At 41.3% G+C, this 60,948-nt stretch overlaps 1 protein-coding gene across 1 annotated transcript; it reads left to right on the forward strand.

Moving 5' to 3' along the window:
* Positions 1-12,748: 12,748 nt before the first annotated feature.
* glra4a (glycine receptor, alpha 4a) lies at positions 12,749-59,251 on the forward strand. The gene is made up of 9 exons (XM_076738333.1): positions 12,749-13,170; positions 41,633-41,763; positions 43,090-43,157; positions 44,588-44,811; positions 45,538-45,620; positions 49,254-49,391; positions 49,624-49,838; positions 52,896-53,045; positions 58,278-59,251. The coding sequence occupies exons 1-9, from the start codon at positions 13,103-13,105 to the stop codon at positions 58,566-58,568; spliced, it is 1,368 nt and encodes a 455-aa protein (XP_076594448.1). The 5' UTR covers positions 12,749-13,102; the 3' UTR covers positions 58,569-59,251.
* Positions 59,252-60,948: the final 1,697 nt, after the last annotated feature.

Below are 60,948 nucleotides of genomic sequence, written 5' to 3' on the forward strand. Positions count from 1 at the left end.
TTACAGTGCCGTTGAAACGCTGCTGTTTTCCAGCTGTGGGCTTATTTGGATGCCGGTGTGAGAACATTGTTACACAGATGAGACAGATGAAGGTCAGGCCCCTCAATACTTTAAGAATATTTGCAATTTTCAGCAGAAGTGGCTGCTCTTCGGCTTATCATTTCTGTCTTCCAGGCATTGAATGAAAAAGTTATGATCTTTTCCTTAACTTGCTTCAGTTTGTGTACAGCTCCATATTGCCCTTTAAAAGGCACTTTTAAAAGGCTAACTGTATCTCACCTCGCATGAACTTCTTGTCTCCTACATTCATGCAGCATCTTGTGCCTTGAACCTCATGCATATTTAAGACAAGATTTTTTTCCACTGAAAATGTTATAGCACAAAAATTAATGGTAAAACTTTACATTAATCTACGCAAATTTCTGAGTAGAAAGGAAGGATGAAGTAAAAAAAAAAAGAGAACAACTATGGTGGTAGCTGCTGGCTGCCCTTCAAAGCAATCAGGAAGTATATTACAATGAAATATTTGCTGTTCCTCTTGAGAGATCCTTATCTTATCTGAATATACTGTACAGAATATGCAAAGCTGCTTCTTTATAAGCTTTTCATCTTTTAAGCCATCGGTCGGCACCAGACTTCCTCCTGGAAAGATAATGATGGAGGATAAATATGTGATTCTGCAACAGTCTACTGAAACTGAAATGACCCCACACATGACCAAATGAAACACAATGAATCACCTGAACGCTATAAAACACCTTTTCAATAGGGGGCCTGGTACATCCCGTGCCACCTCACGTAAGCACTTTCCTGATACTGCACCATGAATCATCCTCTCCCCGTTTACTGCTCTTGGTTTCTTGTTCTCCTGTAGCCCAAATGTTGGTCATCCTGACTTTTCTGAAATGAGTAGCATTAGTTAACGGCCTGTTTCCCCCCTGAAACTCTGCATTACCCATGACCAGCTGGGATACACTGTGCAAAGCAAAGGATTTCTGGGAAAGGGTCTGTGGTCTGTTACCTGCTTAAGCAGAAACCTACCATGTCAACCTTTCCTTTATAAAAGATAAGATAGAGTTGCTCCCGGTTTCATCATACCTCATGTCAGAGAAATTTCTGGTTGAACTCTGCAGGTTATCACCTCTTCGACGAGACACTGCTGGCAGCTGAGAATAGCGTCTGCCTTGTTTACTTTATGTAACGTAACTGAAATCCCTGTTAGACTCATTAACTCGGAGAAACATTTCCACATCCGATCGCATCAATAACAGTCGAGAGCAGACAAATTAACCTGTTAAGATACAAGGATCCTGACCACAAAGGAGTCAACCAACTGTATGTTAATTGGCACTATTTTCACCCTGACTAATTTTACACCTAATTGGTATTGCAGCTTGGAGTCACTGATCAATTATGAAAACATTTTCAGAATGCATGCACTTAAATGCACTTTCAGCTCTGGCGGAATATGAATAAAAGGAGCCTATCTAATGTGAATTCCAATTAATAATTTACATTTAAACAGACGTGTTCATTTCAAATGCCCCTGTTAGTCTGTTATTGCGCTCCGGTCACAGTGAAAAAAAGATATCTCCTCTGAGCAGCGCTCATACATCTCTGGACTTCGCTCTGAGACTCTGAGTATATGGAACTAAACCAATTTCAGGTGCATTTACTCAAACGTCAGATGGTGCTTACTGTATCCGTGCAGGTTTACATCGCCAAGTAGGACCATTATTCATGTTCAAACATCACAGCCCACATCCATGCCAGGACAGCTGCTCAATCAGACTGTGTCAGATTATTCTGTTGATATATAACCACATAAAAACCCTGTGCACCAAAGGAAATTTTGAACCTGACTCAGTCATTAAAGCAGACGCTCAATAACAACAGATATTTACATTCAGGTGACAAACCCTTGTAGCAGCTGAAGCAGTTATGACTGTTTTCCATCGAGGGGGAAGCGTGGTTAGTTACAGTGCAACATAATTCGCAGAGGGAGGAGGTCAGAGAGGTTAAATGGGTCAACTAAACGTTGGGCCCCTGTTTATTTCCTATTTCCGACCAGGGGTCAGTGTGGGTTTCTTGGAACCATGACCACTAATCTCAAGTCATTTTTGTGCTTAAACCCAACCAGACCTCAACCACAGAGGTGTCAGACCAGAAACCACCTTTAAGGGTCGATCAGGAGGGCAGTTCCAAATGACAAAACATGTTTTGTCTTCTAATTTGTAATAGGGCTTGTTTGTAATAATGCTGTACCACTACCACTACTACTACTAATAAAAATTAATGAAAAAGCAAAATGCTGGATTATAAAAATAAGAGTCTGAATGACATCTGTACTGCATTTTGTGTGTTTGTAAAGTACAGTCACTTCTAACCAAAGGTACCACTGTGCTATTCACGAAATGTTTTTAAAGACAATGCAGAGAGATGAGAAACGAACGTATCTGGCTGGCGGTCAAACTGTGGATGTTGTGGTTATGCGGTCTGCACTTTAACCATTTGCCTACCACGGCACCTCAGGGATTATTTCCAAAGTGTACAATTTCAAAAGTATAATTTGCAGCATGGGTGATTTTCCAAGAAAAGTAGATGCTGTAAATCTATATGTACTATACAGCCTCTGTTTCATGCAGATACAAATCATACTTCAGAGACTACGTGAACTTCACAGCATTCATGATGGATCATAAATCCATGACTAATTTAAACAGAAGCAAGGACAGGTTCAACACAACTGTAAAGAATATCCACAGACAACGATGGTATTGTTGTTCCCACTAGACCAAAAGATCCTTCACTGTGAAGGAAAACTACAACCAAGAGGCAGATTTCTTAACTCTTCAATGCCTCTGTAAGCTAATTAAAATTTAATGCATAACCACATTGCTTTGCATCCTATTCATTTCCATCACACACTCACAACAGCAACATAAAAGAAGCCACAGGGCACGGTATTGTTGTCTCGCGCTGTTTCGAGCCCTGCGAGTGTCACAGGCATAACGTGGAAAATAGGACAGCCATTGATTGCTCCTTCAAAATCCACTCCAACAGAAATGAGTCACACAGACGCTGTTCAAAACTGCAATCTTCAAGACTTATTTTATGAGCTGTCTCAGATTAAATAAAAAAAGGAGATCTAAATGTTTGCCCAAGAAATGGTTCCACAGCCAATTAAGTGCATTTTGCCTGAGTAAGTTAAAAGGAGAACACAGACAGTACAGAGCACCTTATTTATGGCTGCTGCACGTTCCTGCCTCATAGAGCCGCACATAGCTAGAGTCAACGCAGCTCAAGGTGTTTTTCATGGTTACAACTCTTTGATACAGTGGCTCCGCGTGTCGCAAAAGGTGCAGCAATTAAAAGCGACTCCATCATAGTTGTGACATGACTCAAAGCATACCAGCCCCAATCAGCTCAGAGCACAAATCATTACGATTGATCTGTGGAGAATGGTGCGTCTGTGGAATAAGCATTAGAGTGCAATTAAGAGTGTAACACGCAAAGACACAAGCGCGCTGTTTGTTCTCGGTGTCTGCAAACACTCCTGAGTCTTATTTACATGCTCATGCTTCAGTGGTAGAATCAGTAGTTCTTTTTTGGGAGGATAGCTGCCTTTTAATGCACCAGAAAACACTTATGTTTAGATATAACTATTTTAATGACTGCACATTCAAACTGCACATGCTTGTGTGCTCATATGTGGCCCATCTTGTTTAATACAGTGGTTGGGAGCTGTGGCTGAAGGGAGGAAGGATGTACAAAACGAACAGGTCCAGGCTATCTCTCCAGGCCACGCTGCCTGTCGCTGTACAAGAAAAAAAAGGGATGTGGTTTTGTGCTGCGACTTGGATGGAATGCAAATGCAGGTGCGAGGGGTTACGTGGTGTCCAGTTTTGTCATTTAGTCCAGCCCCCGCATGTGGCTTGGGAAGAAAAGAAAAAAAAAAAAGCGTTATCAGTTATCTCCTCTTGCAGCTGGAAATAAGGATGTGAGAGTGTAAAAAGGTGCAGGGGTGGCCTTTTCTTGTTTGAGAGACGGAACAGAGTTGCTCTTAAGGTTTGAAGTGCTTATCTGGAATTGAGCGAAGTGTTCACTTCACAATTGTATGCAAGACCAAAGGCACCAGCGTCTGTTCACTTGGAGCACTTGCTGTGTAGCTGGGAGGAAACTGTAGGCCATGCTGGACACAAATACAGCAAAGATAAAACAAATCAGCACTTGTTGAATGCATGCTATAACATGCAAGATGGACAGCGTGGGAATGCAAAACACTGAAAGGTGATACAAACTATTTTTGATCAGGCCTCCGAGACATTCGCGAGCGCCCTTTCCACCATATGCCGCCAAATTCACGTCTGTCATTCAAGTTTGACCTTTTCTTTCCATTTTAGTCTGTAGAGCTATTTAAGCTACTGTTAAACATAACGGGCTCTCGGTCAAGCTTGGAGCAGCCTCAGCATAGCTCTGTGCAGTTGTTTGCAACATCAAGAGATGCCGTGCTTTCTTGACAGGGGTCATATAGCAGGACAGATAGAAGGAGCAAGGAAGCTACAGGACATATTTGTTTCTATTGCCTCCCTGTTTTGGGCTTGTTTTTTTGTCTGTTAGTCAGCAGGATTATGGAAAAACTACACGCCTGATTTTCATGAAACTTGGTGGAAGGGTGTAGAATGGGCCGTCGAAGACCCCGTTAAGTTTTGGAGGAGATCCAAATCACGTGGCAGATACACAAGTTATTTTTCACTTTCATTAACATTGCGGGACAGAGCATTTGTTCAGCGAGCTAACCCAGTAGCACAGCACACACCCGCTGACCTGAAGAACGAGTGCGAGCGCCGGCAGCACCGGCTTATTTTTGTTTAATAAGGAAGACAGGTGTAAGAATATTTCCTTTCTTGGCATTTTGTGAGTTTATTTTGTTTATTTAATTATTATTTTGTTCAATTTGCCTGAAACTATGGGCGAGGGGCGTCACACACTCGTCCATCCCTAACTGGTAGCAGTACACCTCTGGGACAGCTGACACATTTAGTTGATCACCCCAGACAGATCAGACAGAAGGAGTTTTTCATGACTGTTTGATAACAAGCTGCCATGCTCATGATGTTATTTCAGTCTAAGCATTTGATATTTGTACATAAGAACATGACAATAAAGTGTTTTCTGGTATGTGAACTACTTCATGTTTAGAAGTATATAATCAATGCACAGCTGAGATGATGAGGCATCAGTAGAGGTTGTGCATGGAGATTTGCATATTATTGAAGAGTGGACTACTAGCCTTGGTGAAGCTCTGCCCTTCTTGTTCTCTCTGGGCTAATGCATCTTTGGTGGAGTCTAGGGAAGGTGAGCTCTCTTTATATCATGTGTCAGTCAAGTGATAAAGGTTGTCTGCCTGAATGGAAGTTTGTGTCAGAGCCAGTGAGGTGAATTACACTGCAATAATTAGTTATTTTTCTAGCAAGTAAAGGCTCGGGTCATGTGGTGTTATTTTCACATATTTGGCTAGTATTCACTCCCCAGCCTCATGGTGGTAATACATGGACATGGGGATACTGCTAAACATAGCTGTACAACGGAGTGCACTCGACATTCCCATGTGAAGGATTAGTCAGTAAATCTTGGGAAAGTTTGGGTAAGTGGGCCAAAGTTGAAGCAGGAGGCAACCCAGCAAAGCAATGAATTACTGTAGACAATATGGGATATAATGACATTGACCATTGTTTTCAACTCAGAATAAGTGGAACACTAAACAAATTTCTAAAACTGGACAAAGGACTCCTGCATACCTATGAATGAGTTGTTAGTGACTGAAATCTATGAGCCACCCCAGAGTTCAAAACACTTTTTTATAACTGTACAGATTAAACAAAGATATAGTGTCCCAATCAGCGAGCTTTCCTTGTGTACTGGCTAGCTGCTTCCCCTTGCTATCAGTCTTTATGCTAAGCCAGGCCAACTATTGGCTGTCTCCTATTTCATCTTTATTGATTGTGTCATCTAACTCTCCACAAGAAGGCAAATCATGTTGTTCAATCAAGAGCTTTTCCCAGAATGTCAAATTTTTCCTCTGCAGGTGTGTATGTTTGACATTACCTGATGACAGCAATGTGTAACAGAACATGTTAGAGATCAGATTTTAGGTGAATGAAGATGTAGCTGCATTCTCACAAACACTGCATACACAAAAGTGGTAAATTGGTCTCTGATGCTGTTTTTCAGGCTGACTCGGGAGTCTAATCGTAAAAGTTGAATCACCCAAAACCAAACCAAGCCTTAAACCTCAGAATAGCACAGGTGGAAGCTCCTTTTATGCAGTTTTTCTCCTCTCATAAGTTCTTTGAGGGAGATTGCTTCTGAATGGAGGGCCGCGGTGCTGCAGCGAACTACGTGCTTGGCAATCATAAAAGAGCCTTTCACCACCACTGATACGAATAACATGTAGAGCCCATATTGTGTTAAACTTACTTTGACATTGAAATCTTCCAATAATTTGGCTGACTGACTCCGACTCTGTATTGCTTTGTCATTTTCTTCGTGGCGACCATGTCCGTCTGTCAAAGCCTATCAGCTCCCTTTTGGATTGGCTGTCTACTTTGGCTGGCTGTACAAATTGAATGGATGCTTAATGCATGTAGACTTGTGGTCATGTCTGTCTGGATTATTCCTTTACTTTACCCATCTGTGAAAACCTGGGGGGGGGGGGGGTTATCTCTACACTTATCTCACACAGGGGTGAATTCTCCCTGTGTGCTTCATACACGTTGTATACATTGTAATCGAGTGATTCAAAAAGAAATTTAAAATGAACTTTTCTTTTAAATAAAGTCTGTGAGAAGTTTTTGGAGCTGAAAAAGTGACTGAGCAAACAGCAAAGGCCATGAGGATTAGGCTGAAATGGGCTGAGTCCCATATTTATGTATGAGGAGGTTAGATATGACCAAGCACGATCTTCATTGAAAGGTGGGTAATTCTTGAATAGATTTAGCCTCGTACCTTTTAGAATACCTTATCAAAAGCTTTTTCATTTACACTTTGTTTGCAGATTATTTACAACCGTTATCTAAGGCTGCCTCCTTTGACTCATATGCATAAAGGACAATTCCAGGCAGAACTATTGTACTCATTTCAGAGTGCGAGCATTGACACAAGATCAAACATGGTGTTAAAAAAAAGTAAAGCTTAAAAGGGTTAAAAAGAACTGCAAAGAAAAAAGGAAAGCAAATCAAACATGAACAAACTGAATGGTCTCATTACCAGTTACTGATGCTTTGTCATGTCCCTCACATCTCATACAGATGTAGAAGGTACCCTTTAGCATGTGTATGAGACACTCAGAGCAAAGTGACACAGTAGAAAGAGCAAGAAAGTCCACAAATGGAGGAAGGTGGGGTGGATGGATGGGTCACACAAACACAACTTTCATCCAGGAGGCTGAGTTCATGTCCCATGGGAAACCAAAAGTGAAACCAAAAGCGAACAATGTTTTGCTAAACATTACCAAGTAGTCTTAATGACTAAATTTAACCAAACTGTGACCATTTATAGAATTAACCACATGGAGGGCAAGACAAGCAGCATCGGTTGTCACCAACTATCACAAACTATAAATTACTAATCTTATTCATTTTAAATGATGTTGTTATTTATCTGTTTGTATTGAGGAAATGAATCATCTTTAAATCTTCTTGTGAATATGAGCAAAAAGTGATTCTCGCATTCTCCATTGGAAATTCTGTGCAGTGTCTACAACATTGTTTAACGGCAGGGAGAGACCTGTGAAAAGTGAAGCTACATTGATGGCGGAGGACAGATGTTACCAAAGTCCTATCAAATCCAGACAGCTGAGATACAACCAGAGAGGACGGCGCCTTAACCTTGTCTCGATGTAAGTTTCTCTAAACATTATGGGTATAATCAGATCTTTAGGCCATAAGCAGCATGGACCGCTGCACAAAGCTTTTTATATTCACCGAGACCAACAGCCATGCAGAACGTTATTTACTCTGCAGCTGAGGATAAGGAAGAGGTTAGGCCACAAACAGGCGACTCCAGCCACAGGTCAATCCCTCAGGGCAGGGTTTGAGATTGGGATTTTGTGCCAGGCTCAGCAGCCATTTCTCTGGGACTAAGGGGATGAAAACCCTCTGAGGTACAAATCAGACAGCTACTAAACATTTCCACAGCAAATGTACGAATGCTGGACAAGATGACAACATAATGGAGAGCTGATAGATGTAGAATTACACAGAAAAGATGCACACTTCCATTCAATGGCTGTGTTTCTAGTCTAAATCATGGTCTTAATAGTTTCACTCTGCACAGACCACAAGTAAAGAAACTAGATGTGCTGTCATCTCAAATGCTGTGTCCTTAGGTTACTGTGTTAAAGGTCAAGTTTGGTATGTGTCCATGCATAAAGCAGAAGCATGGCTCATGGTTATATTAAGGTAGCGTTGGTCAGAGAGCATTTTCTGTTCGGCTGAACGGGTGAAAGGGACAACGGCCGGAGTGATCACCACAGCTGGAATTTGACCTTTCATTGGCAAGTCACCCATTAATCTGCGATGCTGAGATCAGGGCAAGGTGAGAGGTTACAGAGTGACAGGCAACTTAAAAGGGTTGGCGTTTTCAGCAAGCTGACACTTCAGGTGTCACTTAAGTTGCCTTATCAGGAGCTCGTTTTCTTTCTGTAGAGTTTTATTTTCATGTTGCCACATTAAAAAACTTTGAAGTCGAAGTAACAGTACGTAGTTGGATTTTTGTACTAGAGCAGATTTTTTAAACAGCTATTGCTCCTTCCCCCTACCTTCTTCTCTGCCATGGTTTAATGAAGAATTAAGGAGCTTAAAGACACAATGCAGGAAAGCAAAGTGGAAATGGAAAAAAGGATAAACACGGTGCCTCCTTCTCTAAAACATCTCATGTCCACTTATCAGTATACAATTAAAGAAGCAAAGAAGAGCTATTTTTCTGAGCTGATCACCAAACAGGGTCACAATCACAGAATCCTTTCTAAAACCATGCATAGATACACCTCTGAGAGACGTGAAGACTTTCTTAATTACCCTGAAAATAAAATAGCAGGGATTCAGCAGCACTGAACTCAGTGAGCTTGATGTCGACTCCCTCTCACCTTCAACATGAACCCGCTTTTGTGAATTTTCTCTTTCAGCCCTACAGACTGTATTACCACTTGGTTTTTGAAAGCTGTATTTCAGATGGTTGATCTGGTTATTACAGCCCTTATTTACTGCTCTCTGTCTGCTGGTATTTCTCTCCCCCAGTTTTAAACATGTCACCATCTAAAGAAGGCCTCTCTGCATCCCTTTGTTTTAAGTAATTTTAGACCCATCTCCAGGCTGGTGGTTTTCTCAACAATTTTAGAAGAAATGGCATCTGCTCAATTAATTTATTTTATGAATCAATCTTGTTTCCGCTCTCCTCACAGCACTGAGACAGCTCAAGGTCATCAATGACCTACAGCTTGCAGCCAACACTGACCTGTAGTTGTGCTCCCGTATTTGGCGGGGTCCCCCAGGGATCTATTTTGGGTCCCCTCTTGTTTACATCTACGTACATTTTACCCCTGGGGCAAAGACATGACACTGATTTCTATAGCTATTCAGATGACACCAAATTGTATGTCCTGATTAAGCTTGGCACCACGGATACATCCTGTATTATGTCATGCCTCGCTGAAATAAAAAAATTAGATGGCCAAAAATGTTGATTTTTGTCCTTTGATACTAACTACTGCTTTGCTCAACTGATGCAGCTAACCAAGATCAGGTCATTCCTTTCCTCTGCAGACTTAGAAAAGGTCATCCATGCTTTTATCTCCTCCAGATTTGACCACTGTAAAGCACTTTATTCTGGTATTAGGCGTAACATCTAAAGACTGCAGTTACAAACCCTGCTGCCAGGCTTTTAACATGTACTATGAGAAGCAACAACATTACACAAATCCTCGCTGCCCCTCACTTGATAACTGTGAGTTTTAGAATTGATTTTAAGATTTTACTGCTTGTTTTTAAAGCCTTGAAGGGTCTGGTCTTTCTACATGTGCCAAAGGTGAGCAGGAGTTTGCTGTCAGGGACCCTCAGCTGTGGGGAGCTCAGGCAGGCAAACTCAGTATCCTCCTTTAAATCAATCAAAGACTCAATTTTATCATGTGGCTTTTTCATAACTGATGATATTTGCTGTAATCATTTTGATTATTTTACTTTGTTCTAAATCTTCTGTGCTGTTATTCTATGTTTTTATTGTAAAGCACATTGTAACTTCATTTATGCGCTGGACCGATTTACTGATGATTTACTGGATGTCACCTTAAAAAATAAGGCTTGTATCTTATATTTTTCTTTTTACTAGCAAATGCCTTGAAAAGACCACAACCTAGCAATGAATTACTTGAACAAACAAGTAGTGCCTCAGAAGCCTGAAATAATTTTCATATAGCATATGTTGTCAAAGAATTAAAAATAAAAACACATTAATGAGCAACATAGTTCTTGGCTTTATACCTTTAGGCAGAGCCAGTATTGTGGTCTCCGACTGTTTCCACTCTCTATGCTAAGCTAAGCTAACTGGCGAGCTTCTGGTCGTGGCCTCAAATTTACCAGATAGATATGAGAGACTTCTTGTCTAACGCTTGGCAAGAATGAAAATAAGCATTATTTCATGAAAATATCAAACTATTCTTTTAAAGAGTTGCGTCAATGCAGAGGCAGCAGGCGCTCTTCCACATGTAGGAACAACTGTTTCAATCAAGTCTGTGAATATTGAGAAACAGTTTACTGACAGACAAAAATAGGGACCCAACTACATCTTTTAAAAATCACATTTGAATGTGTACAGTAAGCACAGAGCTTTATAAACAAACTCACACAGCTAATGGGGCTTGTGACATTAATATTCACTTTAATTTGATGAGCGCTGCTTTCCATCGTTAAAATCTGTTGGGTGGCTGGTCTTTCAGTTGGTGACACCAGATGTCAGCACTCATGTTAGAGCTCCGCTCCTAGCCAACTGTCGAGGAGAGCAACAACAGAGGCCCTCATCTTTTAATTTCCTCTGTCTCTCCACCATCACTTCAACATCTGCCCACCCCACCCCTACCTTCCTCATCCTCACATGCCTGCTGCACTCCTCGAGCTGGCCTCTCAGGTTTCTGCAGCTGACGGAAAATAAAAGGAAATGTGTGAAGGTAGAGAAGAAAGGTACACCAGTGCCAGAGCACACTTTTAACATCTCAGCTATCACAAACTGCGAGAGGCATTTCTAATAAACTGTTTCAATAAATGTAATAGTTTGACGGTCTTGACTCCCACTACAGCGATGAAAGTCTGCCTGCCAGTTCGTATAGCAGAGCCGAGCACAAAAGCAGCATTTGAATCACATTAATAAAGACTGGTGCAAATGAATTATCAGACTGAAAAACCAAAGAGGCTTATGATTTTTTTTGTTCTTCATGAGAACAGAAAAATCCAATGCATCTTTAAATACTCATGCTCCAGTGGAGGAGGAACAAGGAGCTTGAGTAATTGTGTAAGGTAAAGGTTAATCTGCTGCCTTTTTCCACATGAAGAGAACAGAAAAGACTGACACCTCTGCCTGCGTAAGAATGGCTGGATCTGCACGATGAAATCCACTCGGGAAGAAGAATGACTGCAGTGAGTGATGTATCACATTGTGCCACTGCCCTGTGATCTCTAACATACAGAGCCTTTAACGGATCCTGGAGGTGGATACACTCATCTATAACCTGCAACACTGCACGTCTGAAAGACACCTTGTAGGTATCTGATCGACACAGAGATTTATTCTCTGATGAGGAACACAGAACTGACTCCCACAGGTGATGATGGGCATACTCTACATCCCATTGCCTTTTCTGCCCATAGATCCCCTCAAATCTACATACTGATCAATCTCATTTGATCGCCACCAAAGCCTGAGCTGCTTGATGGGCTGCGATGTTCACCATCTGCTGTTTGCAAATGGACAGGTAGTGTACCGTGTGTTTATCGGCACTCTTTCACCAAAACACAGCTGCCTGCCGCAGCTGAAAAAAGAGTTTACAAGAGCAGAGTTCGCAGCCGAAAAAATGAAACAAGCTAAATGACCATAAAACACTGTGGAGTTGGGTGATAATTCTGTGTGTTTATACATAAGTGATTGCTTTCACGGAACACCTCGTTACTGGATCCATCTTTTATTTGAAATTTTCACAAACAATTTTTAACTATTTTAACAAACTCTGACCTCTAGTGGCCGAAGAAGCTCACATTTATTAAAGAAAAAGACTTCACAACTTCAGAAAAAGTAAAATCCATTAAGAGATATTGAGTGTTTGCACAACAACGACAGCAACGACTTTAAGAATAATAACAAGAGTTAACAAGTAAAACTTTCCAGCACCTTCAGACCCTTACAAAACCGCTAGTCAAGGCTGTTCTCCCGCACAGAGACGCACCTCCTCCTCCTCCAACACTAGGCCCCCTCCTACTGTAAATGAAATTTTTATTAGCATTTCTCTCCAGACTGGTCATCACCAGAATGCATTCAACACTGCAATTTAGCTCATCACAGCCATCAACCCCTGAGTTTTAATTAAGCCTAATTACACATGAGGCAGCCATCAAAACAAAAGCTACTGTTCCTTTAAATCTGCACCCCTTTTTTAATTTTTTGGAACGGCGGGGGATACATGAGGAAAAAAAAAAAACTGACGAAACCAGATAGTCACAGCAAACACACACACACACACACACACACACACACACATACACACAAATACACACACTGACAGCCGGCACCCCCTCTCCAAACCGGCACCAACGCACTGAGCGACTGACCGGAGCTATCCAGCCGCTTGAAGCAGGCAGCCTGCTGTGTGGATGTGTGCAGCCCTCTGGACTTGGTGGGAGGGGGAGAAGTTTCCCCAAAGACAAGCTTGGATCACTGAGAGAGACGATGCCTTCCTCCTCTAGCCCAGTCTCGCCAGCTGCTCAGTGGATTTGCTGATTTCCGAAATTATTTTCTGCAAGTTCTTCAACGGCGCTGAGGAGAGATTTTGAGCCAGAGGATGCTCCCACAGGTCATTCGGATTCTGTATGTCTTGTCTTTCTGCTTTTTCCAAGGAGGCTTTATCAGGTGAGGCGCACTAATATTAATTATTCTCTGTGTGTTTGTGCTACTTATTTTCCATCATCAACTGCTTCAAATTAACTTTTCGGCCAGGAGAGTCGAGGCGATGCTTGCTGTTCACGTCACATCTGTCATTTCATGGACTTTTTTTGGCATGATCTGCGGCAGCTCTCTTGGCAATTATGTCCGTTTTTTTAATTGCTGAGGCGAAGGAACAGGTTTGAGCTGCTTCCACTAACCATCCATTTGTCAGTGGTCTCCCCCGTTAAATAAAATGTAATTTAACGAGGGGAAAAGGGCATTTACAACGCGGACGTGAAAAAATAATCCAGCGTTTTACGCGCAGAGCAAAGTGAGATCTCTCGTCCACAACTCTGAAAAATCACAGTTTGGAAACCATCAGTAGATGCAAATTTGCTAAACCTGCATGCAAACAAATTACAGTGAAAGAAAAAGGCATCAGATATCAGACCGTGTTGTTTTAGTGCGCAGAGAAAAGCTGTGCTGGTCGCAAACTACCTGTGGAATTCCCGCTTGTATTGCGGGATTGATCGGTGGCTTTTGGGCGAGGTTAACGTGTGAATTAAGACTCCTGTGTGTGATTTGATATTCATGAGGTGATTAACAATTAACCGACAACATGTGAACAAAGAGCTCACTGGGAAACATCCCACTGATTGCTGAACGGTGTCACTCATGCGTAAGAATTTGCATCCGAGATGTTTTCAGGCAGAGTGAGGAAAGTGGATTAATCATTGTAGGAAAAGGGGACAAGCTGCAGTCAGTGTGTTAAGTTTGTCTGAGGACAGAAACCACAAACCTCTGTCCTCCCCTTCTTTATTCCCTCAGTTTGTCCTACCACAACACCTCATGTCTCTCTTCCCCTCCTCAGTCACTCACTCAGAACATCTGCCAGCAACCAAGCTCCCTTCTCTCTCTTCCTTCCTCCTTCCTCTCCTCCTCTCTCTCCTTCTTGGTGGCAAAAAGTTTTATTTGCAGTGAACACTTTCCTTATTTCATGCCCTGCCAACCTCAGGTGTGAGCGGAAGGGAATTAAGATCTGCATAATCCTGGAGCGGAACAGAGCCGTGACTCCGTGAACCCAGGGGCGAGGAGAGCAGCTCTTAGCCTGGAGAGCAGTCAACTGACAGCACCTCCTCTGAGAAATTATACGCTCTCCTACCAGCCTCTCTGCTCGCCACGAAGGGAGGGTGCAAGGGGGAAACAGCGAGGAGGGCAGGTGTAAAAGACAGGCAACATCTGATGGAGGTGTGGAGGGGCAGGGGAGAGGTGGAAATGGGAATGGAGCAAACTGGGATGAAGAGAAACGCGAACAAGAAATTGAGAGGGTTATTCACTTAGCTGGAGGCAGCGGGGAGATTAGCAAAGTGGAGGACGGGGCTGGGAGATGGAGAAAAATGATTCAGATAGGAAAGAGGAGATGAGATGGAGAGAGAGAGCGCGGGATTGCTGGGAGTCAGAGACAGGAAGTCTTGTAAGAGATCTGACATGTAAAATAGTACAAGCTGGATCGTATGATTTGGGCTGGATGGTTGTCAACAAGAGGAAATGAGAAACTGGAAGGAAAAGTGTAATAGATAAAGTTCAAATCACAGTGTGTGGATGTGTGTGTGTGTGTGTGTGAGAGAGAGAGAGAGAAGTGTGTCTTGTACTGTTGCAACACTTCAGATCTGTCTGAGCTTCAAAGGAACCTTTTGTGCCTTCAGCTTAGTTACATGTGGGTTTTCTCAGCAGGTTTCTTCAAGGGAGAAATACAAAATACATTTAAATTAGAGCATTTTCACTGGCAAAGTGGCCGTTTTGTCTCCAAAGTGATGTTGCTCTGGTTTTCTCTGTTGCTGTGTGCACTGGCTTGTTGGCCAAACCAGCTAAAACTGTCTTTTTTGTTCACCTCAATCCAAATCACCTGCAGTTGCTTGACATTTCGCTCCTGATTGGTTGCATTTTTCATATTTCTGATCTTCCTCTTTGTTTCCCCAAGATGAATTAGATTGGGTATGTTGATGTTGGGGCTGATTTTATGTTTAGGTAATAATATATACTATAAAAATACTTTTTAACACCTTACACGAAGAGGTCATGTTTTTGTACCAAACTATTTATTTTATTCAACAAAAGCAGTCACAGCTCTGAAGTGTTTACTGGTTATCACACAGCTGGTGCCAATATGAGTATTTTCATTTTCTGGTTAACGTTCACTCCAGGTCAATAGGGAGCAACAGCATGGTTATGGTGGTGGCGCTCACTATTACACAACAATGTGATAAGCACCTGTGTACTTAGTTGGGGTGTTTGAATAACAGGAAGGCACAATCCATGCACTGCAACCCTCCATGAGAAGTCATCTGTTCCAGGCAGAGACTGTATAAATAGTGATGGAGCTTCTGGGTGTGAAGAGAGAAGCCAGTGCAGAAGTGCCTTAAACCTGCATTCTTTCCAGTGGCGAGCAGGTGGTGGCTGCAAAAAGAAGTCCATTTGTATGTAAGCTTATGAGAAAATAACTCAACTTCTCATTTGATTTATTACCTCAGTAAACACTTTCCTAAAGAGTGTAAGATCTTGACTGCTCGTTCCAAGTCTTCTTCAATACAGCACGATGTTCATTTTGTAAATTATGGACCCATTAAGAGTCACATAGACAGTGTGTCATCAGGTTCTCCGTCAGATTCAATCAGGATAGAGGTGTAGCAATGCATATTCTCCCCAGCTCCAGCCTCTTGGCTAAATATGGTCACTTCTGGTTCCAAAAAAAACAGATGGCAACAGCCATAATGCAAAACATGGTAGTCCATAAACCAATGGGTGATGTCATGGTGGGTTTCCATTTGGCTTCAGGTTAGTGTTTGTCAGATAAAGAGCAAACTCTAGTCATCCAGTTACCACCGTGCCAGTTGGCTTGTGTAGCCTCTAAACTGGATGTTTGTTGGCGATAGATGTTCAGACATCAGCAGCACTTGTGCTTTTCTACTCTGACAAGTCAAAATATTCTCTGTGAAGAAGGCGCAATGCTTAGACATTAGCAGCAGAGGGCTTTGGGGAGTCAGCCACACAAGAATCTAAAAATCTAAAACCTTTTGATTTACAAATCTGGACATATCTGATCAAATAATAAGATAACAAGATAACGAATGGGACCAAACATTCGGTGCCAGCTCTCGCTCAAGTACGTGGCAGCTTTTGAGTTAACGCCACTGACACATTTTCATCTGAATCAAAAATGTATTCAGACCACTCATTTGGGGACTATCAAGGCACTCGACGTATTGAGATGACTGTGATTTACAAGCTCTCCCATCTGCTGTGAAGTGCCATTAACAAGCAGAACTCAAGTCATGCGACTCGTTTTTGTTCACAGTCGGGGTCTCAGGCAGCAGTTGTTCAATTTTGTTTCCGGTTCACTGCTGCCTTGAGAACTATACATTGACAGACTTTTGTTTATTATGAGTTGTTGCATCCAACTCAAAATGACCACACGTGCTGATTTCACCAGCATGTGAAGATCACAACAGCGGACGCACAAATGCGTCCACGTCCTCGGGTGATCTGATGCCGTTCATTGGCAAATTGAGAGTGAAGCGTAGTGAATTGCATTGAAGTGAAGGGCAGAGAATGGCATCAAGGATTCCTGCTGTCCTTGCCTCCAGCCACTGAGAGATCATGAGTCAGATCTGGAAATAAAAAAATAAGTCCCATCATCCGATGGAGATGGGTCCTCATAAGGCTGGTTATCGGGTGTCCACTTGATAGTTCGTGTGCATGCGTTTGAATGCGAGAGAGGTAGAATTGACTGTCTTTGCTCTTAAATGTAATGAATTAATTCAAGTAGATAATTGCTTTAACCAAAGTCATCACATCTTCAGAAAGTGTGTCAGCTGTAGAATTACTGATGTAAACCACGAGCGTCTCGGGACTAATTGTCCGCTTTGAGCAGTTTGTCACTAAAGAAGATGGCAGTGCAGTAATTTTGTATCTTCAGTGAACACAACAGAGGCAAGACCAATCGGAAAGGCTTTACTGGAAAATACGTGGAAAAACTAGTGTCTTATTGGTTGAAAGGTCTCTGTCTTTTCTTCAGTTGATGGGGCTACTATGTCAAACGCTTGCTCACAAAGTCACTCAGTGTGAGGAAAAAATGGACATTATGAAGCAGCAGCACATACATCCTCTGATGCTGAGCCAGAGAAACAAGGTGTTTAAGTGTCTTTATGTGTTTCAAGTGACGTGAACATGATATGAAGTTCTATGCAGCTAACATACTTTGCTGTTAGCAATGTTATGCCTTAGTTGTGCCTCTGCTTGGTTAGCGACATCGAACCAGCCTCGTCTCACCTCTATAGGTCTGGCAGTCCTACAAACAGTGGTAACTACTAACTTCGCTTCAATGAACAGTTGCCATCGTACTCACACTAATTTGACAGGCAGCAAAATATCTTCCCAATCGTCAGCCCCTGGGTGTAAAAGCAATTATTGATAAAAAAAAAAAAAAAAAAAAATCAAATTTAACCAGATAACATCATTTTAAAAAGACGATTCAGTCATTGTCTTAATTTTTCCACAGGTAACAATATTTCCTCATGTTTTACTACCAGAACCGTTGAGGTGGGAATTGTGGTTCATATCAAGTTGGTCCATCAGGAATGATTTTACAGCCAAATTATGATCATTTAGTCAGTCACTTTGAGTGGTTCACCGTTTTCATCTTTCATTCAGTTCAAATTGCCTTTTGTATTATAGGTTTTGAGGATTTTCCATCATGCAGGCCTAGTAATAATGGTAGTAAGTATCTGATATAAAACACTCATTTCAGTTTGAGATGTGCAGATTATATGGTAAATCAAGTCTAAATCCTTCCTTCCTTCTCCAATTTGCACATTTTTAAGAAATGTGAAGCCCTCACAAAGGAGAAACAGTCTATTTAGAAGCATGTTTTAAGAAGTTTGCAGCCAATACCCCTGATAAAAACATGACTCATATCTTTAGAGATGAACGTTGGCAAAAAATGCTGTAATCCAGTTAGGGACATGACAGGGAAAGTTATTTCTACTTTACTGAGAGAATCCGTACTGCATTACTGAGACATATGTGGAATTGCTTTAATGTGTTGTCACTGGGCTTACAGGAAAACGCAACCTAGAAGTATGAACACTGTTGAAAACGACTTGAGATTTGCATTTCTCGGTCTGTTTTGTTGTTTGGTGGCAGGTTTCTTGTATCCCCCATGGATATCCAATTAAGATGATGTATATGCCACTGAGATACTTCTAGTGCTGCCGCAGTTTTGTTTAATAACAGAAAAATGTTCAGCTATCCAAATGATCAACTTTAAAATGTCAAATTTCAGAATCAACAAACAAAGCCTTCTAAACTCCCCAGTTTGCACCAATCTTCAAACATCTGTGTGTAAGACTGAGAGCTCATTATTTTCTGTTTTAGATTACTGTTTTTTCAGCAGTGGCCTCTTACAGCAGGAAGCTGAACAACTTTTAAATCAGCTGCCTATAGCTGCTATCAGGCATTATATCAGTGGCACCTTATAACATAAAAGTAATTCTGCTCACAGTTTGAGGCTTTTTCCAGCTACTTCACAGTTTAAGAATTGCAAGTCAGAGGGTGTGAAGTGAGGAGGTTTGGGATTGGGTCTGGTCAGTGTGAAGAGGAATGGGTGATAACATTTTGTACCAAATGACGTCTCGCAGGACAACTGTCCTTGAGCACAGTCAACTTCTTTCCTGAACACCTACTTCTCATTTTAAGCACTGACGGGCAGATGGTTGCACGTTTTTGGGATACATGCAGCTGCAGAACATTTTTCCTTAAATGCTGACAATAGGAAGTGCGTACGGTGGCTGTACTAATGGCAAACTAAAAAGACCTGGAACGCCTGTGATAACCAGCTGTATAAGTGTAGAATTGCTTTTTTAGTTTCATTGAAATAAATAATTTCCAGTAATCAGTGGATTCTTCTTCAGGGACAAAATAAGCTCATACAAATGTTTTATGGTGAGTGCCTTCAGTGCACAAAGTTAAACCGTGCAGCTAAAAGTGCATCAAGATGGTGCATCAAGCTTGAATAAAGGCTTAAAGGTCAAGAGAAAACATTTTTTCAGGTCCCTTCTACGAAACACCTGTTAAACTGCAGAAAAATGGTGTTCCTCACAGGAAACACTCTAAAAAGAAGTAAACACCATTTAGCGAGTTCAGATTTCAAAAGCTCAGTTGTTGGACGAGGACACAATCTTCTTGTGATAGCTTTTAATTAATTTCTGATGGTAGCCCCAGCTGGTCTGGAAGTATCAGCAACAGCAAAGTAATATCTGGAGGCTAGTAAACAGTGAAGGGGAGGGGGAAGCAAACATTGTGTGCTTTCTTTTCAAATGCTTCACCACACAGAGAGTTGAAAATGTAGCTGGTCCTTTTGAAAAAAACGTGCAAGTGAAAGCATGGGTGAGAGAATCAGATTTTGTGAATTGTTTCACACAGGGTGAAAAAAAGAAGAAAACTTTGCCACAGTTTGAATTGAAGCTGATCATTTGATGTTGATGATGATGTTTTTGGGTCGTCTGTCCCATTCTCGTGAAGCCAATATCTCAGGAACGTTCTGAAACATTCACTTGGATTCAAGGATCAACAGAGTTGATTTTGATGATCAAAGGTCACTGTGATCTCACAAAACTCGTTTTTTGACCGTAACCGTAATTCATGTGCTAATTATGACAGAATTTCACAGTAACTCAGAACAGAAAGGGGATATTGTGGCCATGTTTCACATTAGGTCTGATACTGTATTGGTGACAGTAATCTTGGGTGTCCACTTAAAACTGTGCTGATTGTATAGATCTTCTGTGCAGTTGGGTTGAACGTGTGTGAAGCTTCCACGTTTTACAGTGTGTAGCTTGTTGCAGTAACATCCATCTTTGAAGCATTGCAGTTCACCACAAGCTATCAGTAATACCTTTTATTAAATTCCTTAGAAGTCTTCACTACATACATTATGAATCTGGTCAGACATGGATTTAAACTGTAACTTTGCCGGTTGGTGGAAGCACACAACCAAGAGGAGGTAATGGCAGCTTTCTACACAGCAGTGTGAAAAAAGAATCAACTGAATGACACTGAGATTTCACCTTGAGTTAGAGTGTCAGACACTTTTGGAGCCCTCTTACCCTTTCCGAAAACACAGGAAATCCCCACACACTTGGCTGATACAGAGTAGAGCAGCAAGGAGTGCTGATGAAAAGGAAGCGTGAAAGGAGGACAGATGGGATGTTTATGTGAGTTAATGACTAAAAAATGAGAGCCAAGCTGGAGACAAGAGTCGAACAGACGGTTTGCTCTCCACAGCCACCGCCAAAAGTGGTGGTATACTTATCAATGAAATATGAAGACCAGGGATAGGAAGGAAATTCATCAAAAGATAAACAAAGAGTTTATGTTCTTTACACTGCGAGCTTTGAATTCCATTGAGGATATGTTGAAGATTTAATTGTTACTTGTCCAAAAAAAAACAAACTTCAAAACAAGTCTTTATTTATTCTGCCAGTTCTCAGAGGAATGTCTAGATTTAGTTTTTCTACAGCTGCTTTAAATTTGCATTGTAAGCGTCTGCAAGCAGAAGAAGTCACTGAAACACTCACTTTAAGCAAAACGTTCCTTCTGATTATAAATACTTGTCATGAGCAACTTTTGATTTAGAAATAAAGGAAGTTGGCGAGCACGCGTACTTGGCCACACAGTCTCAAATCCCTGACAAGAAAGCAGCGTCTGACACATACCTGCCCATTGCTTCAGTGGGCATTAAATTTGTGTTTGGATATATGGTGGAGGTGACAGCTTACTGATGGTCTCTAGCAGTAACCAGTGCCTTCAGTGTTAGTCTGACACCTCAGGCTGAGAGATGTGACTGATTGTTTTCTGCCCATTTCAATCAAACCACATATGACCTTTCTCTGTTTCTGTTATATGAAATGTGCATAACAACCCCCTTTACCACACAAGACAGAGCCATTTTCACTCAGATGCTGATGCTGGAGGGTAAAAACAGCAGTTGTGTCCTCGAGGTGTGTATGCTCTGAAATACAGTGTGTCAATCATCTCTTTTCTTATTAAGAGTCACACCATGAGTATAAAGGCGATGTTCACTCGCATTTTACAACAGTGTTCTTTAACCTGGAAGAGATATGGGGGTCTCTCCCTGCCCATTCCTCGCCCACACTAAACCATGTGTTTGTGACATGCCTCTTTTGCCAGCTGAAGTCAAAACCCCAAGCCACTGAATATTAAATGCATCATGAAGTGCAACTGATGTGCATCAGCTCAGCGTAAACTTTTAATCTCTGCAGAAATGTAGCCAGCTAATGCTAAGCTGGAAGAGCATTATGCAACATTGTCCATTGGTCATGCAGGGAACCACCAAAACCTTTGGGGCATGCATTCACAAAGGTTCTACTCATGTGTTTTTATGCTCCCTGCACACCACTGGCTTCACACACATGCAAGATAAAAAGTTATGCCGGAGGTAAGAGAAAACATTGACTTAAAGTTATAACCTCAGGGACACAACCCTCAAATGAAGTCGGCTTACTCCAAGAACAAACATCAGGAAACTGAGTAATGTAGGTCTTTATTATCGCAGAAATTCACCAAATTAAAGCTATTCAAACCAATATTTATATATTATTATTTCATTAAATTACTATGTATAATGTGAGAGGGGTCACTCATAATGCCAGACCCACAGAGCATTATCATTTGACCCTGCTTTTACACCCCATAACTTTTACTGTTCTGGTTCACTCTCACCAGCTTTTTTTCAGGCACCTGTTTTCAGTGAAAACCCTCATATAAAGCCACTCCACACTACTTGCCCTGCACTAAAATAGTGTCCAGGTGGTGACCACAAAGGAGCATTTAGCAGCTTAAGAGACAAATGTTTCCCTCAGGATGCAGCAGTAACCAAAACAGCTAAAAGGAGAGTGAACAAGTAGCCAAAAAACAAAAAAGCTAACCACAGACCACCATTAGATCCAGTCAGGAATCCAGTTCTCTCCTTGTTGTTGACCACAATATAGACTGACATAAATGCTGAAAATACTGTAATACATTCTAATGTTTCAGTTTACTTTTCTGCTCCTCACTTGGCTTTGTTATAATCAAATACAACAGATAGTGTTTGATGCACAGACACACATAATTTTTACACACCTGCAGTTTGAGTCCAAGTCCAATACCACAGTCTTTATGCCTGTGCTTCAGGCTTGTCTGTTATCAGTGCTAACAGTGGCCACACGCTACAGACAGACCACCAGTTTGGGAAAAAGTCCTTTCAGCACTCACTATAGTCACAGCTGTAGTCAAAAGTTAATTAAATTGCTTTGACTATAAGAGGAAGACCAGGTAGGTAGCTATGGTCCAGGCATGGCAGATGTGCAGTGTTCAGGTGGTTTCACTGGGGTTATAAAACCACAGCTGTGCCTTGTTTGTTTCAGCGTTGTTCACTCTGTGCACAGATCCAACCAACGCAGCATACTGTTCGAGTCTCGTCAATATCCAGGTAACAAAATATGTGACACAGTGGTGAGGTAATGCAATCAAGTGGACCTCTCCACTCTTCTTCACTGGCCCTGGCAGATTAAAATGGCCACTTATTGACTAGAGCAGCACTCTGGCTGAGGTTGTCTGCTGTCTGTAATTAGGAACATTATGAACCCTCCATCTTGTCATTATGTCTGGCCATACATTCCATGCTGATTAAACTTCACTTTCGGGGAGAGGAAGAAGGCTCGCCATACAAAAAGCAGACCTTGTAATATATGGGTGGACGAAAAGAAGCAGTGGGCAGTCGAGTCCAACTGAAGCTCTGCTTTGTAATTGAATCAAAATCGCATTAACTGAACCATTAAGAATGATCGTGCTGCAATCAATCAGTAATTACAGAGGCCTGTAATTTATCAGCCAAATACTGCAGGCTAAAGCTAACAGCCGTAGAGCACACGAGACTTATTAATCATTAAGTCAGAGTTAAATTTACACCTCAAACAAACCCACTGGGTTTCATTTTGGGTAAAAATGCCTGTGTGCAGCAGTGCAGTGAATGATCACATGCAGGTTGAGACGTTTTTACTCTGGATTAGACGAAATGCAGAAGGGAGATATCTGATAAACAAATGTCACATATAGACTTTTGAAAAGAATCAAGACTCTTTAACTCTGTAACATCCTGTGGAGATGGGCCACGTAAATGAAAACAAATTGATTTCTGGTTTTATTTTAAACGATTTTCAAGGATTTGTTTCATTTTTGGACTGCTTTTGAAGGTACATTTAGGGTAGAGAGGCATCATAATCATAGCATTTCGCTTGTAGCTGTGAATCTTTCAATTCATATACTGCATGTTCTCGTGACTTTTAATAGTACCAGCAGTTTGTAAAGGTTCTACCTGCAGGTAGTGCTGTAACTCCAACTTTACCAAACTATCTTGTCCAGCGGAATTGTTGGGAAATAACTTACAGTATTACAGAAAAGGTGGGATTAAAAACATGTCTGTTCATACTGTTAACATTTTCTGCAATGGTGCACTGTGATGTAACAGCTCACTGATTTAAAAAGCCTTTGTGTGGCTCATGTACACACCGTTATCCTCTTAGAGATGGCACATAATAACACCCCGGTCACTTGTATGAGGAAACTGAAGCCTAGCTGCAGTGAAAATAAAAAGCCAAAACAACAAATTGTCCCTCTTCCTCCCTTTTACTCTAGCCGCTGTCATACATGACCAGCGAAGCGGAATTTGTTGGGTGGTAAAGGGGGTGGAGAGGGTCGTTGAAGAGGATTACAGCTGCGTTCGTAAAACAACACAACACCACAATGGCAGTACGAGGGTCTCTCCTCTCCAGGAGCGTGAAATGAGAGTGGTCCATCTCGGTATACAATGCTGGAGCCCGCGTAATTCTTCTACACAATGGATGAATTAGTGGCACACAGCTCTCTCAAAATGGGAAAAACCAAATTACAAGCCCAAGCCCTAATCACAGTTTTAGCACCAGGAAGTAAACAGATGCATTGGTGTCCATGGGTTGCTTTGTAAGTGGGATTCAAAGAAATGTTCACTTTCTTGACATTTAGCTCTATACACAGTAAGAGATCCAATAGAGTCTCAATAATCAGTGTCGCACAGAAATAGCTCTGAATTGATGGTTGGACGTACAGTACGGTAGGTGTATATTATCTGAGACTTTGTCATATAAGTGAGCTGTTTGCCGTAAGTGTCGGGCAGGTGACTGTCTTTTATACACAGTGCAAAGCCGCTTCAAGGGTAAAACACCACAGATCATGTACTTGCACAAATCCCTTGCGCTCTGACCTATGGATCACTGGCTGGATTTTCTCCCCACATTAGTGAGATGACTAGTTGTCCTTGACAGGTGAAGTGCAGAATGTATGATATCATAGTGTGCTCAAGTTTAAAACTTACAAAAAAAAAAAAAAAAAAAACCTGACAGTAGCTGAACCAGTTTTTCCTACTGAGGCCAACACAACAGTTTGAGCTTTGAAAGGTGTTGCTGCTAAACCCATGGATATTTTAGGGTTGCATTGGTGCACAGCTTCACAGAGAGCATGGTTTTGCAGCTTTGACGATAAGTCTACAGAGGAGGTTTTCTCATAATAATTGCTGTCTGCAGTTTCCAACCAGTGGCACTGCTGCAAAATTTTAGATGTTCCAGCTCCTCACAGTCTTATTATTTCACTATCTATCACTGAAGCAGGAAATCACTGTCTTTGTGGATTCCTAGAACTGACATAGAGATTAGTAAGCCTCATTTTGGACAAAGACCATTTAATAGGCATCTCGTTGAACATAGCACTGTTAAACTAATTTAGTTTACGAGCTTATTCGTGTAAAGAGCACATATTACTGGCAGGAGCCTTGTGGGTTGTTGTTGTAGACAAGCAGGATAAGGTTGCACAACAGATCTTGAGTTCTTGTTGCTAAGCTTTTTATCACAAATGCACCAAATAGTGCTGTGTGTGTTACTCAGTAGCCTCTAAGTGGATGGAACAAGGACACTAAACACATTACCAGAATGGCAGGCTTTGCACAAAATGTCAAGTTTCAGGCTCTGAAAGTAGTCTGAGCCATATTTATCACTAACTATGCGAGTCTATTAGATCCTATGCTGTGCCTTTAATTAACTCTTCCTCCCTCTCTTGGTTCAATCAATGGCCTGTCAGGCATTTGTCTGCCCCTGAAGGGACAGATTCACGTTAGCTTTTAGGTGCTGAAATCGTGTTAGAGGGGGCAGGCTGATAATCATCAAAGTATAATTTTATTAATTGACAGTAACATTTGATGCTTGCTAGAAATATTTTAGGCCCAAAGCAGACTTGGAAACAGGCTCTCATGCATACACTTTATTTTATGAGGGTAAATGAAAAGATTTATGTTTTTTAGCACCTCTTTTGACTTGCCTGTGTATCCGCCCGTGTTGACACTAAAACAGGATAATTTCAATTTATTTGGATTGCTATAAAGTATAGAATGTGAGCATGGTAGTGCTTAATGTTTATGACCCACCATACCCTCTATAAAAGTTTGGCTTCTCCTCTAAATGTTTGAAATGTTCCATGTTAATATAATTGGAAAGAAACCACAGAAGTAGTTGGTGAAGGTCAGCTGATTTTGAACGTATCACTACTGCCACATAGAAGCTGTATGAAAGAAACACAACCTAAATGCTGTTTACCGACAAAAGAGGCTTCAGTGGTCATTAGTGTGTTGGGTTTGTTGTAAAAATCAAGCCTTTGTTTAAGTAAACAGCTGAAACGGTCATTTCAAGGTAATCCAGCTAATATTTCAATGCTGTAGTCTTAATAACATCAAACTTGGATGTCATACTGACATTGGGTACAAACTGTAGACGTTGCAGTCAGGAAGAATGTGTTCTGACATTTCATCATGGCTCTGTGGAGGGCACAACTTGAATGTCAGGCTTGATGTTCAAAAGCTGCGATCTGATCGTGTTTTTGTAACTGGTGACACACACTCTATCAGTCATGCATGGCCATACTTTGTTCATGGTTATCTCAGGCCACACACACACAAGTCTCAGAGCTTCCTAACCATCCATAACAGGGCTGGAGACACATCTCTTTATCATGTTGAACAGACACAGTGTGAGTCCTGAATGTATTCTTTCTCTCACTTTGGTGCTTGACCACTGAGACTCCCTTCATTGGTCTGTATGTCCCCACAGGACCCCCACGCTGTTTCCAGTGACTGTGTGTCAAAATCCTGTGGTTCTCTTTGGAGGAGAAATGTTTGCTTTTCAATAAGGGGGTGATTCACTCGATAAATGTGTACAAGATTCTGCAAATGCATGATCAGATTTGCCTATATGTACACTAATCTCTAAATCCCTTAAATGTCAATGTACTGTTCAACAACATGCAGAAACAGGCGGACCTACTGTAACTAACAGATGACTAGAAGGTGTGGATCATTGCTTACAGTGCTACCTAATGCTAAATGCCAAATTAAATGCTCTGTTTGTGACCAACATTGATACAATTGAATACGTGTGAATTGTTGAGGGTTTGCTAGCATTAGCACTTAGCCTGTTTTTGTGCACATATGTCTATTATATAACTTCAGATTGATGGTCATCACTGCTCCAAAACTTCCGCTGCAAGAAATCTGCCGGGTTTTCGTCTACAAGTTAACATGGCAAAGAATTAAATATTGGTTAAAAACTTGTTTTGCAGGTAGAGTATTTCCATCCCAACATCCACTCGAAGGATCTGTGTCCTCTCAGTTGGTATTTCTGTATTGTGAGACACTGCAGAGCTCCAAGTTTTGACTCACTGTGAGAGAAACTGGACTTTCATACAAATATTTTGATAGACGCTCAGGCACAAGCAGTGTCTCCCATACTCAATAGGGCTGTAAGTAACAATCATGGATTTAATATTAACATCCACACCTTGCATTATTAAACACGGCTGCCATCCCATTGTTTTGAGTGACTAGCTCACCAGGTCATTGTGAGCAGAAATGGACTACAACACTGTCTGTAAACTATATTGGCAGACTGCTAAGATTATTATTGTTTGTGTATTACTTTACTCTTTATGTCACGTCAAAGCTTCGTTGTGGAGGACTCATTTTGTTCTGAATGTGAATGGATTAACAACAGTACACTGCTTTACACAGATGACTTTATCTTTTAAGATGTTTTGCATGTGCTGTAACTCATTTTTAATGATAAGCCAGTGGGTATCAAAAACTTACATATTGTTTGCATATTGCACATTTGCTGGTCTTAGCTCATTTATTTTCATAACTTAAAACCCCCTGAGGGAAGTAAGATGTGTTGAAATGTTGAGCTGCAGAATGACAAACTAAAGTCATGGGTTTGTGCTTCTGTCTTTTGTTTACAGCTTAGACCTCACTATAAACACACACAAAACCTTTGTCTGTCCCTTGCTCAGCGATGCAGATTAGAATAATTAAACTAAAAAAGTGTCAACTTTGAAAGCGAAAGCCACAGAAGCAGAAACAAAGCAGATGCCCTCCACATGTGTCATTTGTTGAAACTGGCTGTCATTGAGTTGGTCAACCCTTCCTTGAGAGGAAGTCAGAGTCCTTTCTTGGAGACGTCGGGCGACCACTTCAAACTCAAGCAAGCTTGTCTAAGAAATGAAATACCAAAGGGCGTTTCAGCCTCTTCAAAAATCAGGAAATGTTTTTTTAAAGCAATTTTAAAAACATGGTGACAGCATAACGAACAGCTCATATTCACTCAGACTTTACAAAGTGCTTCAATCCTCAGAATAAAACTAAAAGAAGGAAACGATGGCTCAAAAGTAAATGAAAAGACTGGTCAAATTCATCACTCATAAGTAATTTGAAATCAAGTTTACAAATGCAACTTTCACATTTTACCCAATGCTGTGTAGACTGCAAAAATACCTTTTATTACTTCCATGTCTGGAGTCACTTTCCTACTCAATAGGAGCCTAGCAATGGTGATGATACAAACAACCCATTACCATTGGTAATCTATAAGTATGTCTTCAAATCCTCTGCTTTTATGAACATTATCACTGTATATTTGGCCCAATACAGCAGTAATGGAAGGAGCCACAATGTGTTTCATTCCCAAACCCTGTATGCTGTGAGAAAACATGTTAACTGGTGTTTACTGTTCAATATTTAAAGAGCTTCACTCAAACTTTACTAGTTTTTAGGTGTTCAGTGTGGGGAAACTGAAATCAACCTCCACCTGTTAACATCAAAGTGCTGTTGGCATGTGTTTGTCAGTCAGACAGATTCACATTTACATAAAACATCTAACGATTTGACCAGAGGTCTTTTTTTTTTTTCTTATTAGAGCCGACAGCAGTTAATGCTTTATTTTTCTGATGCAGAATAATTCCAGAAACCATCAAGGGGTTTTCACAGTAAACAGAGAACACTGCATAATAAATATCTCCTTGTTAATGATTTTTCTCTCAATACTTGACAATGACCTGAAGTGGCTAAATGCATTTATCTTGTGGAATTATCGCACTTGCAAAATTATGCTCAGTTGCAAAGATAAAGTGACCTTCACATAGGTGGTATGGATGACCTGACATTTGCATCCTAAACTGTCACATTCTCATCAAGGGGCGAAAACCAACTTCTTACTTCTTCGTAAAACTCTACATTAGCAGTATGAGTGAAAAGAAAGTAGCATTTCACAAAGCATTGTTAGGCTGCCTCTTTTGTGGGTGTGATTCAGAAAATCCCTGGTAGACCCAGCTCCATGGTGGCTTTGTCATGACGCTATTGGTTCCAGCCAGCAGCTTGATCAAGCGAAACAGGCCAGCGGCTATGCCTACAACTTCCTTCGTCCTCACTGTCATTTCCAAAATATGGGTCATGCAGAGTGCAGTGGCCGTCTTTGTCTGTTTTTGTGGAAACCATTTTTTGTATGACTGTCTGCTTTACTTCTGCTGGGCTGAAACCTCCCTTGACTGTACAGATTGACAGCTAAACCCCAGTAGCTTTTATTCTTTGGTTTGAGGCACAGGTGGACCATAGCTGGGGCCGAGCACACACTGACTCACCCACTGGCCCTTGGCTTTCTCGTGTCTCTCTTTTTACACAGTAAATGCTGTCATCCCGAGGGCACAATGATAAAGCCACCAAATCTTACTTCCTTCATAAGCTGCAACCATTAGCAGTTAATAACCAAGAGGGAGTAGCCAGAGGAGAGGAAAGTCAGAGCTGTGGAGGACTAAGGGTTAATATTATATACAGAAGGGGAAACACCATTACATAAACTGCTAATAGAAGAAAAACATTTTGGTAGCTGTAAATGACCTGCAGGTAGCAGGAAAACAAGCATATGCCATCAAAAAATGTGATTTATACTGTGACTGATGGGAGCTGACACCTCTATCCATATTCATATAGGTGCATGAGGCAAATGGAAGACATAAATCATCACGGTCAAGCAGTCTATGGCTTCTAATTACATGTTGACTGTACACAGACTGCTGTCCCCCCTCTGTAAGAATCCAGCTGGAGAGATTTCCCAGTGGGCTTTGCAAGTACAGAAGAATAGGAGGGGTGGGGGATGCAGAGCCCAACATGTGGAGGCACACACAGCTGCTGAAAGCCTCTTTTTATATACTGAAAATGCACACACAGTAGTGCTTCATTATGTCATGCAATTACCATCCCACTTAGGTTGCATCGACAAGTCCCATCTTACTTCTCTAATCATTGCATTTCATTACCTTGACTACAGTACATGGAGAAGATGAGAGAGACAAACGTCCTGCTTTGATCGTGGTGTTTGTTCCCCGTGCATGTGAACACAGCCGTTCGGTTTACTGCACGGTTCATAACGACACCATAAATTGGCATTGGCAGACATGTCAGCTGTGACTCCTGAAAGAAGCCACAAGAAGAGTTGGAAGTGCGAATGATAAGATGATGTGCTGCATTTGGCATTTCATCCAAGAGAAAAAAATGGACCATTATTTTAGTGCTTTACAGTACCAGAAACATGACAAAACAAACAAAGCTGATGTAGTGAGGAGCTGACTACTGAATAAAGCTGCAGTCCATTGCAAGCCCCTAAGCAGACACATCAAAGCAATCTTTTGCAGTCAGTATCGTCCCTTCTCTCTATCAGAAATCCTGCTAGCTCTGTTTCACAGAGACTGACAGGAGGCAATCCGTGCTGATATCAGATTTTATACTTGGAAAAGGTGGCCTGAATACTGAGAGGCTTGGAGAGACATCTGGAGGATGGATAGGTCTGAGCATGCTCTACGTTAGATTCATCTCCCTTGGGGGGAGAGGTCAGCTCCTCAGGTTTATCACTGAGATTGCCATTTAAACCGCACCGTGTTTTGATTTGGCTTTGGGGAGAGCTAACGGGAGGTAAATGCAGAATAGCTACAGTTAAATACATTTTTTTCTTCAAAGTTTTATGCTAATGGTGAGTTTGAAGGGTGCTGCCTTGGTTGAGTCACCGTTGATTCAAATGTCACCAATGACTGTAGGTTTTTAGTTCAGCATATATATTTGATACCATGTGTGGGATTGTAATAATGCACATTTCACGGGGACAAAAGGACTAAACAAGAGGGGCTCCTCTCCAAGGCTAGCACGACTCATGATTCACATATATTCATTTAAAATATTTTCCCTAATTGCCACTTTCCCCAGGCGATTCGCATGCATTGTTTTAATTATTCAAATCTTGGTAGCTTATTCAACTTATCATACTCTTCTTTCAGTGGCTCCCCATTGGGGGTAGCCACAGTGGATTATCTGCTTGCTGGGTCCCACCCAACCCGGCTGCATATTTGATCTGGCAAGCCTCCACGTTTGTCTGGGCTTGGGACCAGTAATTGGGAATGCGCTGACATCTCCAGTGGCTGGGGAGCAACCCGAGGTTCAGTGTCTTGACCAAGGACATGTTGACATTTGGACAGGAGGAGGGTGGGGATCGCACCGCTAACCCTCCCTTCATCTCTAGCTTGTTAAAACTATATCATAGAGAATTTGGAAGCTGTTGACAATGATAATCAGCTTTTCCTCTAGTTTGGTTGTTCATAGTTGAGTGGAGTAGAAAACAATTAAGTGATTCTGTATGACCGGGATGTCAAAATTTTTTTCAACCTCCCCAGGTCACTCTGCCGGGAATTTTTTGAATGGTGGGCGGCATCAGCATGTTTAAAGGTTAAATTCATATTGAATGGCATCCCAGTTCAATGTCAGTAAAACTAATAGGTTCAAAAGCACATAACCACCCAGCAATGGCAGGAAGAATATCAGATAACATAGGCTGAAGGCTAAATCAATCAATCTGCACTCCTGATGTCAGTTGCAGAATTCACACAGACCTTTGATCTTGAACATTTTTGACATTTCTTCATGTCTATTAGAACCCGAAATTCACTCCCTCATATTCCCACATTCTAACTGCAATAATATTTTCAGAGATGAGCTCAATGAAGAATGTTTGCTAGATAATACGTGTGGGCTGAACAATTCATTCTGTCATGACATTTTGACAGCAGATGTAGCAATTAGGAGTTGGAGACAGTGTGGGAGTGTTTTCCTCAGTTTTAATCACACGGTATTCAGGAACCCAGCAGATAAAAGCATTAAATGACAAAGAGAAGGATATTATATTTAACACAAATATGAAATTTAAGTCTATAGACGAGAACGTATTAGAGTGCTGAAGATTAGTTATGGCTGCATGGGAAAAGCCAGAGTGGTAGCTGTACTTCAGTGTAGTAGAAACAGACCATTATGAACATAAATATGTCATCAAGCTGCAGCTCATTGTGCCCTCGTCATTACCGTGGCACCAGCCTAAAAACACAATTTCTTCATGGTTCTCCAGAGATGTCAAGCCTCACTCCCAAAAGATTAAAGATTGCATTTCAAATTAGTACGCATGAGCGATGGCACAGAGTTGCGATTTACTCTAGGTTAGCATGGATTAATCTAAATCATTAAACCCCCCAAGGTTTCCATTGAGACGGCTAAATATAACAATAAGTAGATTCTACCATTAGAATTGGCTCATGGCTGAACTAATTAAGCTTTACAACAAAACAAAAGATCAAAGATAATGCTGAGGAGAATAGAAATAGTTCAAAGATAGGAATCAAATATAAAGCAAGCCCAGTAAACAGCACAGTTTCTAATGGGAATAAGTCCTCTGCCACTAAAGTCTGCTTAATCCAACAACTATCTTTGCTCCTCTGATCTTTAAGCTGCACAATCCTTCTATCCAGACATATATTAGTGATAGGGCTGCTGAAGCAATGTAATATACACTATATTTTTATGTGTATATGTATTCCCTTCACTTCCCTGACCATACACAGAGTTGCTTTAAAAGGACAGGTCTGGTGATATTCTACATTTCTCTTATCAGAACAAAGCCCTCATGAAAAGACCAAAACCAACAATGAGTTGATCCTACTGATAAGTACAATATGTGCAGCCAAACCCTGAAATACTATTCCCGCGCCATAGACCTCCATTGTTGCCCAGAAACTATTGCAAACAAATTAATGAGCCACACTGTTGAGTAGCCGACATGTTCCTTCATTACAATGAACATGGGTGCTGTAATTTATTTTGAATCGATTCCACGTACGCCGCATTGATGCCATAAATACTTGAGTGCACTGAATCTGCAGCTGGAAATAGTCCCCTTGTGCTATTTATTATACTCAGCAACTGTGGCCAAAAAACTGCAGCGCCCAGCTGTTTTAGCCATTTTTGTCAAGTATATATTTGTGACACATTTTAAACAAAGCACAAAGGTATTGAGAGACGGAGCAATGCAAATTGTTGGTTTTTATCTTTTCCTTTGATTTATTGACAAAGGCAAAAATATAGAACGTCAGCATGGTCACCCTTTAACAAAAGCAGCCAAACAGGCTGTAACCCATTGGATTATTTATTAACTATAGACACCATATTAAGAGCTGCTTGTCAACCTCTTCCTTCATAATGACGGATTGTGCTCTACAGATGAAATTTATATGCAAAAATGGGCTGTTTGAAAAATTCAGTAGTCATTTCAAATACATCCATCTTATATTTTACTGTAGGTTGAAATATGCATGTATGCCCTGTAGGTAACCTGCCATGGAAACAAGACCTCAGTACTGAGGGCTGAATCTGCACCCGATTTTTCATTCCACCTTTGTCCTCCTGAATTCACACAGGAAGTGTACTGTATCGTCACCAAGTTTAACATTCTCACCGCATACATTTTTGCCTCTGTGGGTTGCTTTAGTGTCTTTTTCCATCCTCAGAAACTTTGTTTTGATCCATGTTTCCACTTTTCATTAGACTTCCAGATGTGGTTTACTACTGTTACCCTGGCTCAATGAGAAGGTTTCTACTGCACAAAGCTCTGTCTATATCTATGTTTCCATACCTGGAGGTGTCACTGTGAAGGAGTGGCAGTGGTCATGTCATTGAAGATAAATGTGCACGAGTAAATTGCAGTGTGCTCCAAATCCCATTCCCCAATGAGCCTATTGATCAAAAGGGGACAGCAGTTGCCATGGGCCATCATATACAGTAGTGTGAAGATGAGGGCTACACAGGTCATTAAAGACAAAAAAAATGACATGTCATTGTATTACCATGAAGCTTGCTGTGGTTGGATGTATTTTGATCTCAGGCCTGTCACTGGGATGAGTCAATCATATGGTTTGTTGGACCTGATAGAAAGTTGTTCTGATTGTCTAAGACCCTGCGTTCAACCTCAAAGTGAGAGCGCTTCTATGAGAGCAATAGCTAAGGCTCAAGTGGACGTCAAGGGCAATTTGACAAGTAGGAAATTAGAGCAATGTGTTTCAACAGGCGGAGAGAGTAGTTTTGTTCCGTTTCCCATTATGCTAATGGCACTAAAAAGTTAGCAGGTTCATGCATGGATGTCTAATGGCCCTGATGTCCCCCAGCGCTTGCTTGTAGGAAACCAGGGAACAGCCATATTGTGATATGATGTGCTTTTTTCCGATCACCAGTTTCTTAATGAAAATGCAATTAACAGAATATGTCGGCGCTCCATGGGCAGAATCCCATCCCGTCTAATCGCAGCTCATTTTAATCAGTTACTTCCAAATCTGAGGCTCAACAAGGTTTAAACCACTGAGAATAAGACAATACCTTACAGACAAAAACACTTCTTGTTGTTTCTGAGTGAAAACCAATCAACCAGACCAGTGGGTTGAATATACTGCGTATACAGCGTTCATCTCAAGGCAAGCATTCAACATTTATGTCTGTCCATATTTGTTGAGGCTTTATGTTGTGAGAAAGAAGAGGAAGCAGGGGATTTTGCAGATGTAAAGAAATGTTGGCCTCTTGCGGACCTTGCCTCCCGGTGCCCCCCTCCCCAGTCCATTTATGTCGTCATACATTTAAGCCTTATATGCTGTATACAGAGTGACAGCTCCAGCTTCTTTTTTCCACTGTGTACAGTTATATATTCTTTGTAACTAAATGATGCAGTACACTGGAAACGGGTACTGTTTCTCCAGCGTCCTGCCTCTCATTCCTTGCCTGAGCTGTCTTGTCACAGAAATTCAACATTAGATATTATTTACAGGATTTTGTACTTTTCCTACCTTCATGGAGGCTTCTGAATGGTCAGCAGCTAAAATTGGCTTCCAGGATCCATTTATCCACTTTGTGACTTTATATCATAACTGGAATTCAGCATGCATCTCAAACACTGGCTGCAACAGCCCTGTATCCCTGGGAATTATATCCATACTGGACAATTAAATACACCTCACGTTCAAATCCAACATTCAATGCCGATGCAGGTAGCAGTGTGTCCTTCAGATTGTGAGCTGGAAAGTAAGGGTGTAGAGGTCACAAGTCCTCCAAGCTAAACAACAAAACCACCAGAATGGCACACAGAAGCATTTTCTGATCTGGCGTCCGCATTGTGCCGTATGAAACAGTTAGAAATGAATTTGGGGAAAATAGATCTGTTTTATGATATGACATCGCTTTGGGTTTGGTTAGGCTTTCAGCTCAAACACAGCTAGGTTAGGTTTGGACAAGATCATGGTTTGGGTTAAAATAAGTACTTCGGGTTTGGAAAACATTATAAATTGGATTAACGTGATGACATTAGAGCACTGTGTCCATCATGGTTACATTAATTAACATTTGATTAACACACGTATAGTGTGTCTGCACCCACCCTGATTAGGACTCTTTACATAATGATTTTGGATTAATACCTACGGTATTATAACTTATTATAATTATAATATAACATTATACACTGCTGATCCTTACAGACAAGAGAAACTGGAAAACAAAGCAAAAGCGGTCAAAACCGGCCCATGCACTCATGACTACATGCTGTTTTTCTGAGCTGTTGGTCATGTGTACACATACTTTGATTAAAATTAATGGCTCACTGAAGTTTTTGCTTAAGACCCAGTGGGGTGGAACGGTAATCAAATACCGAGTAGCCTCTCAGATGAGCTGCACATACAGCAAGGATGCAGGATTCATTTCAGAAGCGGTGTGTGTGTGCATGTGTGACAGTAGATAGTCAGCTACTCGACTGTTTCCCAGTCAAGCCGACAACAGTGCGCTCGGTTTATGCATTCTCGCTTTCACTCGCCAAGAATGACTAATTTTTGGGGCTCAGTGGTTCAGCTTCGAGACGGCTGGCGAAGTTTTCTCGGTGATCACCGAAACTGTTAAATGTGACAGACACATTGTAAGTCACTATAAGCCCCCTATTGGTTGCTGTGTACGCAGTATATATTTGATTGGTGTGAAAATGCCCTCTTTGATTGGATTCAAATGTAAACCATCTTCCTGTCTTATGTTTACCTGCTTCATTTTACCTCATGTCTTAGAATGGGAGTGACTGAAATGTCTTTTTACCCTAAGTGTTGCAAAATAGAGACATTTGTGGGGATACAGTGATTTGTGACGTATAAGGAATGTGGGACAGGGCGTAAATTCTGCAGGACATGTCCACTTGTCACACCTACTTCCGGCCCCCTTGACATACAGTGGCTTCCCATGGTTGATCTGCTGTTTGTCATCAGTGTTTCCCTCTCATGGCTGTAGTTCGCAGTAGACTGAGTTCATGTGAGCACAGGACTGAATAACTGCAAAATATACAGAATGGAAGTACTGAATCTTTAAGTCTGTGTGATCGCTTTGCAGGTCTGTGACTGGAGAGGATGCGAGGATTAAAACCTTGCTTTCAATGTCTATTTAGGCTTCTCCTCAGAGAGACGAACAGAAAGTATGTACTGTGCAACTGGCTGGCACACTGATATTTCACAGAAAGGCTCATTTCTGAGCAGCTGTTTGAATTCCACTCGTATAACCGCCTCTGTTTTTCCAAGCACTTGGAAGTATGTGTATACAACTGCATTTCAGCTTTGATTCAGCTTCGCTTTCAAAGCCAAATAGAGTCACCGACTAACATGAGAGTGACAGCCAGAACTTGCTCTACAATGGAAGGAAAGAAGGAGTTGTTACGTATTCTCGACAGCAGTCTGGCACGGATGCTCCAATGAAAGGGATGTAGAGAGAAGCAAAAGGTCAGGCTCATTAAATGTCAGCAAAGAGCATCTTAATAATTGAATCATTCAGACAAAGAACCACATAATTTAGCTTTGAAGGCTTCTGAGGAGCCACTGGCAGATGCACTTGGAGTTTTACAGTCACCAGAAACTGTAGATATATTTTTAGAGCGGCTGTTGTACAGTACATTAACCTCAAAAGACTTAACATAAAAATACACCTGCATTATATGCATAAAAAGAGTGTCTTGTCTGCCGATGAAGACATCAGTCTTTGGTCAGTGTCCAGGTTTTTTTTTTTTTTACTTGCTTTACTGCATTCAAAACTCCATCAAGACTTATCAGTTCGGGCGTAAATTTTCAAATGCATTTGACATGATTGTCGACAGACTTGGGCTGCTTCTTCTTTCACCCTCTCCATGATATAATATGGCCTATATTGAAGCATTGAAGACACCACAAACAATAAGGAGTCCAATTTGTAATGCATGAGGGCTGATGGAGAGGTGATGTAGGCCCCGAGGGAAGGCAGAGATCCACAGCTCCTCCCACAGCTCTGGGTGAGGAGTTCAGCTGTAGACCTCACCACAAAGAGTTCACTTAAACTGCGATTACTCTCTGAATAGCAGTATGCAAGAAAAAAAAGTCTTCAGTCTTCAAAATCTGTTTGCTGTCATTATTAGCCTTCCTATAATAAGAAATGCTGAATTTCTAAAAAAAAATAGAAACCTCTGATATGCAAAATCCAAGATGTATCAGATAATTAATGCCAGTCCTTCCTGGATTTGATGAATTCGTGTGTGTGATTAGAATTCGTATCAGCAAAAGATTTACTAAGTCATGCTCAAAAAGCTCCTGCAAATATTACACAGTGCTCCCAAATGAAGAATTTAAAGATTAAGACTTTTGCATTTCCAATATAAATGCTATTAATGGAGATTAATGCAAACTTGAGCATCATTAATCCACCCAGAACCACAAAAAAGAAATGCTGCAGATGTAGAGACTATTTCATATCCAGTCATATACAGCAAACGTGTACTATCATCAGACCATTGTGCTTGATCAGTATCAAGGAGCGAAATAGCGGCCCCTCCTAAAGCTCTGCTGTTTCATCACTGTTTCTTAGGATCAACAAGCAGAAATAGCTCCACAGATCCAAGCTGCACTTCACTAGAATTTACTGTGGGAGTCTGTGTGTCGGGTAATAGCTTAGCTTCAAGTACACCTGAATAGACGGTGTAGGAGTAAGAAATGAACCTCATCTTATGGACTACACTTACTATGTGGTGGTAAGACTGAGGACTTTGACTGTGGTGAACTCCTATATAATCAGCCAGCTGTGTCAAAATGAATTCACAAGGCTCTGCCAGAGCATTCAATTGTGTTAGAGACTCATTCCTCTTCCGTCAATATTTCTTGAAAACCACAGGTTATTGTCACATTTGTCTCTGAAAGCTTGTGACCACCTGTCAGAGAAAATCGCGCTTGAGACCTAACAGGATATTTTATTGTTCTGTTTAGATCCATAAAACAAGCACAGCCAAAGTCTGACCAGAGAGAGAGAGAGTGAGAGAAGGATGAAAGCGGGACCAATATACTGTAAAATCAGCAACACTACAGAGTGGACTTTAGCCAGAAGCAGTGGAGTGGAGTCAGGGGACCAGTGAGAGCTGAGCTTTATAATGTAAGAAAGGCTGAGATATGTGCGTGGCTCCACTGGGAAAATCAACAAAAGGTGCTGGGTGCTTGTACTAGTTTTAGCCATACAGTACCAGCGGCATGGCTCCAAAGATGGAAACTATTGAATGGTTAGTAATGAAATTTGGTACTTTACCATGATGAATTGTTCAGCCTTCAGTATGTGTGCACACACGGCTATGCAGCACTTTGAAAAGACCTGTGAAGACAGAATTGGACAAAAGAGAAAATATTCATTGATAGTGATCACATATCAGAAAAAGATGAGATACTAAAGAGGTACTGGAAAATGAATTAGTTGAATAATCAGAAAACTGGATTCACAAAAGTATTTTATAGACGAGCTGCTTATGAGTTACACTGTTCCTCTTGGCAGTAAGAAACACATACCACCAGTATCACCACTGATAGATCAACATCAAGCCCCCACTAGAAGTACAGCACAGTCATTCATACATTAAACACACAGAGTTGCGGAGCAGAGGCGCTCACTGTCTGAACTGAGCAGACAATCGTAACAGCGTGGACCAGAAACAGACTGAACTGAAGTCAGTCAGAATCTGAACACCATCACAGTAGAAACAGTGATGTGTTCATGTACAGTTAGTCCAACAGTGATTACTTAGAACATGTATTAGCAGCACATTAACCTGAGACAGCTACTATTGATGTGCATCATTAACACTAATTTGATCACAGAAGAATCCCATTTAATGTATCATCCAATGCGGAAGTGCCAAAAACTGCAGTTCCCTGAATGGCCACTTCAGGCTGGCTCCAGGAAAAAATCCCATATACCCCCATATTAAAATGGCCAACAATAAACATGTTTAGAGCCTTGTACAAAAAACAGTTTTGGTCTCTGTAGCTAAATCCCATAGTACAGTGAGTGTAATCCCAGTGAGTGTTTGGAAGTAAAGCATGGGCGTCGATACACAGAAGACATTTTGTTTTGTACCAACAGTCAAAATTGTGTTCTTTTAAACATTACCATAATCCTTTCCTAACTTAACCCAAATAGATTGTCTATTAACCATGAGCACAGTTTTTCCCTCACTTAAAGCAAAGAGTTTGTGTCTAAACCTAATCAGACTTCAACAGTAGCAGTCGCAGATCAGAAAACAATCATACCAATCATTTTTGTAATGATAGTATGTATTTTACAGGATGTTTTGTGTTCCAGAAAGCTAAAATAACCATTGATTTAGCAATTTAAACAAATTAGAGGTGGTCTTGACGCAACCTGCAGCCTTGCTAACACAACACTTTACACTTACTTATTCCTTGATTGATTTATACAGATGGCTGCACTCATTCAGATTCAGACATCGAAGGACAGACACTGTCAATTCAGAGCGCTGAGATATTGACAACATGCTGGTTTCCATCTGAAGCCTGGGAAGCATTGACAATTCGTGAGTGAGCAAGGACACCTCAAATGTAGGTGTCAGTAAGCAATCTATGTGAGACCAGACAAGGCCAACGTGGTCTTCTGAGTAAACCCTCCAGTATTATTGTTCATATATTTTGCAGAGACATGCTCAACCTGAGAAGTAGTTCAGCGGAGTGGAGGACTTTGCTCAGATCGTGGGACTGTATCCCACGGGGCATTGTTTTGTGCGATTAGCTGCTGGACCCTGAGATCCCTGATGGTTTCATAATTATAACACAGTTAAGGAATCAAAATGATCACAATAGCTTAATTTCCAAACAATTCCTAATAGGTCGTTTACACAACGTCACATGACTCCTTTGTTGTGGCACAAACTGCAGATGGAGGGCAGGAAGTGATTATCTGTATAGGAAACACTATAACACACACTCAAAGTGCCAACAACGGAAAAAAATATTTGTTAACCATCTGCAGTCGGGAGGAGCCAAGTTGGATAATGGCGGAAAGTTTAAAGTAATAGCAATAGCAGTAATAGTAATAAAGTAATCTTTAGTGGCGTTTCACCGGACCTTTGTGAGTGGTTAACCTTGGAAAACAACCATAACGTAAACGTCAACATTCAACACTGTGGCTTAAGTCTTTTAAGTTTATTCTGTGTATACCTCTCTCTCGTAATTTCATCTAAACTAGCACAGCAATAACTTTCCTTCATCTCTTCCATTGCATTTTTTACTTCCTGCCCTCCATCTGAATTTAACATCACATGACTGCAAACAACCCATTGTTGCTGATACTATTACAACGGGAAAATCTCTCAGGATCTGCTCAGCTTTACTCTTGAATGCCAAAAATATCCTGCACGAAGACCTCGATCCTGTCGCCCCTGATGATGCGGTTTATTTAACTCTAAAGGCAGCTAAGAGGCTGTAAGATTGGTGGATCAGTGATGAAGAACACAGGGCACCAGTAAAGCTGTGCCTCAGAGGGGATTGAACCAGCCGTTTGTACTCTAGAGCCTCAGATCATGACAGATCGTGAACTGTTAACAGCTGTATCAAAAGCATGGGATGCAATCAGCTGAGCTCCAGCAGGGACCGGCAAGAAATCACACCCATTATGAACCCAGCTTTCCTGGCGTAACATGCGTTTTCCTTCTTTCCCGCCATCTTTCTTTGCTTTTCTCTGTCTCCGCTTCTCTCTTTACTTTCGCTCAGGCCTGTTGGTTATTCCTGTCACTGGCTGCCTGAGCCTCACTGGAGCTTGTATCAACTCCTTCCTCTCCCCGGTGTGACATTCATAGCATTACAATTGAGCCATCAATCTGTCGAGCCTTACACCTGCTAAGCCACGAGCAGTGGGAAGCGCAGGAGAGGGACGAGTTTACCTCAGAGTCTGTTTTGCTTCTCTGTAGTTAGGGCCTAACAACCACAATAAGTCTCAGACATGATGTGAAATAGATAAGCTTTTAGTTGCCAGCTGAGGCAAGCCATTCAGTCATCATTTTTCACCCTCATTTCCCCATCCACCGCTGGGTATTTTTTGCTGATGACTGACTTGGTGATAGCTGTTGGCTTCTCATTCTGTTGGATTCTCATTATTTTTTTTCCACCACCCCCACTGCTACCTCTCTCTCTCTCACACACACACTCCTCCTCTGCTGTTTCCCAAATCTTCTCTCCTTTTCTTTCTCTTTGTATTTGTTCCCACTCTCCCTCCCTCGCTCCCTCCCTCCCTGGGTAATGTCAGACTGAGCTCCTGTAAGGAGGAGATAAAGCCCCCCGGCAGGGCAGGACCACAGCTGTCGCCTTCTGACTTCCTGGACAAGCTCATGGGGAAGACGTCAGGATATGATGCCCGCATCAGACCCAACTTCAAAGGTACAGTGTATGCCAAGGCAGACCATCACAGTAGCCCTCAAGAAAATCCAGCAGAAAGCACAACAAGAAAACAAAAACAAAGACCGGTGGATCTGTGCTGTGAAAGCTAAACAGCTGACCTCTGTCATGTGTATGTGCTGTATGTTGTTCTGTCAGAAACTGTGGCGTGATCTCAGCTGGACTTTTTAAAATTGATGATTCTCAGGCAAGCTCTGGAGTTGTAAGGGTCTTTTTTCCATAATCTCCAAGTGGATTTATGGACGTTCATGCATGATAATACCAAAGATAATAATATCCTCGGTGCACGGTTAGACAAAGATTATGGAGTTCGAGCCATTTATACACTAATTTAGATTTTACTGTATTGGATTTGTTCAGGATAAGCAGTTCCATAGTTGCATTGCAGTGTGCATAACTGCACCAGTAATGACTGTTCAGCCCTTGCCTCTGATTGGTTAAGATGTATCACATGCTAGTTTTTGACTGTGTTCATCTTCAAGAAACAGATGGAGCCATACTCATACATGGTTTTAGTTAAATGTTTACACATCCTATGTTGTACTTCAGGTCACTATTGACTTTTTTAAAACAAAACCAAGACCACAATTTAGCCTAACCTTGACCAAGTGCTTTGAGCGCCTAAACACAGCCATCAAAAACTGCATCCATGTTCGAGTTGCTAATGGATGTTGTATGTTGTAGCTACTTCAAGGATATTATAGGTAAAACGAAATACGTGGTCAGTGATGATTTTGCACGTTTCCTCATTATGTCGATAAAAACTTAATTCAGGTGATGTTTCTCAGCAAATGCACTTGCTGTTGCAAAGTAGAGGCACATCATTTCAACATAATTTTCAAAATGTTTGCAATCGACAATTTTCTCACCAGACACCAGAATGTGGGCAGATGCATCTGTGAGACCTTCTTTGCTCTCAGCTGTAACAATGCCAACATTATCTGTCACTTCCTCAGAGTGTTTTCTTCAAACTTTTTGAAGTTGGTTTCAGTAAATTTGATTTTTTTTTTTTTTTTTTTTCCTTTTGGCTGTAATTACACTTGAAAGTGACAGGCCTGAAAAACATGCTTTCTCCAAGAGCTCCAACAGCAGAAGTGAGGCTGGAATGACATGCATTGGTACAACATTTTCAGTCACAGTGTCTGTATGAGGATGCTAAGTAATGAAAACCTGTTGTAAATCTTTAAAAGTTACACTATGTATATCAGTATAATATCATTGCTATTTTAATGGGGACAGCACTGTGTTCTCATGAATCCAATCTGATGTGAAAGATGTGTGAATTTAGTTTGTTTTTTCCTCCCTCAGGCCCACCTGTGAATGTCACCTGTAATATTTTCATCAACAGCTTTGGGTCCATCACAGAAACTACAATGGTAAGAAGATTTAAAGCATTTCACATATGTTAGAGAAGCAAATGTATTTACTTTAAAACAGCTGTTTATTGTGTTTAGAAATCTCACTGTAGTTTATTTGTTTCTAGTTGTGACTATGGAGTAAAGTTTAGTTGTGTCTCGGCATGATTTATATATAGAAATATGGACACACTCCATCCTCTTTCTTTCCCACCATCTTCTCTGCTAATCCACTCCGTGCCGAAGCCGTTCCCTCATTTCTGTGTTTCCTGGAGCATAACAGTGCAACCTTCAGAGACCAATGGGTCACTGACATGCTGATAATGAACTGTCCACTCTGCAATTAAAATGAAAAATTGAGAAAGTGAATGAAAAGGGGTACGAGAGAGGACAAGGGGTTCAGGGAGAAATGTCTGTCCTAAAGTCTGCATTTACAGTGTTATAGCTGCTGGGTCAGCACAATACAGCAGTGAACTGTTTAAGAGAGTCTGAGGGAGGTTCACAGGGTCGGACCTCCAGGCAGGCCAGCCCAGAGAACGACAACACTAACGATGTCATTGTTTGCACTGGTGAAGCATGCTTTTCATTCTGATAAAGTAAGAAAAGGGAACAATCTACAATGCCCAAAGATGAATTCTGAATTAATTGTGCAGATTAGATTTCTAATTTAATTACTCGTGTATGCTGGCTGCAGGCTGGACTGATTGTGTTCAGTACTTGTCCTTGGCCCGGCTTTCGTTGCCAACCCTCTGTTCACCAGCAGCACATGGCTCCAATGGCTGAACAAACAGTACACCATCTTATTCAGTCAGTCACTTCAGGAAAATATGGTGAAGCAGGGACACTTCACCAAGAGTGATGCCTTTATTAGCCCGAGCCAGGTTACATGACCAAGATGGAGCATCTGTAATAACTCTAGTGCTTGCATCTGTCATCATGAATGGAAGATACATATGTAAACATTACTTTAATTTACAGAAGCATTTTTCAAGTATAGCACTTAGTGTCCGAGGAAATGCCATTATTCTACTGACAATCAATGATCTGCCTGATGTTAAATCCAGGACCCACTGTTCACTGTGTTGTAATAGGACACACATGACATACAGTGGACTGTACATCATAGTCTGTTTCTTTGTAATGGCCGTTATATGATTGCATAAGAAAGAAAGATTTAATAGCTAAAAAAATGTGTATTTAGGCTTTTAAGCAAGGGTTAGGGTTAGCCCTAACCCTAACCCTAAAGGAAGGGGATTATTAAAACTGTACAACAGCTCAGATCAAATTAAATTTATTGTCCGTCAGAACAGACTCCAATAGTGACCAACAGAAAATTCCCAGAAACCTCTCAAATCACTACTGCAGAATGATCCTCTTCTAAGCTCACCATCTCCACTACAACGTTCACTGATGATATATTTTTCCATTAACTGCCCTGAGTTCTTCCACAGGACTACAGGCTCAACGTATTTCTACGGCAGAAATGGAATGACCCTCGCCTGGCCTACAGCGAATACCCAGATGACTCCCTTGATCTGGATCCATCCATGTTGGACTCGATCTGGAAACCTGATTTGTTCTTCGCAAATGAGAAAGGAGCCAATTTCCACGAAGTCACCACTGACAACAAGCTGCTACGGATTTTCCAAGATGGCAGCGTTCTGTACAGCATCAGGTAACTACAAATATTCCCAAAATGCAAAGATTGCAGTTACCGCGTACTGTCCGACTCACGGTATTGCAAATACAGATGATCACCACCTCATTCCTCTATATTTGCTTCCTATGTTTTATGGTTATCAAACATCTTCATGTGCTCTAAACACATGATGCAATATAGTCAATGTTAGGAGAGTCAATCACTTAGGTGTTTGTAGTTTGTTCTTCGGCTGGTGAAAAAGATATTGTGTCATCATAACACAGTAGAAACTGGTGCTTGTGTGTATACTGCTGGCAGCTGTTGTCTCGCCTCTGGGCGATACGTTACAGCAGGTAATTACGCAGCTTTCCTCCCAGACAGACTCCCGAAAAGCACTTGTTCTCTCTCTTCTTTGAGGATTCTTGAAGGCTTAATGCATCAACAGCACAACAAATAAAAGTAGAGATGCCTACACCAATTACTTGGCCATTACTGCAGTGCGATGAGCAATCAAATGACAGTGACTCGATGTGTTTTCCAATCTACTGTTTTTAAAGGGAAATCTGTAGATTTTTTCTTTTGTCACATATAATTCTGCTGTTTCATAACAACAATAAAAAAGGCAGCTCATCAGTGATTTCACTTCTTTTAATAACCCATCAGTCCTCCTTGTCTTTCTGTGTCTTTTTCTTGAGCCCTTTTGTGCTTTTTGACTTCCCCTATTGTTCCTCCTCTCTCTTCCGATCTGTTTTTCTATCTCAGGCTGACTCTTACCCTGTCCTGCCCTATGGACTTGAAGAATTTCCCCATGGACATTCAGACCTGTACCATGCAGCTTGAAAGCTGTGAGTCTTCTTCGCTTCCTCCTCTTCCTTTTGTCTCATTTTCCTCCTTTTATCTCCCCCCTCTTCTCAATTTTCTACCTTTTGCCTCTCTTGTAAAGTGTCTAAGCCTGCTTTATTGGTAGGAACTGAATCGTAACTTTAAATTTGTCTCATTATCAGAGTTATATTCACAGAGTCCATGTGGAAAACGGTTCCTTTATCTTTTCAAATTGCATGGTATGTGTTGGTGGTTAGTTAATGATATTTGGAATGTGATTGCTGCCATTAAGCTCGTCAGCAATCCGTGTGCTGTGATGTTGCAGGGGGCAAAAAGCACGACTGACCATTTGCTAAATCCTTCTCCTGATTGATTTGTCCAATCAAAGCTTAGCCACAGTAACTAGGCACAGCAGGCCGTCAAGTTTTGGATTTATGTGCATGTTGACACGGTGTGCAGAGTGTGGATGGTGTCTTTTTTACCCTCTCCAAAACCAAAAATACAAGAGCAAAGGTGTTAGGAATGGTTCAAACAGTGTCTTTGTCTGCTGGCTGCAGACATTAGCACGTCATGCTACCTAACTTACTACCTGCAGTAATGCAGCTCGACCTCCATTGGTATTGGCATTTAATACTACATTATCTTGTAGGACTACATTGAAAAAGCCCTGCTCACAAGCACGTCCACTGTGCAGCCTAGTATGTCCATGGATGCTACTTGAGCAGAGTTTAGGCTTAGCCAGCTGCAGCTGTGTTAACACAAAATCAGTGGTTGCTAGCTATAAATGAGAAGCCTGCTTTTATCTACACCGCCTGAAATCAAGGACCCATTGTTTCAAAAATTACTAAGAATTTTGAGTTATAATTCTGCCCTCATTACTGTTGTAAACTACAACTACAGAACACTTGAGAGGTAGCAACTGGCTTAGCAAACTGTCAGACGTTTATCATTCTTCAGCCTACTTGTTCATATTTAGGCTACTGTATATTTATGAAAAGAAAAGTTCACAAAATGCACAAAAGGCATTTGAAACCTTTTTAAATGTTATTGCTTTGATAAAACGCAGGGGAGGAATAATTTTGCCCATTTTCAGCCTTCCTTGCCTTTAGCAGAGATAATCGGATATCTGCCCTCGTGAAACCAATTTCCAGGATATAAATAATAAAACTTTAATTTTGTGTCCCTTTTATTATATGTGACCCACCCTCTGTGCCTAGAGGTGACCTGATTCCCTGTCATAGGAACAAAAGAATTTGAAGTCTAGCAAAAAGGGAGGAAACAGAAGGAGCATTCGTACCATTAAGTCACTGCACCGTTTCAGAAGCATTGCTCACAGATAAATAAGTCAAGCTGAATCCTGGTATCTCTACCTACGTCCTTATCTGATTCAACAAGAACAAGAGGTACTGGTTTGTATAGAACTCGTTACCCCCTCTTTGTCCAGGAGGCAGCATGATTTATTTCTGCAAATTAATACAGGGACAAACAGATAAAAAAACAATAAATTTAGTGCAGAAATATAAAGATATTTCACCCTTTAGGAGTCTATGGGAGAGGAAAAAGATGCATCCTTAAAGCAGCAGTTTGTCTGCGTTCCTGTTGGGGTAACTGTATCACATCACACTGCCATTAAAGCAGATGTAATCATTTCTGATTAAAGGCCTGGTGAGTATACTTGGCCTTGAGTTGACAAGTGCTAGTACAACACCCAAGGGTGTGATCACCTTGGCTGGAGCTCGATGTTAAGAGGACATCATAGGTTTTATTGCCATGAGCATAGCTGTGGAAACACCGTCTGTTCAACATGAGAAAACGAGAGAGAGGCGGGTGATGGGGGCGAAAAAGTTATCTTTGGGGTTTGAGACAGCCAAGGCCAATCTTCTTTTCTGGCCTTTCATGCCATGGGCTTATATAGATATATAAATAGAACCAACCAGAAGATTCTGCCTCACTCTGACACATCAAAGCCCCATATATGCAGCTTATACCACTTCGCTTTGCCTTGAGCCATTAGTGTCCAGTAACCTCAAATCTACTTTACACTGTAAGTCCAAAGCAAGACTAAGACAGCAAATCTGAAGCATAGCCATAGCTGAGTTAAGATCGTGGCTTTCATTAGGTGAACTGCTTTTTAACATGAAAGAAGATGGTCTGTGGCTAAGAGTCTACCTGCTAAGGTATTCCAGACATTCTGCCTCATGAATTTCACTTATTTTATTGTACCTTGAACACTTTGTCAATTATGGCTTTACGCCTCTTAGCTGTAGCTGGCGAAAGACCATTTCATTATTTTAGGAGAGCATTGGTATTCCCCTTGTTTGTTACAGCAGGTTGTGCGAATGACAGTGAATTCTCCTTATGAACAAGATACCTGTGTTTTTCAGGCATGTGGTATGGGATAGGTTATAACATCTTGAATAATTGATGCCTTTGTAACTTAGGCCCTAAAGGGTCCCAGTAGACACAAATGTTATTCAGATGTGCAAGGAATCCTGTGTTGTTGTTGCATGTGGCATGCATTTTTAATACAGCTCTGATCAGGCAGCTGTGAGAAGCAGTGCACGCTTCAAAAGGAGCAGGCAAATCAACTGTGTGTGGAAGCAAAATAATTATTGACTTGAGTGTGTAAGTGCTTTACTAGACTGTATGTTCACTTGCAATTAGTACTGGTGCACATGGGTGGTAGTGTTCATTGGAAAGATTACACACACTAATCAGCTCAGTGTGTGTTAGCACATACAATATCTCCTGTCATATGCTGCAGATATGCAGATATGCCCTCTCTTATTCTGTAACCTTCAAGCAACCATGACGACATGACTGTAGCTGTGGTGGGTGACCTTTACTGTGACAAACATGATGGCAGAGGTTAGCTGGTAGCTGGACAGATGGGCTGAAGCGACATTACATCACTGCAATAGTCCAAGTTTCATTCTCTCTCTCTGTCTGAGTCTCATTAGTCAAGGTTTCTGATGTTTCTCAGGCATAGAGTTTGTACTGTGGTAACAAGATCCCAGGCAGAGTGTTTGTGTAGGAAAGAAATTAGGTTAAGAAGTAAGAAGGGAGGGATGAGGATCGCAGCAAAAAGTGATAAGAAAAGAATATTTAACAGTGTCGTGGTGCATTTGGTTTCATGCAGTATGTTGAAATATCCACTAAACAGCTTGTCTGTAATTCTATTAGCAACAAGACATGTAACTGATATATCCTGTGACTGATGCATTCCCCTCTCATAGTCCGTAACCAATACGCAGCCTTGTTTTGATGTCTACTTATCAATGTAATGATGAAAATGATGGAGTGCAGTTGCAAGTAAAAAGTGCCACTCCCTGGATTTTTGGCTTATCACTGAAATGCATTGATCAGCTAATTTTACCCAGTTTTATAAAGATTTGGCATGTCTGACATACAAGAGCCTGTCAAATAATGAACAGTAATAGAGCATCTTATCGACGTCTTGGGGAAGTCGATTTTGAAAACGTTAAAAGCAAAATGTATGATGTTACTAAGGTATTTTAGAATTTGTCTGAAATTATTTGCAAGATTCATGGAAAGAAGAATAGGAGTCTGCTCTATTCAGTGTAATCTCAGCTAAGGTGACACATTTCTTACTGTTTCTTCCTGATTTCAGTATCTTCTCTGTTCTCTTTTCACAGTTGGTTACACCATGAATGACTTGATCTTTGAGTGGCTGTCTGAGAACCCCGTACAGGTGGCTGATGATCTCACCCTCCCCCAGTTTGTGCTAAAAGAGGAGAAGGATTTGGGCTACTGCACTAAGTATTACAACACAGGTACAAAATGAATTACATTTAGGGTGTAGAGCCACAGTGAAGATCTAAATTAGAACTGAGCACTGCAGCTGTTCAGTGTTGGTTCTTGTTGGGATTCAACTTAGACCATGAGTTGCTTCAACCATAATTCTATTATGTCTTTATCATATATCTAGACTCTTTTCTCCCATTCTGACAGTGTATTTAAAAAACAGTGCAAGACCGTTGAATGTACTTTGTCATTCGTTTGCAGGCAAATTCACCTGCATTGAGGTGAAGTTCCACTTGGAACGCCAAATGGGCTACTACTTGATCCAGATGTACATCCCTTCCCTCCTCATCGTCATCCTCTCGTGGGTGTCTTTCTGGATTAACATGGACGCAGCACCAGCCAGAGTGGGTCTGGGCATCACCACTGTACTGACGATGACCACACAGAGCTCTGGTTCAAGAGCCTCTCTGCCCAAGGTGGGTCTTCTGACCAGTGATTGAGATGTATGATGGTTTGTACATAGTAGAAGGTGGATTCTTTGTTGCAGGTGGACTGTTTACTGAGCAGTCTGATCAAATAGAAACCAGAGATGCAGGGGATGAATTATCAAAATTATCTATTCCTGTGTTTGTTTTTCAAATTAAATTGGGTATTTAAACAGTCAGAGTTTTAAAATCTGATGTTGGGCTATTTAAGACATTCTTGCTGATTGTGTCTGAAAATCAATGGAGTACAAATAAAATAGAAGCTCTCTGCTGTACAACTTGAAATATTGGTCACAGAAACCAATTTTGTAACGAATCATATGCTCGTCTTCCTCCAATAAGCAAGTGTGTATGAGAGGAAATAGCATTACATAATGCTATCAGCTCAACAAAAAGGTCAGTGACTTAATAAAAAAAACCATCTAATAAATGGATTATGGCCCGAGTCTGAAACTTTGCAGACTGTTCTGACATTTTGCTCTGACATATCCCCCAAAAAGTGATGCATGATTTAGAAAAATACCATTACATTTCATACCTGATATTTCCTGACAAGCTGACAAAGCCAACCCAAATGCTCCACGAAACAAGTGACAGACACGCAATGGATTTTTGTTTACTCAGGACTGCAAAAGGTCTACTGAGGCAAAGGCATTTGGAGGGGCTTTTGGAATGGGATGACCTATTATGGCATATTAAGTCATGAAATGCTGACTTTGCATGAGGCAGGTCCTGATTTAGACACTGAGTAGGGAGCAGACAAACAAGGGCCAGGTGGGGTGAGGACAACGGCATGAGAAAAACATGCAGGGCAGGGCGCACAGAACCTGGGGAGAAGATTAGGCAGCAGCCGTCATCAAGAGGGTCAGTTCTTTCTTTCTGATTGGCTGGCAGGTGTCCATTAAAAAACGTATTGTAGAATACCATGAGGATCCAGCCAACGGTTTAACCAATGATCTAAATCAGTGCACATGGTGTATTAGATTGCTGGTAACCATAGCAACAGCACTTCTGCCTGGTGCTACATTACCAGTTAATGCTCTTTGGTGGTTGTTGGGTTTGACTGCATTTTATGTGCTTTTGACCCTGACGAAGAGGGTTTTCTTTTTTTTTTTTTTTTTTTGCTTAAAACGAATCTTTACAAATTTTTAACCAGATTTGTATCATTACAATGTGGGTAGTTAATGCAAATGATCAATATTTAATTTCCCTCCATGCTCCCAGAGCTCCCCACATTTCATCTGGTGGACCTTTTAAGGCTCTAGGGCTGTTGTTCCAACTACTCCCACCTCCTCAGAAACAAATAGCATAGAAGAAGAAGCTCACATCAAACTGTCAAATTTAGACAATGCTGATCAAATATGAATCAAGATTTTGTTACTGCTTTGCACGTTTCAGGCCTCAGTGTTCTCTTTCCACTGCATAGACAGCCCAGTTTTATGAAAGACCATTTTTCCAGCAGTGAAATGCTTCATTCATTTAAACGAGGAATAAGATCCAGACTCACATTCACACCTGGAAGCTCCCAGTACAACCACAGTCTTATCTGCCACTGAGCAGCTCCACTGGAGCAGTTGGGGGTTAAGTGCCTTGCTTAGTGGTACCTAAGTGGTGGTAATGAGGAACAGGGAGTACTGTTCTTTCACCGTCCACAGCCACATTTAACCAGCAGTTCCCGAACTATATGGCTTGTGACCCTTTAAAATGAAGAGATATCTACTCGAGAGAGCTCGTCACAGCTTCTGGTCTCAGTCCGGATATGTTATTCCTTCTGAGATTGTTTCATTTGAGGCATTTTTAGAAACCTGAAGAGGTCAAAGTAATCCATATTTGACAAGACAAAAACGTTATTTTCTTCAATACAGTGAGAAAAATCAGTGGGAGCTTTTCAATTTGTTTCCTGTAGACATCAACTTGCGTATAGAGTTTGAGTTTCCGTAGCTTGAAAATAGATTTATATTAGGGGGAAAAAAGTCCCATCATAATATTTCAGGAGTGAAATTACAGGCAAAAATGGCCTCCTCAATGGCTAAATTAAGCCACTACTGGCCAGATACAGCCAATATGTGTCAGTCTAATGCTTAATCAAATAGCCATGATAATAAAGCCTTTTAGCATCATGGTATGAACTTTGCCTGAATCCATTCTCTTTACTCTGACGTCTTTTTCTGGTCATTTTTTATATGACTGTATTGTAAAGAATGGTGTTTGTAATAGCTTGTCTACCTTATTGGTGTATGCATGTACAGATAGTTAATATACAGAACATATTGTCCTTGTATTACAAAACTCATCTCAAATCTGACACAGAAATCAAGGTTTACAAACCAAGGTGCATACTAAGATTTTTGGTGGTCTGAGTACTTACATACATACTTACTGACATGTAGTTTTCTGGTGCATATTTCCTCTGTCTACAACACTTACCAAAAATGAAATCACTGCCTGAAATATAAAAAAGATGGGGGGTTTTTAAGGATAACCATGGAAAGAAGGCAATATAATTCGATTTTTCAATTATTATCAGCAAACATAGTCAAGAGGTGTTAAATGGTATGTTAACAGTGAACAAAGACTAAGATGTGCGGCAGCTGTGAGTGTGTGTGTGAGTGTGAGCCTGTAATCCAGTGGAGGTGTTGATTAAAACATGCAGAGTTGTTTTCATTGTTCACAAGAGTTAGTTTGCACCCTACTGATGTGTCAATTCCTGCTTTTCCCCACTTTTATGCATGTATCTGTAACAGTCAGCAAACTGCTGCTCAATTGAGTGAAGTTTCCACACAGTGCTTGCTCAGTGGGCGTCGCTGATTTGCTGTGACATGTCCGCTCTCATGGACGGCCGGGCCGGGCTCTCCTCAAGTCTTAGCCGTGACCTGTCTCATGGCTACGTGTCAACTGCCCACATCCCACTGACTCATTATAAATCTTGGCGAACCCAAAGATGTGTGTCATTACGTGCAAGAGGAAGCTGAGGAATGGGAACAACCCACAGATTATCCATTAGCCTCATTGATTGGCTGCTGATGATGTGACCTTGTCTGTTCTCAGGTGTCCTATGTGAAGGCCATTGACATCTGGATGGCGGTGTGTCTCCTGTTTGTGTTTGCTGCCCTGCTGGAGTACGCAGCGGTTAACTTTGTCTCAAGGCAACACAAGGAGTTCATCAGGCTGAGGAAAAAGCAGCGGCAGCAAAGAATAGTAGGTGTAAATCACACACACTCGCAGGCGAAAGCATGCTTACACACTGGGTCACACGTTGTAGCAGATTCTAAAAAGTAAGCACAAGGAATGTGCACACACACACACACACCGGTCCTTGTCAGCCTCTATAACATTGACTTCTGCCTCTTGTTTTTGTGGGACGCTGTATATTCAGGAACTGACAACATCAACACGCTACAGCTGGCTGTCATATTACATGAGGAAGAACAGCTTATTTCAGTTCAGCTCATTTCCATGGTGAGCGCTGACCTGTGAAGAGCCTTCGCGATCCTTTCGCTCTGTCACTACATTTGACACAGACCCACAGCGGATCTACCAACCCTGTGGCACTGGGATACCAAAACCCCGCAACACTGATACATTTCTGTATTCTCAGACACTAAGACGGCAATCGCACCTGAATGTGTGGAGGAAGGTGCAACTTGATAACAAGAAGAACAATTTCAGCACACAATCTCACTTACTGCTGAAATATTTGCCTGATTACAACATTAGAGATTTGATCACCTTCAACTGACCAACCAACCATCTTATTCAACATCCATGCAACCTCAAAGCTCAGCAAAGATCAAAAAAATAGAAAAGAACAAGTGAATTTAGGAGAAAATGAAGCGATATATCACAAATCTCACAGTGTTATCCAACCTTGTTGTAAGCAGTTTCATGTAGGAACTGTTCTTTCTACTGAACCGCGCCCATCACCAGTATCACTGCACAGAAGGAAGCGTGCATCTAGTCCCAGGACACTCATCTGATGTTGCTAGCTCGTGTGCACCGGGTGGCAAATGTGGCACCGGCGAGGAGCTGTTCCTCTAAACGTGCTGTGGAGTTGATCTGATCTATAAAGCATGAACACGTTATGTATTAGTGTTGTTTCACACTGATCTTCAGCAACATTTCCTTGGTGGAGAGGAGGTCGTGTGGCTCAGGTCCTGTTTGTTTGGCAGCACCTGGAACTCACTCGACGTCCTCCCAGATCCGTGTTGCTGTTATGTGTTTGCAGTATCTATAGTTTCATTGTCCAGATTATCCAGGCTGTAATTTTTTGATATGTTGATTTATTCTGCACACTCGACATCTATTGTGTTTGTCAGTCCTGGAAGAGGTATCCCTCCTTTGCTGCTCTTCCAGAGGTTTCTTCTGTCTCTCTGGGGGGACGTTTTCCCTGTCTATAGAGGGTGCAGACTGTAAAGCCCCTGAAGGCAAGTTTGTGATATTGGTCTATATAAAATGGCTCCCTTGTTTTCTTAGCTTGGTCCCATTTGTCATCCAAGCATCCCCTAAATTGGATCCAAATCTTGAACGACAATTATCATGGCAAACAGCTTGTAAGTTGACAAATAAAAGTGTTTACAGAGAGGTGAGAGACCTTTTGCGACACAGAGAGATTTGTCTCCAGAGAAACAGACGGGACATCTTGAAAATCCCATTAAAACAGCTCACAGGCTGGGCAGCTTCCCAGACTCATGGCAAAGTTCCCTGAAAAGGCAGAAGAGTCCAGCAGATTTACCGGGCAGCCTGCCCTCCTGCATCAATACAGGACAGAGAAAATGATGGTCTGTAGAAGAAAGGACTTCCCCTGTCCACATCAGCTGCACAATTACTCCCACTAAGGAGTCAGGATGTCGCAAACTCTGCACCTGAGAGGTATCGACACATGGGAATCTGACCGAGTGTACAAATCTCAGACTGACCAGCTTTAATCAATGCACTTTACCAGCTTCGTCTCTGGTGCTTTCTGAGCCAAACACAGCTGCAGCCAGTAAACCCACACAGCCTTCAAAATCACAGAAATAAAAACTAGAGATTCCATTTATAGTCTCTGCAGAAATAACTTGACCTGGCCTCTCGAGGATTCTTTATTCGTCTTCAAAGCCAGTTCCCTAAACTAACAGGCGCAGATAATGTCCTGTATTATCACACTCTCGGTGCCTTTTTAATTACAAGCTGAGAACGTCTGCTTGAGTTTGTTGTTCGAATTTGAAGTTTGCATCTTTAATCGCTTTATTTTTGGCACGGCACAGGTAGTTTTTTTTTATTTAAATGAAGCAGGGGGAATTCTCCTTCCCGCTGAAACACTAACTGTGTCCAAAACTAATTATAATTTCAACACTAATGATTTTCTCTTACAAGAGACAACCAAAGTCTCGTTTTACAGCAGTAGATGAAATAAAGAGCAATAACTCTTCTCCCAATTTGTCTGCCTTGCTCTCCGATGGAGGTGTTTGCCAGTCAGCCTGGGAGTGTTGAGTCGTTGCGGAAAGTGAACGACATCCCTGGTAACAGCTCAGCCTACAGGAATATGAATCACCACTGCAGCGCCTGTGCCAGGGTAAAAACTAACCCCGTGTGCACCCTGACCTTCAAACCCAATTCTTGTCCGTGCCCCCACTTCCCCCAATTGATTCTGTCGTGCAACTTTGGCTTCAAACCTGAATATGTTCTGGTCTTTCTCCCACAGGCAAACCCCTCTGTGTGTTGATCTCGCCCCTGTTGCTGTAGCCCTATTTTTCTGACCATATGCCCTCTTATACCAACATGGCTAACCTGGAATTATTGACCTTTATTCTTTCCCACCGTGTAATCTGTTTTTAAGGCTACTTTAAATTCAACACACAGTTCCTCCTCTTGTTCTCTCCTTGTCATCCAACTTTTAATCTCCTTTTTTTCCAGGTCACTTTCCAAGACTGTTGACATTTAGAGCAATAGTTGTGTTTCTTCTAAATCATCCAGCTAATTTAGAGAAAGAGTTCAGTATTTGTGGAAATGGCATTGATAGGAGTTAGGTGAGAAGATTTATTCAAGATCACTCTCGTGCCTGTGCCTTAAATATGAAGCTACAACCAGGAGCTGGTAGCCAGTTATCTTAGCTTTGCATTAAGACTGAAAACAGGGGCATTCATGCATTCATGGTATTGATGGTCAGGAGTGTTTAGCAGGTGTGCTAAGCAGTGAAATAACTGTCGCCCATCCTGATGAAAACACCTATCTGTCTGACTTTCAAGATTAAAATATTTCATGTCCTTCCTGTCCAGTAAAAACCATATATCTCCAAATTTGGTGATTTTTCTGATGAGATAATTCTACTTCTTAAGCTAAATAAACTATTCAACCCCCCCTTGGAATAGCTGGAAAATGCATTGTTATAATGAAACACTGGTAGTATTTCTGCACAATGAATACTTTTGCTTTTCACACTTAAAAGTACATTTTGCTGATAATACATACTTTTATGTAAGTACAGTTTCAAATGCAGGATTTCTACTTGTAGTGGAGTATTTTTACAGTGTGGTATTGCTACTTATACTCAAGTAAAGGATCTGAGTACCTCTTCCACCACTGCTAACTAGGAAAACTGAGATCATCACTGGTTACACCCTGAAAACAACCACCTCCACAGTTACTTTATTCTCCACAGAGCAAAATATATAATATTGTGATAATCAGAGCAGTCTCAATTGACCTTATGGCAACAAATCACAAAGTGTGTGGCTGCTGCTGAGAGCACAGACGATGAGCACCTATTATCTTTAGAGGAACGCACCATTAGACCTTAGCACATGATGTACTGTATCGTTTAGGAAGGTGTAGGAGGGATAATTAAGCTGTACCAGAAGAGCTCCAGCTCCCTACACCCCTGTTCTATGGTGTAATTTGTCACTGGAGCAGCACACATAGTTAGCAGAAGTTACTCACAACCGGGAGGATGTAAGAGGGAGGAAGTTCACAGCAAATGAAGTTAGCAGCTTAGTCTTCAGCTCAAAAGTGACGGTGCAAGCAAAGGGCAGGTAGCGAGAGCTCAGAGGTAAGAAAAGTTTTCAAAGAACTGAATGAATATTGTGTGCAGGAAAAATGTAACAGTAAGAGACAGGTGGGGACAGGTGTGAAATACATTAGTAGTATTGGACCTTTAGCAGCAGCTGGTAGGGTCTCACTGCCAAGTCTGTCCAGCACAGAGATGAGAGTTTCAGCAGTGTACTAGAGAGCTGCCAGGGTCAATGAGAGAGAAACAGGGGGGGGCAGGGATCAGAGCTTTCAGGGCACTTCACACTGACTACTAATCATCCAATTTAGATCCCACATCTTCACTTCCCCCTGCTAAAGTGAATCTCTCAAAGTGTCACAGGGCTGTCAGAGTTAAGCTGCATGTCTATTAATATTCTCTTCAGAGGGCGGGAACAGTGTCTCATTCACTGTAAAGAAAAGAAAAGAAAAAAAAAAAGCCCCCTACCATTCATCAGAGCATAATGCCAAGTGCAAGTTTTTTTGGTGGGGTTGAGATCATGACTTTTCATTAATAGACATTTTGAAAGGTCTGTCACTCTGCAACTTTGAAAAGAGCTGCAAAGGAGAGATGGAGGTTAATTTTTTGATTAACTTTCAGGATTATAATTTCCTTTCTTCCTCCTAATGATGATGCCCTCCGATTCCCCTCTTTGTGTCACAGAAACTTCAAAAAGCTAAATTGATTAATGAAAGTTTATCTGAGGTTAGAGCCCGTTTTAGCCCCTGTTTGTGCCTCTCATATACTGTGTTACCATTACATGCAACTGACAGAGGGAGGTTCTCTGTAAAATACATAAATGTTTATACTGTCATGATATACTGAACGTTTTTTCTCAGTCTCTCTTTAACATGTTTTCCAAGTTGTGGCTGTATTTCCTAAACCAAATGGAATGCATTCATATTTTCCTGCCTTGTACCAAAAGAGCAAGAGCATATTGAATGTAATTTTCAGCTACCTGGATGGAAAATACAGTTGCTGCTTAAGAAACGAGTCCAAAATCTCTTTGCCCTGCATCCAGATGGTGAGAAGAGGCTTTGAGGATTTGGGAAATACCTGTAGAACAGCGATAAGCGTTTGCTGAATGAATGTGGGGTTCTCAAACATGGCCAGGTATTTCTTTTTTTCAGAGAAACGAATGTTGTGTGACTTTAATGTACCATAATCGCAACATGAGAGGAACAAACTGGGGCTAGTAGTGGAGCTAAGTTTCATCCCTAATTTGAGTATTTTTGTTTGTCAGTGGTGGCCCACGCTTCTTAATCTGCAGATGTTCTCACTCTGTTGTATGCACCTGCCCTTTTCTGCTGCCACACCCCAAACACATCTGGGAATCATCCACTCAGAGGAAATGTAAAAAGCTATAAGCTAATTCTTGTTGACAGCCAGAGCCCAATCCTTTCTGTCTATGCTTGACCCCGCAGGAGGAGGAACTGGTGAGGGAGAGCCGTGGTTTTTACTTCCGGGGTTACGGACTGGGTCACTGCCTGCAGACCAAGGATGGCGCCGCTGTGGAAGGGGCCACTGTGTTCACCCCACCGCCTCCGGTTACCATGTATGACGGAGAGGTACTTCACAAGCGTTTTGTGGACCGGGCCAAGCGCATTGACACCATATCCAGAGCTGTCTTCCCTTTGAGCTTCCTCATATTCAACATCTTCTACTGGATCACCTACAAAGTGCTGCGACACGAGGACATCCATGCAAATTTGTAAAAGGCTCTCTTTGACGACCCCAGTTTAGGTTTTCTCTCTCTCTCTCTCTCTCTCTCTCTCAGAACCAAAACTGCCTGTCAGATCTACATTACAATGAGGAAATGTGTCAAGAGGCATATGTGCTTCTTAAAACCATTGCTAAACACTTTGAGCTCAGGTGCGTTATCGGGATCTCAGACCAACAGCGATTAAGCTGAAAGACAAGGTTAAGCTGCGTGGATTCAGGCTGGTGTTGTTTGCGATTGCCCTCTCGCTCCTGTCTTAGTTTGATTCGTCCGGATTACGGCAGAGACAAAACACTGCTGGTACTTATGGGTTCATGACCTTTGTTTGAGATGATGAGAGTTGAGAGAAAGTCGATGTTGATCCTGGCTGGATGAGACATACTGACTTGAATTTTGACACTGCGCATATTTGAATGAATGTTTTTGAAAATTCAAAAGATAATGGGTTTTTTACACCTTTAGATTATCAGATAGGTACCAATCTGTGCGGGGGGAGGAGTGGGTCTTTGATATTTATTAATATTCAATAGGTGGTGTTAATTCAATTTAGATTATATATATATATATACGTGTATAAAGTGTATATAAAACAAGCTGTTCATTAAACTGCACAAAGCACAAATATGTATTTCCTTTTGTCTAAATTTAAATAAATTGTTATTCTGCCAGGAAACCTGAAATGATTTGTTCCTCTTTAAGCTGAAGATTTGGTTGATTGCTTTGAAAAAGGATGCAGGGGTCGTGCAGAAAAAAGGCTTTTTTAAGTGCGTAAGAAATTCAGTCACAGAACAACTGCATCAAACACAATTACTTTTCTATTTCAGTGCTTTAATAGAACCCATCAGGTCCAAATCCCAAGAGGGAAGGGCAAAAAAAAACCCCTTGGAAATCAAATTCTACATTGTAAATGCTGTGGATGCGAAATATGTAATCTATTCACGTCAGCGATTCTTTGTAAAGCTTTTCTTAACATGACTGTAATAGCTGTGAAACCATACACTTGCATAATCACTCTGGGTGGAGTCTGACCAAACTTCTTAAGAAAATTGCATAAGAGCTGCCATTTGTTTCCCAGTCTCAGGAGTGGCTTTGAAGGTGTGGAAATGTAGGGCTGAGGTGGAGGCGGGGGGAAGGGGGGTGGGCATCGCCAGCGAGGGAGGACGAATGGGTTTTTTAATGGGAAATCAGAGGGTTGTTTTATCAACTAATGAGTTTGAAAAGGGCTTGGTGTTCCACTGCTAATGACAATGAATTCACAGAGGCAGCTGGAGCCTACTGTCCTTTTGTCGGCAATCCTAATCAACCCCTCTGTATTGTATGGCTCCCCAGGTAATGAAAAAGAGTGTGTGTGCGCACATGTGTGCATGCGTTTCCAAGCCTTTGTTTCTATTTTATCTCCTCTCTGTTGTTTTACAGATACAGATTTTTAAAATGCATCCATTGTCCCGTGTTATCTCTTTCAATCACAGCCTGTTGTGCTGGAGGAAAAGATGAAATAAGGAGGCTCTGTTGCAGAGTTTCATAAGGGTTGATACAGCTTTGGAGCATAAAGACAAACAAGAGGAGCAGACTAATTGCCACGGATTGCTGATGGTTTGGAGAATAAGGAGTGGCTTGACATACTCAGTGAAGTTCCTCCTACTGACAGCTTAACTGGATTTATAAAGCAGAATGTGAGGGCACGCTAATGTCAGAAAGACTGGCTGCTGCTCGTCGCTGGCACCGATTTCCCCATCGTTTCAGTCCCTATTTTAAAAGCAAACATCTCCAAAATAGAAAACCTTGGACTGCAGGCTTTTTGTCGTGGACCTCCTTAAAGCCACTTGAAATTTTTTATATTAATGCACTATTTTCTCATCACATTTGAAATGAATGTGGAAATGTGAAAAGCAACGATGACAAAACAATCAAAACAATCAGACACTCGAAAACAAAAACGGTACCACGTTCTAATGAAAACTGACTTTCTAATAGATCTCTCTAAAAGGTTTCTAGTCTGTAAATAATTATGTTAATTTGTTATTAAATCACTTATTGAGGCTTTATAGATCAGTTATAACCAATATGCGCAACCTTTGGGTTGCCTGGTTCTCCTCCAGCATGACACTCTTTGTTTATCATCTCTTCAGTTCATCATGAAGACACCTCCAATGGTTCTTTTGACCACTTATGGAAAAGAGCTTTATTAATGACTTATTAATATTTATTGCCGCTAACCTGGTGGCGTATTGGAAAAAAAAACATAAGTTTCTTTAATGAATTATGATTTCATTATTGCTTAACAGAAAGGATAAACACCAGCCAAAGGCCTGGCAATGCCAAAGTTGTTTTTTTAAAATGGATTTTAATATCTATAAAAAAAATTGAAAATTGTA

The sequence above is a fragment of the Chaetodon auriga genome, chromosome 9, assembly GCF_051107435.1.
Source record: "Chaetodon auriga isolate fChaAug3 chromosome 9, fChaAug3.hap1, whole genome shotgun sequence".
NCBI classification, from domain to species: domain Eukaryota; kingdom Metazoa; phylum Chordata; class Actinopteri; order Chaetodontiformes; family Chaetodontidae; genus Chaetodon; species Chaetodon auriga.

Coding starts and splice junctions, on each gene's coding strand:
- glra4a (XM_076738333.1), top strand. CDS start 13,103: ATGCTCCCACAGGTCATTCGGATTCTGTATGTCTTGTCTTTCTGCTTT. Junction 44,812..45,537: donor AGCGTTCTGTACAGCATCAG/GTAACTACAAAT, acceptor TTTCTATCTCAG/GCTGACTCTTACCCTGTCCT. Junction 49,839..52,895: donor CAAGAGCCTCTCTGCCCAAG/GTGGGTCTTCTG, acceptor GTCTGTTCTCAG/GTGTCCTATGTGAAGGCCAT.